Source organism: Neoarius graeffei, chromosome 18, assembly GCF_027579695.1.
Source record: "Neoarius graeffei isolate fNeoGra1 chromosome 18, fNeoGra1.pri, whole genome shotgun sequence".
Taxonomy (NCBI): domain Eukaryota; kingdom Metazoa; phylum Chordata; class Actinopteri; order Siluriformes; family Ariidae; genus Neoarius; species Neoarius graeffei.
In genome coordinates this window covers 56,491,850-56,563,578 of record NC_083586.1, presented here as the reverse complement: position 1 = coordinate 56,563,578, position 71,729 = coordinate 56,491,850, and the positions used below count along the sequence as shown (strand labels likewise).

Sequence of the window (71,729 nt, the reverse complement as noted above, 5' to 3'; positions counted from 1 at the left end):
ATGGACCTTTTTTATATTGTTGCAAATCCGTTGAGAAAATTGTAGGGGGGTAGGGTCTGCGTTGTGCTGTTTTGTCATTGCCACGAGGCAAGGGAGACCTCTAGTGGTCATATTTTTCCATAGCAACGCAGTTTTCTATTCCTTTTTGTAAAGCGTCCTTGGGTTTCTTGAAAGGCGCTATATAAATTTTTTATTATTATTACAAAAGGCCTATGTCAATGTTTCCTTTACATAGGTGTAGTTGATCTTTTATCAAATGAAAGTTTAAGTAATGTATGTACTTGAGAGTTCTACTTTTGTTTAAGTGTCAAATTAGTAAGCAAACAGGGTATGGTATTTCAACAACATTTGTAAAATTTTGATGATAAATGGTTTTTAGGGTAAAAAATCTCTAAAATCCATGAGCTCCCGGGGGCTTCGCCCCCTGGGCCCCCACCGGGGCTTCGCCCCCTGGGCCCCACTGGGGGCCTGCGGCCCCCAGACCCCCGGCTAATTTTTCAGATTTTTTCATCACAAGCCACTCTCATCCCTGTTGCCGAGTGAGGAAGAAGTTAGCTCTAGGAAGAAGAGGAAGAAGTGATCACCACTAATTACACTAAAATGCAAAGTAGCACATTCACTGGATATGAGCAATCACGTGCTCTGATTGGCTACTCGACGACTAGGATATCAGCTCAGATCACATGAGTGGAGAAAAACAAAATGGCGGAGCACATCAAGTCAGATATATTACTTGATCAAGTATTTAAAAGAAACCGAAATGGCTAAAAGAATATAGTTGTCCCCCCCCCCCCCCCCCCCCCCCACACACACACACACACCCACACACACCAATATCTCCTGTTCCACACTCCAGCCCAGTTGGTGGCGGTAATGCACCTTTTGGTTTGCCAACCACCAAAAAAAACCCTAAAGAAGAAGAAAATGCTGGACCGTGTTGCTGAACCAACAGAGGACGAAATAAAAACTCTACACGAAAACAATCTTATCTCATTATCTCAAGCCGCTTTATCCTTCTACAGGGTCGCAGGCAAGCTGGAGCCTATCCCAGCTGACTATGGGCGAAAGGCGGGGTACACCCTGGACAAGTCGCCAGGTCATCACAGGGCTGACACATAGACACAGACAACCATTCACATTCACACCTACGGTCAATTTAGAGTCACCAGTTAACCTAACCTGCATGTCTTTGGACTGTGGGGGAAACCGGAGCACCCGGAGGAAACCCACGCGGACACGGGGAGAACATGCAAACTCCACACAGAAAGGCCCTCGCCGGCCCCGGGGCTCGAACCCAGGACCTTCTTGCTGTGAGGCGAGAGCGCTAACCACTACACCACCGTGCCGCCCATGAAAACAATCTCCAAAAATAAAAAAAAAGCAACAAAATATGGAATAAAAGTACTTGATTGGTAAAAACATTATTTTTCAAGAATTATCATGGCGGCGCAGTGATGTAGTGGTTAGTACTGTCACCTCACAGCAAGAAGATCCGGGTTCGAGGGCCTTTCTGTGCGGAGTTTGCATGTTCTCCCCGTGGGTTTCCTCCGGGTGCTCCGGTTTCCCCCACAGTCCAAAGACATGCAAGTTAGGTTAACTGGTGACTCTAAATTGACCGTAGGTGTGAATGTGAGTGTGAATGGTTGTCTGTGTCTATGTGTCAGCCCTGTGATGACCTGGTGACTTGTCCAGGGTGTACCCCGCCTTTCGCCCGTAGTCAGCTGGGATAGGCTCCAGCTTGCCTGCGACCCTGTAGAACAGGATAAAGCGGCTACAGATAATGAGATGAGAAGAATTATCATTATCGCATTTTTCACAAATTGCTCCTGTCATTTCGCCGGTTTGTTTACATTCTAAGCGGAAATGATTCTGTTGGATGTTTTGGATAAAGCTTTTATTTATCAGATTTGCAAAAAATAAAAATGCGGTTTCTCTAAATCCAGCGAATGTGGATAGAATAAAACAGTTAGTCCACTCAATCTCGCCGTACACGGCTTATAGTTAACTCTGTGCTATGCGCCTCGTCGGCTATCAGCTCATGTAGGACTCTATTTCATGGAATAACTTAAGGAGAACTGAAGTCATTTTTAAACTTGCTTTATTTCTTAATTAACGTGTTATTCAATTACGTTTTCGGTTTTAGTAACCTTATATCGTGACTCGTACTGGCAACTAATTGCAATTAAATATTATACTTATTGGCCTATCCGGTTTTTAGCCATGTTGAATTTAGTTCATTTGGTCCATGGCAGGCGTCGCTTATCCGCACGATCTTCACGAGGCTTGTGCGAGACTTCGAAACGTGAAGTGTCAGCCAGGTGTCAGTGCCGCCATTTTGAAAACTGTTTTCCAAACGAAGTATTGCACAAAAATGAGTTTAAATGACGATTACTGCCTAGTTTTTTCAAACTTTCCTAATTGCTATCAAAACAAAACTTCCAGCATGATTACATCAGCATTCGAAAGAGGACGCGCGCATCTTTTTTTGGAGTCACGCTGAAAGAAATCAAATTAAAAGTCTCAAATTTGATTTAATAAGAGGCAGCGGCAAAGAAGAAAGCATTCAGGCTTGATTTAAAAGAACTGAAAGCTGCAGGTACTTTGTATTGATTAATGTGGGAAATGCGCTCAGTATAATATGGATTTATCACAAAAACACATGCACGTGTTTATTATGAAACCCACCAGCTGACTGATCTGACACGTTTTAACTGTGCGACAGCAATGACGTAAATACAAGCGTGACGGACTAGTGTCTGAAAGTGTTTTTTCATTTTACCATTGAGCTCACTGTATAGTCCTCTATATAGTAATTCCCTATATAGGGAGTAGTGAACGGGTGAGCGATTTCGGACACAGGGAACGTTGGCAGGTGTTGGTCACTTTGATTTCCGCTGTACGTTTTACTTCCGTCCTACGATGTCTCGCACAGGTCTCAACGAATCTCGTTTACGGCCGTTGCTTTGATATATGGACTGATATATTACAGAGCATATTTCAAACACTCATAACTTGCTGTAGCAGTGACAGAATAGCGATCAAAAATGCATTCCGATATTTAATAAAATGAGAAATAGAATTTTGATGATAAAAAATTTGCCTTCAATTCCTCTTTAAATATTTTCAATTGCAGTGTGAAGCAAGTGGTGATGAAGAATGAGTGTGACAAGGCTCTGTGTTTTTTCCTATGTGCTGCTGTTTGACATTCTCCTGACCTATGAAGTAATATTTGGATGACAATGACGAGACTTGGAATAGAACTCCAATGCGACTTTTTTTTTTTGTTACCTCTGGTTCCGTACAGGCACATAACTGTGTCCTATGTATCACTCCGCCTATCATGCATTACTCTAGTGCTGTTAAACGTATCACAGCAGCCTACGCTGCATGATATAACAGTCAAGCATGTGCAGCCAAAAGGACAATGGATAGCAAGGATAAACCCCCATCTTGCCCACTAACTACAACACTTGCATAACTGCACTGGAATTGGACTCAATGACAGACAACGTCATCTGGTCAGGCTGGTAGAATGGCAAAAACGGTATGACACATTTCCTAAAAATAGACCGAGCCAGTGCTTGTTCTCTTTGCACTACTATGCATGCAGAAAAAACCCACTGGCTCATGAGAGAGTGAAGCTGGGCCCAGATCTTGTGCCTGAACCCAAGCAAAATGAACATGAACAACCAGTTAGTGTGCAAAAATCTGCTCCTGACCAAATGAATATACTCAGGTTGTCAGTGCCATACCTGTTTACCAACATGTTTATACAGGTACTGGCATTATTCTACAAAAGAAGACCAGAACAGAACAATCTGAAAACTTGTTTAGAGAGCTGGGTTGGATCCCTTTACCTGATCGTTGGACTTTCCATTGATATTCAAATGCTTGAAAGGACTTTTCCCATCATACCTCAGGAACATTTACCCGCAGTTCTGAAGTGCATAACTGCAACATGAGAAACAAATCTCACATTCGCATGGTTGAAATATCATCCAAGTCTGGTTATAGAAGAAAAAAAAACTTTGTCACATGCACACTTCAAGCACAGTGAGATTCAGCCTCTGCATTTAACCCATCTGAAGCAGTGGGCAGCCATACTGCAGCACCCGGGGAGCAGTTAGAGGTTAGGTACCTTGCTCAAGGGCACTTCAGTTCAAGGCCGCCCCATGTTAACCTAACTGCATGTCTTTGAACTGTGGGGGAAACCCACACATGCCCCTTTTCCACCAAAGCAGTTCCAGGGCTGGTTCGGGGCCAGTGCTTAGTTTGGAACTGGGTTTTCTGTTTTCACTGACAAAGAACTGACTCTGGGGCCAGAAAAACCGGTTCCAGGCTAGCACCAACTCTCTGCTGGGCCAGAGGAAAGAACTGCTTATGTCAGCGGGGGGGAGGGGAGTTGTTAAGACCAACAACAATAACAAGATCGCCATTTTTAAGCGACGAGAAGCAGCAGCTGTACAAATGCAAAGCCATCCATTATTATTATTGTTGTTGTTGCTGCTGCTTCTTCCATGTTGTTTTTGGTTCGATGTTCGCGCCAAGGTTTATGCAAATGTAGCGACGTAACTGGCGTATACAGCGACATAATGACGTGGCTTCCCTTAGCACCGCGAGCTATGGAAAAGCAAACTGGTTCTCAGCTGGCTCGCAAGTTGAACGAGTTGTGAACCAGCACTGGCCCCGAACCAGCCCTGGAACTGATTTGGTGAAAAAGGGGTAACAGACAACATGCAAACTCAACACAGAAAGGCCTCCACCAGCTGCTGGGCTCAAACCCAGAACCTTCTTGCTGTGAGGTGACAGTGCTAACCACTACACCACCGTGCCACCCTAGATCCTGCAAATATTCTGCTACTAAATTATTCAACAGTCTGGACTCAAACTCTAATCGTTTTGTTAATCATTTTGCTTAAACTTTTGGTTATATATATATATATATATATATATATATATATATATATATATATATATATATATATATATATATATATATGGGGTAAGTCAAAAAGCTCTAAGACAAATTGAATAAAATCTTTATTTATGAAAATAACAAAGCTACTGTATTTCTCTACACACACCCCATTTAGGTCTAAACACTTATACAAGCGATGTTTCTATCAGAGAATTCCTTCTTTGTAGAATTCTGGGGGACGTCTTTCACACCTTTTGAAATTATAACATCTGTCTTAGAACTTTTTAACTTACTCTCGTATAACTAAAAATGTTCTAGATTAACTCTAAATTGTCCAATGTACTCAAACCTCTGTTATTATAATTTTCACACCATTTCTTAAAGTGGGCGGCATGGTGGTGTAGTGGTTAGTGCTGTCGCCTCACAGCAAGAAGGTTCTGGGTTTGAGCCCAGTGGCCGACGAGGGCCTTTCTTTGTGGAGTTTGCATGTTCTCCCCGTGTCCGTGTGGGTTTCCTCTGGGTGCTCCGGTTTCCCCCACAGTCTAAAGACATGCAGGTTAGGTTAACCAGTGACTCTAAATTGACCGTAGGTGTGAATGTCAGTGTGAATGGCTGTCTGTGTCTGTGTCAGCCCTGTGATGACCTGGCGACTTGTCCAGGGTGTACCCCGCCTCTTGCCCATAGTCAGCTGGGATAAGCTCCAGCTTGTCTGTAACCCTACACAGGATAAGCGGCTACAGATAATGGATGCATGGAGATATTTCATATATAAGTCCAAGAAAGTACTATACTGAAAGATACCTGAAAGATCTTTATAATGAAGACAATAAGTTTTTTTTTTTTTCTTTTCTACAACAGAATTAGACACAACTTCAATTATAAATGATAAAAACAAGTCAAGTCAAGTTTATTTGTATAGCGCTTTTAACAATAAACACTGTCGCAAAGCGGCTTTACAGAATTTTAACGACTTAAAACATGAGCTAATTTTATCCCTAATCTATCCCCAATGAGCAAGCCTGTGGCGACGGTGGCAAGGAAAAACTCCCTCAGACGACATGAGGAAGAAACCTCGAGAGGAACGAGACTGAAAAGGGAACCCATCCTCATTTGGGCAACAACAGACAGCCTGACTATAATATTAACAGTTTTAACATGAGGACAGTTTCGTTGATGTTATAGCTCTTCATTGATGGAAACTTGAGTGCAAAACTGTTCATGATAACTGCAGTCCTAAAGTTAGCAAGACAACTGTAGTCCTCAGCCATAAAAGCATTACTGTAAGAGTCCAGAGCATCCTCCAGGTATAACCCTCAACTATCCTCATGGGGCCGTCCTTCACAGGAGCAATGCGATAAAACTCCGAGCAGACACAGGGCACCAGGTTGAACCAAGCAGGCCCGAGGGGCAGAAGAGGCCAGCACCTCAATCCCAGGACCAACATGTAACTCATAGGGACAGATTGGGGGGGGGGGAAGAGAGAGAGAAAGAAAACATGTTAGGTATGCCCTAAAAATGACAAGTATTAAGTCTGTGTGGTAGGCTCACAGAGACGAGAGTCTTGACATCAGGCATAACACAAAACAATGGCATGTTAATATGGTAAAAAATATATCATGACCTGCTCTGGCTGGATGCTTGATTGGGTGATGGGAGCACACTCCTCAGCAATGATGAGATGCAGATGGGACCCTTAGGGCTGGCCAAGACAATTCAGTTACATTTCACTGGGTCTGGGACATGCGACAGAAGTCTGACGGCTGATTCCCTGCAGGCTACGATAGCCAGTCGAGGTCTCCACCCTCTCCACCAAAAGATTTCCTGTTGACTCCATAGAGTCAAGTAGACAAACCTTGTCTTTCAGCCTTGGTGAGGAGAAACGATAAGAAAAAGACCACAAGTCTCTTCATTTCTGTCGTGATGTCTCAGTCTGTTTATGAAATCAGCTTGAGAGTGGTGTCTGCACCTTGCGCTTAGGTCTGTGTACTTACTGGTGGATGTTTCATCTGGTGCATGAAATCCAGGACAGTAAATGTGATGAAAGAACAGACTCCGACCACAAAGGGTTGTGGTAAAAAGATGTATTGGACTGAGAAGTAAGAGCCAAAAAAGTGGAAGAACCTTACATAACAAAAACAAACAAAGGGAACGTTTTGGGCCCTTGAACGTTTCAGCCCGTCCTTAGTGTTTCCTATTTTCCAAATGTTTCAGGCTTATCCCGTCCTCAGTATTTTCTGTTTTTCAAGTACTTACACCATTTCCAAAAAAAAGCTGGGACATTTTCCAAAATGCAATAAAAAAAATCTATGATTTGTTTATTAACGTGAACCTTTATTTGAATGACAAAATACAAAGAAAATATTTTTAATAGTTTTACTGACCAACTTAATTGTATTTTGTAAATATCAACCAAGTTAGATTTTGATGCCTGCAACACACTCCAAAAAAAGTTGGGACAGAGGCAAAATAAGACTGAAAAGGTCATAGGATATTCAAGGAAAATCGTTTTGGAAGATTCCACAATAAGCAGGTTAATTGGTAACATGATTGGGTATAAAAGGAGCATGCAACAAAGGCTCAGTCTTTACAAGCAAGGATGAGTCATGGCTCCTGCCTTTGTGCCAAAATTTGTGAGAGTATTGTCCGTCAATTCAAAAACAACATTTTTCAATACAAGGTTTTAGGTCTTTCAAAATCTATAGTCCATAATATTGTGAAAAAATTCAGGGAATTCGGAGACATCTCGGCGCGTAAAGGGCAAAGTCAGAAATCGCTGTTGAATGAACATGATCTTGAAGCCCTCAGGTGGCACTACCTGAGAAACTGTCATGCTAATGTGACAAATATAGCCACATGGGCTCAGGAGTACTTCGAAAAACCACTGTCACTTAACAGAGCCTGCCACTGCATTCAGAAATGCAACCTGAAACTGTATTACACATCGAGGAAGCCATTCATCAATTCTATGCAGAAATGGTGTTGATTTCTCTGGGCCTGAACTCATCTCACTGGCAAGTGGCCTAGTGGTTAGCGTGTCCGCCTCTTGATCACACTGTAAAAAAAAATCTGTTGTTTTTACGGAAAAATACTGGCAGCTGTGGTTGGCAAAATAATCCTGTTAAAAATACAGTGAAATGTAAACAACATTACAGAATAACTTGTACATTTCACTGGGATTCCATGGACAATTAATGATAACTAAATGTAAATTTTACAGGTATTCAATGTACAATAATCAATACATAACTGTTAATTTGTGTTAAGACCTAAAGTTTCGCTGAAAGCATCTAGGAATGAATTGCGAGTGTTCTCGATTATTGGTTTTTGTGGCTCCAAAATGATGGTTACAAGCAATGATCTACTAGACAGATATTTTATTTGATTTAGAGTTTTACGAAATGTGCCGGAGAGCCTCTACTGACATTTTTTTTAAATTTTTTTTAACAGGTCAATGATGTAATTTTAACTATCACATGCTGTTTTAGTATTACAGTTTGTCTGTGTTTAAACTACAACAATTTGTAAATTCTACAAAAAAATATGATCAATTCAACATATTCTTACTGTTAAATTAACAGTAGAGTTTTACAGTATATTGATGTAAATTACACACTGCTTCATTGTTTTTGTATTTACAGTTTTTTATGTCATGATTTTACATAAATTCACTGTTAATTCTGCGGACATTTTTTACAGTGCAGGTCATACCAAAGGCCATCATAAAAATGGTGCCATCTGGCAAGGCATGTTGCAATACAGATGCAAGTGGGGTGTCAAACTCTCACGGTTACCAGAGGACTAGCCCCCCACTATAACCCTATCTATGTAATATAGATGAGAGGCTGAGGTCTACGAAACAGATATCGGCGCTGCCAAATGCGCCACTGAATGGTGTGGGAAGGACTTTGATTTTTTTTTAACTCATCTCAGATGTACCGAAAGACAAATGTTCTGTGGTCAGAGGAGTCCACATTCAGCTTGTTTTCAGGAAAACCAGACATCGAGTTCTCAGTGCCAAAAGTGAACACGACCATCCAGTTTGTTATCAGAGAAAGGTGCAAAAGCCAGGCTCTATGAGTGTTTGTCTCTATTGCCGCTTTTCCACTACAAACGCGGCTGAGCCGTGCCGTGCTGAGTCGAGCTGAGTCGGGCTGAGCGGGGCTGTTGGAGTTGCATTTTGACTACAACCGCGCTGAACCGTGCTGGCTGGAAGTGGGTGGACACATTGGGTGGAGTTAGCGAAAGTGGGTGGACGTCACGTGATGTCGTTAAGCAGCGCAAACAGTGACATCAGTGACAGTGGCGGAACAAGTCAGAGCCGGGCCGGGGGCGGGGCAAATGACCGGGCCCTTTATTAAAGCTTATCATAACATCATTTTAGGCTACAAAATGTCCGCAACTGCGGTGTTTACCAATTTCAACACTACCGGGTGCAACTATGTTATTTAGTACATCAAGTCCTTCAAACGAACATGTAACTCAGAAACAAAAAACATTAGGATACTGTACATGGCTCATAATAAAACATCAATAGCCTATACTGCGCACATTATTTGAAGGGCATACGAATGAGCGCTCAGAGGTTGCAACGGTGACAGGAAGAGTCAGAAATAAAAGGAGGGCGGTGCAAACCTCACTGAATGCACTGTGTTTACCAATTTCAACACTACGGGGTGCAACTATGTTATTTTGTACATTAAGTCCTTCAAACGAACATGTAACTCAGAAACAAAAAAACATTAGGTGACATACTGTACATGGCTCATAATAAAACATCAATAGCCTACTGCGCGCATTATTTGAAGGGCATACGACGAGCCTTGCGCTCCGCGAACTCGTCCACGATGCTCTGTACGTCACTGATTCAGTGAGCTTTTAAGCGGTAGTCTCACGACCCGAATAGTAAACAATAAACATGGAGGACATGGAGTCGTTAGTGTTGCTGGTCTTGGTGCTGTGGCTTGTTGTCACCGACAACGCGGACAGATACTGGCAAGAGCGTATAGATAAGGCGAGGCGCATAAGGCTTCAGAAATTCTCGTAATTCGTAATTATTATTCTTCCAGGTTTGCGGTGTTTACAGATCCCAGCGCGCTCGTGGGGCGTGTGTGGGCATGTGAGGACACTCCTCCTCACCAATCAGTGCACAGGGGAGTGTCTGCTCACGCCCCCAGCCTCACTCGGCACGGCTTGGCTCGCTTCAGCCCCACTCCAAAACGGTGCGAGTTTTAGGGGCTAAGCAAGGCTGAAGCGAGCTGAGTCGTGCTGGTTTTTGGTAGTCGAAACGCGAGCCGTGTCGGGCTGAAGTGAGCTGAAGCGAGCTGAAGTGAGCTGAAAAAGGGTAGTGGAAAAGGGCCATATGTGTCAGCACTGCGATGACCTGGCGACTTGTCCAGGGTGTACCCCGCCTCTTGCCCATAGTCCGCTGAGATAAGCTCCAGCTTGTCTGTGACCCTACACAGGATAAGCAGCTACAGATAATGGATGGATGGAGATATTTCATATATAAGTCCAAGAAAGTACGATACTAATGCACAGGATCATCCATCCATGTTTGCTTTGATTAAAATACCAAGTGCAATGAATATGAATAAATGAATGAATGAACCCTTTATTGTCACTTAGTCACAAGTACCAGTGAAATTAGCCATCAACCCGTCCGTACATATACACACACATACAATTGACACAGGGGGAATAGACAGGACAGGAAGACAGGGATGAAAAATAAAGAGTAACATGAGGGGAGGGGAGGAGAAAAAAGCAACCCCCACACTATGCTCCTGTGGGGAGTACAGTGTAGGAACATCAAAAAAACACCTCAGCACATAAGCACAAATATAACACAGTACACTTTACACATGACTCGGGACTCGAGGGGGAAGGGGGTGAGGGAGGGGGCGATCCTGGGAGGGGGGTCGGGGGAGGGGCAGAGGTATAGGTAACCCAGCGCAAACAAGCAGTCCGGTCCTGCAGCCGAAGATGGCGCTTACCCACTTGTCACACTGGGGTTAAAATCAGCAACCGTGGGAAGTGGGGGAAGGAATACGAGAGAGTCTAACAGCAGTGATCTTCAGGGGGGGAGTTGTTGTCCCAGCAACAGCCTTGGCCAAGGCCAGTGCTGTCTGAGGGAGCCGAAAGCAGATAAGATTGGGATTGTTTGGTCTTGGGGCGAGTAGACGCATTCCTTTACATGACTACTCTGTTTGTCCATTCTGGTCTCCGAATTGATCCATTTTCCTTTGCAAAGCTCAAAAGCTTCTCCATGATGTTATCCATGTTGTGGTTATGTAGAAATGTGTGAATTAATATTCTAATAAGCTTATATAGTGCTGTGCAAATTGTCTTAGGCACCTTATTTTTTTGATAAAAACTTTGTTATAGATTTCTATTTTATGACTTCTACATTATCGAGTCAGTACAAAAACATTTTAGAGTTCCAAACGTTCATTCATTTTCCAGCACAAAATTAAATGTTACAGAAAAAAAAGAAAAAAAAAGAGTTTGTAATATATCTGAGCAGCATATTCCATAAGAGCCCAGTTTTCAGATTAAAAAAGAAAACATAATGAAGGCTACTGGGCTTTGGTGCAAAATGAAGAAGCGAGTGTGACAGTCAAAGTGTCCAGAAGAACCGTGGCTGGTTCTGTAAGATGCTCAGTAAAACCTACAGCTCATTTCCACATAAAACTGCACTCATTGGACCTCAGACTACTTTTTTTTTTAAGCAAAGGGTCGTCTCACACCAAATATCTACCTTGTTTCATTTATTATAGCTTAGTGCTTACTGTTTATCGTATTTATTAACGTTGAAACACTTAATTTCATTGTTTTTTAAGCCATTTTTGGTCGACAGCATTTCTTTACATGTACCTAAGACTTTTGCACAGAATTGTACAGTATATAAACTCACAGAAATCATGGAAAAGAGCAGGAGGCCTTGACAATACAGTATAGTGTGCAGTGGAGCATCTGTGATACTACCTTCCTAGGACACCCTTCGACATTATTACCACATTATTCATAAACCACATGCTTGAAAAACTTGATGGACCTATAGGGAATAAAATTGTCCAAAATGTAATGAGAAATCATCATGAAGCAAAGAAGAACCTCTGCCAAAGAGGTTAAAGTTGTGATGCAATGAAATCTTTATTGAATGTACGGGATATACAGTACTGCTGTAACATAATACTGATTCAAAAGAAAAAAACAAAATTGCGATGTGCTCCAAAGTACATTTTTTTTTTGTCCTTAGAAATTGTGTGACAGTTTAGCATAGGCAAAAAAAAAATTACAGAGTGAAAAAAGACGTGATATAGTATCATGTGGGGAAAAAATGCAACCTTACATTAAAGAGTATTCAGAGACAACAGATCTGTCTCTACTTCTATCCTGCATTGACTCTTGACTCTAAAAACTACCAGCTTCATGTGAAGTGTCCTTACTTTCTATGATCACATAGCCATTTTTATTGAATTCTAGGGAATTCCAGTTAAGAACGTTGCCTGGCTGAACCTGGCTACCATATGAATAATACGCAATCTGATCAGGAGACAGAACAAAGTCCCACATGTGCACATCAGTCAGCATCCCTACAAATGACTGTTCAGTGTCAAACCCTCCACCGTAATTATCTTGCTCTTGACCCAAAATGATTTTTGGAGGTCCAGTCAAAGCGCTTCCTGCCTTCAGTCCTTTTCGTGAACTCGGGTTTCTATTGACCCACATCTGCGCGAGTCCTGTTTCACTGTCCCAGGTAACACACACTGAATTCCAGACATTGAATTCATCCTGCAAACCATGAAAGACAACAACTTTTCCTAATATGTTTAATTGATACGCTCTTCGTTTTGCCTTGAAAATTAGAAAGCCATTAGCTATTGATGGCAGAGAAAGTGAGAAAAGGCTCTGAGTTCTGGAAATGTCCGAGAAGGCACGCAGACACACAGTCACAGCGGTGAAGTTCTTCTCCTCCTCAGGACTGAGAGCCACATAATCAGTATTGGACGCTTCAGGAAATGTGAATATTTTACCTGAAAGATCTTTATAATGAAGACAATAAGTTTTTTTTCTTTTCTACAACAGAATTAGACAGAACTTCAATTATAAATGATAAAAACAAGTAGACAAACCTTGTCTTTCAGCCTTGGTGAGGAGAAATAATAAGAAAAAGACCACAAGTCTCTTCATTTCTGTCGTGATGTCTCAGTGTGTTTATGAAATCAGCTTGAGAGTGGTGTCTGCACCTTGCGCTTAGGTCTGTGTACTTACTGGTGGATGTTTCATCTGGTGCATGAAATCCAGGACAGTAAATGTAATGAAAGAACAGACTCCGACCTTAAAGGGTTGTGCTAAAAAGATGTATTGGACTGAGAAGTAAGAGCCAAAAAAGTGGAAGAACCTTACATAACAAAAACAAACAAAGGGAAAGTTTTGGGCTCAGCCCGTCCTTAGTGTTTACTATTTTCCAAATGTTTCAGGCTTATCCCATCCTCAGTATTTTCTGTTTTTCAAGTACTTACACCATTTCCACAAAAAAGTTGGGACATTTTCCAAAATGCAATAAAAAAAATCTATGATTTGTTTATTCACGTTAACCTTTATTTGAATGACAAAATACAAAGAAAAGATTTTTAATAGTTTTACTGACCAACTTAATTGTATTTTGTAAATATCAACCAAGTTAGATTTTGATGCCTGCAACACACTCCAAAAAAAGTTGGGACAGAGGCAAAATAAGACTGAAAAGTTCATAGGATATTCAAGGAAAATCGTTTTGGAAGATTCCACAATAAGCAGGTTAATTGGTAACATGATTGGGTATAAAAGGAGCATGCAACAAAGGCTCAGTCTTTACAAGCAAGGATGAGTCATGGCTCCTGCCTTTGTGCCAAAATTTGTGAGAGTATTGTCCGTCAATTCAAAAACAACATTTTTCAATACAAGGTTTTAGGTCTTTCAAAATCTATAGTCCATAATATTGTGAAAAAATTCAGGGAATTCGGAGACATCTCGGCGCGTAAAGGGCAAAGTCAGAAATCGCTGTTGAATGAACATGACCTTCAAGCCCTCAGGTGGCACTACCTGAGAAACTGTCATGCTAATGTGACAAATATAGCCACATGGGCTCAGGAGTACTTCGAAAAACCACTGTCACTTAGAGCCTGCCACTGCATTCAGAAATGCAACCTGAAACTGTATTACACATCGAGGAAGCCATTCATCAATTCTATGCAGAAATGGTGTTGATTTCTCTGGGCCTGAACTCATCTCACTGGCAAGCGGCCTAGTGGTTAGCGTGTCCGCCTCTTGATCACACTGTAAAAAAAAAATCTGTTGTTTTTACGGAAAAATACTGGCAGCTGTGGTTGGCAAAATAATCCTGTTAAAAATACAGTGAAATGTAAACAACATTACAGAATAACTTGTACATTTCACTGGGATTCCATGTACAATTAATGATAACTAAATGTAAATTTTACAGGTATTCAATGTACAATAATCAATACATAACTGTTAATTTGTGTTAAGACCTAAAGTTTCGCTGAAAGCATCTAGGAATGAATTGCGAGTGTTCTCAATTATTGGTTTTTGTGGCTCCAAAATGCTGGTTACAAGCGATGATCTACTAGACAGATATTCTTGAGTATTCTGGAAAAACCTAGTAAGTCCGAAAAAACTAGTTTTGAGAACATGAAGAAAAACTAATCCCAACTGGGATTAAGCAACCTCATTTTAGAACAACTTGCTGTGTGATTATTTTTTCTTGTTTTAGTAAGGGTAATTTGTATAAAATATGTAATTTCAATATTTTGGCTTTATCCATATGGTAACATGACATACCAGGTTTTTCCAGAATAGAAGTGGAAAGGTTTGACGACAATTTATGAACAAAAACCTAGCAAGTCAAAGAACATTGATTTCTTTATTCAAAAGTAAACTCTCTAAATAACTTTAAAGCCATTTCAGCAGGAATACAGAATCAAAACATGAATTTATTAACAGCAGCTCCTTATTACAATACCATTCTATGTTTAGATACCTGAAAGGTGTAAATCAAAGTGTTCCTCATGGGTCATGGCAGTAAGTAAATCCCAGGTGTGAATACCCACACAATACCCACAGTCTATAAACAGAAGTCAAACATGAAGTCACAATGACGAAGGGCCCCATCACTGCCAGTTCTGATCAGTTAAAAAACCTCAGATGAGTGAAGACCTAAAGATTGTTTGATAAACATTTAACAGGGCTTTGTAGAGATTGATCTTATTCAGTAATCTGATTTATTGGAATTCTGCAACAAGATCATGACTGGCATCATTTACCGGCATTTCGGCCCAAAATTTCCTCTTTGGTGGGTCGAAGCATCCAGCCAATTTTACGAGCTTCTCCTTTTTTGCAGAAGAGATACCTCTGGGCTCCGTCATCACTTCTGGGAATGTGTGGATGTTGAAAAGTTGGTTTTAAGAATTCGACCTCAGTATAACTGTCATCAAATGACTGCTTGTAGAAAAGCAGTCGACTTCCTTTTCGAAATTGTACTTCTACAATTGAACCGAGAATGGGTAATACCACTTTTTTGGTTTGACGAGTTCTGTGACCATCCTGAAAAAGGTAGAAGTCATTCTGGTGCATGACAACAGGTTTTGTGTGCTTGCTGGTTTTATCACACAAATCGACGAAATCTTGAAATGTAGGTATTTCTGGAGCCTTCCTCATTTTTTTCCCAATTGTTCCATGGACATTATCAGCACGCATAAAGGTGTGACCTCGCTCCAAAAATTTAAGTGTGACTGTTCTAGGACCCCATTCCTGATTCACGCACATCACCAACGAGGTAAACAAGGCCCAATTTTTGTTTTGCCCTGTGCAGTTATCTGCCCAAAACACGATATGTTCTTTTGTTCTTTTGTGGTCATCTTAGGTAAGAGAATTACCCGCTGCATATCAGCATATGGCTTGTTTGACTTGCTAGGTTTTACCAACAAAATGTGAGAGTTTTATTCAAGGAAAACCTAGTGAGTTAACTTACTAGCTTTTGCTTGAATATAAGTCTTGCACTGATGGACTTGCTAGGTTTTACCAGAATAAAAATCATAGAAAGATCTCATCTCATCTCATTATCTCTAGCCGCTTTATCCTGTTCTACAGGGTTGCAGGCAAGCTGGAGCCTATCCCAGCTGACTATGGGCGAAAGGCGGGGTACACCCTGGACAAGTCGCCAGGTCATCACAGGGCTGACACATAGACACAGACAACCATTCACACTCACATCTACGGTCAATTTAGAGTCACCAGTTAACCTAACCTGCATGTCTTTGGACTGTGGGGGAAACCGGAGCACCCGGAGGAAACCCACGCGGACACGGGGAGAACATGCAAACTCCACACAGAAAGGCCCTCGCCGGCCACGGGGCTCGAACCCGGACCTTCTTGCTGTGAGGCAACAGCGCTAACCACTACACCACCGTGCCGCCCCTCATAGAAAGATAACCTGAAATTTAATGTTACATGTGTCATATAATGTGGAAAATCCTAGTAACTCCAAAAATGGTCTTAACTAAAATTTGACAAAAAATCGACTGACTAGGTTTTTCCAGAATACTCAAGTATTTTATTTGATTTAGAGTTTTACGAAATGTGCCGGAGAGCCTCTACTGACATTTTTTTTTAAAGAGGGCAATGATGTAATTTTAACTATCACATTCTGTTTTAGTATTACAGTTTGTCTGTATTTAAACTACAACAATTTGTAAATTCTGCAAAAAAAATATGATCAAGTCAACATATTCTTACTGTTAAATTAACAGTGGTATTTGGTTAGGAGTTTTACAGTATATTGATGTAAATTCCACACTGCTTCATTGTTTTTGTATTTACAGTTTTTTATGTCATGATTTTACATAAATTCACTGTTACTTCTACGGACATTTTTTACAGTGCAGGTCATAACAAAGGCCATCATAAAAATGGTGCCACCTGGCAAGGCATGTTGCAATACAGATGCAAGTGGGGTGTCAAACTCTCACGGTTACCAGAGGACTAGCCCCCCACTATAACCCTAGCTATGTAATATAGACAAGAGGCTGAGGGCTACGAAACAGAGATCGGCGCTGCCAAATGTGCCATTGAATGGTATGGGAAGGACTTTGATTTTTTTTAACTCATCTCAGATGTACCGAAAGACAGTAATAATGTTCTGTGGTCAGAGGAGTCCACATTCAGCTTGTTTTCAGGAAAACCAGACATCAGGTTCTCAGTGCCAAAGGTGAACATGACCATCCAGTTTGTTATCAGAGAAAAGTGCAAAAGCCAGCATCTGTGAGTGTTTGTCTCTATGTGTCAGCACTGCGATGACCTGGCGACTTGTCCAGGGTGTACCCCGCCTCTTGCCCATAGTCAGCTGGGATAGGCTCCAGCTTGTCTGTGACCCTACACAGGATAAGCAGCTACAGATAATGGATGGATGGAGATATTTCATATATAAGTTCAAGAAAGTACTATACTAATGCACAGGATCATCCATCCATGTTTGCTTTGATTAAAATACCAAGTGCAATGAATATGAATGAATGAATGAATGAATTAACCCTTTATTGTCACTTATAGTATCATGTGGGGAAAAAATGCAACCTTACATTAAAGAGTATTCAGAGACAACAGATCTGTTTCTACTTCTATCCTGCATTGACTCTTGACTCTAAAAACTACCAGCTTTATGTGAAGTGTCCTTACTTTCTATGATCACATAGCCATTTTTATTGAATTCTAGGGAATTCCAGTTAAGAACGTTGCCTGGCTGAACCTGGCTACCATATGAATAATACGCAATCTGATCAGGAGACAGAACAAAGTCCCACATGTGCACATCAGTCAGCATCCCTACAAATGACTGTTCAGTGTCAAACCCTCCACCGTAATTATCTTGCTCTTGACCCAAAATGATTTTTGGAGGTCCAGTCAAAGCACTTCCTGCCTTCAGTCCTTTTCGTGAACTTGGGTTTCTATTGACCCACATCTGCATGAGTCCTGTTTCACTGTCCCAGGTAACACACACTGAATTCCTGACATTGAATTCATCCTGCAAACCGTGAAAGTCAACAACTTTTCCTAATATGTTTAATTGATACGCTCCTCGTTTTGCCTTGAAAATTAGAAAGCCATTAGCTATTGATGGCAGAGAAAGTGAGAAAAGGCTCTGAGCTCTGGAAATGTCCGAGAAGGCACGCAGACACACAGTCACAGCGGTGAAGTTCTTCTCCTCCTCAGGACTGAGAGCCACATAATCAGTATTGGACGCTTCAGGAAATGTGAATATTTTACCTGAAAGATCTTTATAATTAAGACAATAAGTTTTTTTTTTCTTTTCTAGAACAGAATTAGACACAACTTCAATTATAAATGATAAAAACAAGTCAAGTCAAGTCAAGTTTATTTGTCTAGCGCTTTTAACAATAAACATTGTCGCAAAGCAGCTTTACAGAATTTTAACGACTTAAAACATGAGCTAATTTTATCCCTAATCTATCCCCAATGAGCAAGCCTGTGGCGACGGTGGCAAGGAAAAACTCCCTCAGACGACATGAGGAAGAAACCTCGAGAGGAACCAGATTCAAAAGGGAACCCATCCTCATTTGGGCAACAACAGACAGCCTGACTATAATATTAACAGTTTTAACATGAGGACAGTTTCGTTGATGTTATAGCTCTTCATTGATGGAAACTTGAGTGCAAAACTGTTCATGATAACTGCAGTCCTAAAGTTAGCAGGACAACTGTAGTCCTCAGCCATAAAAGCATTACTGTAAGAGTCCAGAGCATCCTCCAGGTATAACCCTCAACTATCCTCATGGGGCCGTCCTTCACAGGAGCAATGCGATAAAACTCCGACCAGACACAGGGCACCAGGATGAACCAAGCAGGCCCGAGGGGCAGAAGAGGCCAGCATCTCAATCCCAGGACCAACATGTAACTCAGAGGGACAGATTGGGGGGGGAAGAGAGAGAGAAAGAAAACACATGTTAGGTATGCCCTAAAAATGACAAGTATTAAGTCTGTGTGGTAGGCTCACAGAGACGAGAGTCTTGACATCAGGCATAACACACAACAATGGCATGTTAATATGGTAAAAAATATATCATGACCTGCTCTGGCTGGATGCTTGATTGGGTGATGGGAGAACACTCCTCAGCAATGATGAGATGCAGATGGGACCCTTAGGGCTGGCCAAGACAATTCAGTTACATTTCACCGGGTCTGGGACATGCGACAGAAGTCTGACGGCCGATTCCCTGCAGGCAACGATAGCCAGTCGAGGTCTCCACCCTCTCCACCAAAAGATTTCCTGTTGACTCCATAGAGTCAAGTAGACAAACCTTGTCTTTCAGCCTTGGTGAGGAGAAACGATAAGAAAAAGACCACAAGTCTCTTCATTTCTGTCGTGATGTCTCAGTCTGTTTATGAAATCAGCTTGAGAGTAGTGTCTGCACCTTGCGCTTAGGTCTGTGTACTTACTGGTGGATGTTTCATCTGGTACATGAAATCCAGGACAGTAAATGTGATGAAAGAACAGACTCCGACCACAAAGGGTCGTGGTAAAAAGATGTATTGGACTGAGAAGTAAGAGCCAAAAAAGTGGAAGAACCTTACATAACAAAAACAAACAAAGGGAACGTTTTGGCCTCAGCCCGTCCTTAGTGTTTCCTATTTTCCAAATGTTTCAGGCTTATCCCGTCCTCAGTATTTTCTGTTTTTCAAGTACTTTCACCATTTCCAAAAAAAAGTTGGGACATTTTCCAAAATCTCATCTCATCATCTCTCGCCGCTTTATCCTTCTACAGGGTCGCAGGCAAGCTGGAGCCTATCCCAGCTGACTACGGGCGAAAGGCAGGGTACACCCTGGACAAGTCGCCAGGTCATCACAGGGCTGACACATAGACACAGACAACCATTCACACTCACACCTACGGTCAATTTAGAGTCACCAGTTAACCTAACCTGCATGTCTTTGGACTGTGGGGGAAACCGGAGCACCCGGAGGAAACCCACGCGGACACGGGGAGAACATGCAAACTCCACACAGAAAGGCCCTCGCCGGACCCGGGGCTCGAACCCAGGACCTTCTTGCTGTGAGGCGACAGCGCTAACCACTACACCACCGTGCCGCCCCATTTTCCAAAATGCAATAAAAAAAAATCTATGATTTGTTTATTCACGTGAACCTTTATTTGAATGACAAAATACAAAGAAAAGATTTTTAATAGTTTTACTGACCAACTTAATTGTATTTTGTAAATATCAACCAAGTTAGATTTTGATGCCTGCAACACACTCCAAAAAAAGTTGGGACAGAGGCAAAATAAGGCTGAAAAGTTCATAGGATATTCAAGGAAAATCGTTTTGGAAGATTCCACAATAAGCAGGTTAATTGGTAACATGATTGGGTATAAAAGGAGCATGCAACAAAGGGTCAGTCTTTACAAGCAAGGATGAGTCATGGCTCCTGCATGATCACACTGTAAAAAAAAATCTGTTGTTTTTACGGAAAAATACTGGCAGCTGTGGTTGGCAGAATAATCCTGTTAAAAATACAGTGAAATGTAAACAACATTACAGAATAACTTGTACATTTCACTGGGATTCCATGATTCCAAGTTTCGCTGAAAGCATCTAGGAATGAATTGCAAGTGTTCTCGATTATTGGTTTTTGTGGCTCCAAAATGATGGTTACAAGCAATGATCTACTAGACAGATATTTTATTTGATTTAGAGTTTTACGAAATGTGCCGGAGAGCATCTACTGACATTTAAAAAAAATTTTTTTTAACAGGTCAATGATGTAATTTTTACTATCACATTCTGTTTTAGTATTACAGTTTGTCTGTGTTTAAACTACAACAATTTGTAAATTCTACAAAAAAAATGATCAATTCAACATATTCTTACTGTTAAATTAACAGTGGTATTTGGTTAGGAGTTTTACAGTATATTGATGTAAATTCCACACTGCTTCATTGTTTTTGTATTCACAGTTTTGTATGTCATGATTTTACATAAATTCACTGTTAATTCTGCGGACATTTTTTACAGTGCAGGTCATAACAAAGACCATCATAAAAATGGTGCCATCTGGCAAGGCATGTTGCAATACAGATGCAAGTGGGGTGTCAAACTCTCACGGTTACCAGAGGACTAGCCCCCCACTATAACCCTATCTATGTAATATAGACGAGAGGCTGAGGGCTACGAAACAGATATCGGCGCTGCCAAATGCGCCACTGAATGGTGTGGGAAGGACTTTGATTTTTTTTAACTCATCTCAGATGTACCGAAAGACAGTAGAAATGTTCTGTGGTCAGAGGAGTCCACATTCAGCTTGTTTTCAGGAAAACCAGACATCGAGTTCTCAGTGCCAAAGGTGAACACGACCCTCCAGTTTGTTATCAGAAAAAGGTGCAAAAGCCAGGCTCTATGAGTGTTTGTCTCTATGTGTCAGCACTGCGATGACCTGGCGACTTGTCCAGGGTGTACCCCGCCTCTTGCCCATAGTCCACTGGGATAAGCTCCAGCTTGTCTGTGACCCTACACAGGATAAGCAGCTACAGATAATGGATGGATGGAGATATTTCATATATAAGTCCAAGAAAGTACGATACTAATGCACAGGATCATCCATCCATGTTTGCTTTGATTAAAATACCAAGTGCAATGAATATGAATAAATGAGTGAATGAACCCTTTATTGTGACTTAGTCACAAGTACCAGTGAAATTAGCCATCAACCCGTCCGTACATATACACACACATACAATTGACACAGGGGGAGTAGACAGGACAGGACGACAGGGATGAAAAATACAGAGTAACATGATAGGAGGGGAGGAGAAAAAAAGCAACCCCCACACTATGGTCCTGTGGGGAGTACAGTGTGGGAACATTAAAAAAAACCCCTCAGCACATAAGCACAAAAATAACACAGTACACTTTACACATGACTCGGGACTCGAGGGGGAAGGGGGTGAGGGAGGGGGCGATCATGGGAGCGGGGTAAGGGGGAGGGGCAGAGGTATAGGTAACCCAGCGCAAACAAGCAGTCCGGTCCTGCAGCCGAAGACGGCGCTTACCCACTTGTCACAGTGGGGGTAAAATCAGCGACTGTGGGAAGTGGGGGAAGGAATACGAGAGAGTCTAACAGCAGTGATCTTCAGGGGGGGAGTTGTTGTCCCAGCAACAGCCTTGGCCAAGGCCAGTGCTGTCTGAGGGAGCCGAAAGCAGATAAGATTGTGATTGTTTGGTTTTGGGGCGAGTAGACACATTCCTTTACACGACTACTCTGTTTGTCCATTCTGGTCTCCGAATCGATCCATTTTCCTTTGCAAAGCCCAAAAGCTTCTCCATGATGTTATCCATGTTGCGGTTATGTAGAAATATGTGAATTAATATTCTAATAAGCTTACATAATACTGTGCAAATTGTCTTAGGCACCTTATTTTTTTCATACAAACTTTGTTATAGATTTCTATTTTATGACTTCTACATTATCGAGTCAGTACAAAAACATTTTAGAGTTCCAAACGTTCGTTCGTTTTCCAGCACAAAATTAAATGTTACAGAAAAAAAAGAGTTTGGAATATATCTTGCAGCATATTCCATAAGAGCCCAGTTTTCAGATTAAAAAAGAAAACATAACTAGACAGGGACACTCTAACGAGTGCAAACCCCGCCTTTTCCCTATTAAAATACATTGGGCGAAAATTTCGAAGTTCTGCCATGACCTTGACCTTTGACCTCTGACCTCCAAAATTTAAGGGTTTCCTTCCTGGGTGATTGGCAACACGTACAAAATTTGGTCCAAATCGATCCATTGGTTCTTGAGATATCTTGCAGACACACAGACAGACAGACAGACAGACAGACAGATACACACACACACAGACTGATGCAGGTGAAAATAATAACCCCTCCGACTACTGTCGGCGGGGTTAATGAAGGCTACTGGGTTTTGGTGCAAAATGAAGAAGTGAGTGTGACAGTCAAAGTGTCCAGAAGAACCGTGGCTGGTTCTGTAAGATGCGCAGTAAAACCTACAGCTCATTTCCGCATAAAACTGCACTCATTGTACCTCAGACTACTATTTTTTTTAAAGCAAAGGGTCGTCTCACACCAAATATCTACAACCCCGATTCCAAAAAAGTTGGGACAAAGTACAAATTGTAAATAAAAACGGAATGCAATTATGTGGACGTTTCAAAATTCCCTATTTTATTCAGAATAGAACATAGATAACATATCAAATGTTTAAACTGAGAAAATGTATCATTTAAAGAGAAAAATTAAGTGATTTTCAATTTCATGACAACAACACATCTCAAAAAAGTTGGGGCAAGACCATGTTTACCACTGTGAGACATCCCCTTTTCTCTTTACAACAGTCTGTAAACGTCTGGGGACTGAGGAGACAAGTTGCTCAAGTTTAGGGATAGGAATGTTAACCCATTCTTGTCTAATGTAGGATTCTAGTTGCTCAACTGTCTTAGGTCTTTTTTGTCGTATCTTCCGTTTTATGATGCACCAAATGTTTTCTATGGGTGAAAGATCTGGACTACAGGCTGGCCAGTTCAGTATCCGGACCCTTCTTCTACTGTACTCCTGTGGGGAGTACAGTGTAGGAACATTAAAAAAACACCTCAGCAGATAAGCACAAAAATAATACAGTACACTTTACACATGACTCGGGACTCGAGGGGGAAGGGGGTGAGGGAGGGGGCGATCCTGGGAGGGGGGTAAGGGGGAGGGGCAGAGGTATAGGTAATACAGCACAAACAAGCAGTCCGGTCCTGCAGCCGAAGACGGCGCTTACCCACTTGCCACACTGGGGGTAAAATCAGCGACCGTGGGAAGTGGGGGAAGGAATACGAGAGAGTCTAACAGCAGTGATCTTCGGGGGGGAGTTGTTGTCCCAGCAACAGCCTTGGCCAAGGCCAGTGCTGTCTGAGGGAGCCGAAAGCAGATAAGATTGGGATTGTTTGGTCTGGGGCGAGTAGATGCATTCCTTTACACGACTACTCTGTTCGTCCATTCTGGTCTCCGAATCGATCCATTTTCCTTTGCAAAGCCCAAAAGCTTCTCCATGATGTTATCCATGTTGCGGTTATGTAGAAATATGTGAATTAATATTCTAATAAGCTTATATAGTGCTGTGCAAATTGTCTTAGGCACCTTATTTTTTTTGATACAAACTTTGTTATAGATTTCTATTTTATGACTTCTACATTATCGAGTCAGTACAAAAACATTTTAGAGTTCCAAACGTTAATTCGTTTTCCAGCACAAAATTAAATGTTACAGAAAAAAAAGAGTTTGTAATATATCTGAGCAGCATATTCCATAAGAGCCCAGTTTTCAGATTAAAAAAGAAAACATAATGAAGGCTACTGGGTTTTGGAGCAAAATGAAGAAGCGAGTGTGACAGTCAAAGTGTCCAGAAGAACCGTGGCTGTTTCTGTAAGATGCTCAGTAAAACCTACAGCTCATTTCCACATAAAACTGCACTCATTGGACCTCAGACTACTATTTTTTTTAAAGCAAAGGGTTGTCTCACACCAAATATCTACCTTGTTTCATTTATTATGGCTTAGTGCTTACTGTTTATCATTTTTATTATCATTGAAACACTTAATTTCATTGTTTTTTAAGCCATTTTTGGTCGACAGCATTTCTTTACATGTACCTAAGACTTTTGCACAGAATTGTACAGTATATAAACTCACAGAAATCATGGAAAAGAGCAGGAGGCCTTGACAATACAGTATAGTGTGCAGTGGAGCATCTGTGATACTACCTTCCTAGCAGGGGCGCAGATAGGATTTTTGAACTGGGGGGGACTGAGCTGTCAGCAAATGATTCCATTTTGTGTATATATATATATATATATATATATATATATATATATATATATATATATATATATATATATATATATATGTGTGTGTGTGTGTGTGTGTGTGTGTATATATATATACACAAAACCGTTCAAAAAGTTTGGGGTCACTTTGAAATGTCCTTATTTTTGAAAGAAAAGCACTGTTCTTTTAAATGAAGATCACTTTAAACTAATCAGAAATACACTGTATACATTGCTAATGTGGTAAATGACTATTCTAGCTGCAAATGTCTGGTTTTTGGTGCAATATCTCCATAGGTGTATAGAGGCCCATTTCCAGCAACTATCACTCCAGTGTTCTAATGGTACAATGTGTTTGCTCATTGCCTCAGAAGGCTAATGGATGATTAGAAAACCCTTGTACAATCATGTTAGCACAGCTGAAAACAGTTGAGCTCTTTAGAGAAGCTATAAAACTGACCTTCCTTTGAGCAGATTGAGTTTCTGGAGCATCACATTTGTGGGGTCGATTAAATGCTCAAAATGGCCAGAAAAATGTCTTGACTATATTTTCTATTCATTTTACAACTTATGGTGGTAAATAAAAGTGTGACTTTTCATGGAAAACACAAAATTGTCTGGGTGACCCCAAACTTTTGAACGGTAGTGTGTATACATGTTATTTCACCTCCCTCACTGCCATCACCAGGAACTACCTGCAGGCCAGGACAATGATAACATTTTAACATAGCCTATGGAAATCCAAAGTTTACACATTATCATCACGCGCAGAAATTGCAAAACTGCAAAACTAGTTTTAAAACCGCTAAGTTCCAACTGTTAAACATAGCGAGAGGCTGGGCTACGTGTGTGTGTGTAAAGTGTAAACCAGTGCATCCTGACTTTCTAACTATGCCTGTGTGTTGCGTGAGCGGCAGTCAGTCAACAACTCTTCGCAAAGTTTCCTTATGAAACAATATGCTCACTGAAATTATGGCAGGGAATGCCAGATTAAACATTAAAACTGCCTTCTGAGCACTGTATCTACAGGCTGCCACCGAAAGAAGGAGGCTACCAGAAAGGCATCTCTACTCCGTACGATTTTACTTTCACTACGACATTACTTTGAACAGACTATCAAAAAATTGCAAGGTGATATGATAAAGTAAGGCACAGTTTACTTACAGTCGTTGTTTTTTTTTTTTGAAAAAACGATGCAATCACTGCTGTGCACCTCAATAAACCGAATGGTAATTAGTCTTTTGATTTTTCCGTGAGGTTTGCCTTATGCAAAGAAAGACAGCATAGACATTTTTTCCTCCCTATAAGTGGGGGGGACCGAATGAAGTGAATTTAAATCTGGGTGGGACGAATCCCCCCCGTCCCCCCTCTATCTGCGCCCATGCTTCCTAGGACACCCTTCGACATTATTATCACATTATTCATAAACCACATGCTTGAAAAACTTGATGGACCTATAGGGAATAAAATTGTCCAAAATTTAATGAGAAATCATCATGAAGCAAAGAAGAACCTCTGCCAAAGAGGTTAAAGTTGTGATGCAATGAAATCTTTATTGAATGTACGGGATATACAGTACTGCTGTAACATAATACTGATTCAAAAGAAAAAAACAAAATTGCGATGTGCTCCAAAGTACATTTTTTTTTGTCCATAGAAATTGTGTGACAGTTTAGCATAGGCAAAAAAAAAATTACAGAGTGAAAAAAGACGTGATATAGTATCATGTGGGGAAAAAATGCAACCTTACATTAAAGAGTATTCAGAGACAACAGATCTGTCTCTACTTCTATCCTGCATTGACTCTTGACTCTAAAAACTACCAGCTTTATGTGAAGTGTCCTTACTTTCTATGATCACATAGCCATTTTTATTGAATTCTAGGGAATTCCAGTTAAGAACATTGCCTGGCTGAATCTGGCTACCATATGAATAATACGCAATCTGATCAGGAGACAGAACAAAGTCCCACATGTGCACATCAGTCAGCATCCCTACAAATGACTGTTCAATGTCAAACCCTCCACCGTAATTATCTTGCTCTTGACCCAAAATGATTTTTGGAGGTCCAGTCAAAGCACTTCCTGCCTTCAGTCCTTTTCGTGAACTCGGGTTTCTATTGACCCACATCTGTGCGAGTCCTGTTTCACTGTCCCAGGTAACACACACTGAATTCCAGACATTGAATTCATCCTGCAAACCATGAAAGTCAACAACTTTTCCTAATATGTTTAATTGATACGCTCCTTGTTTTGACTTGAAAATTAGAAAGCCATTAGCTATTGATGGCAGAGAAAGTGAGAAAAGGCTCTGAGCTCTGGAAATGTCCGAGAAGGCACGCAGACACACAGTCACAGCGGTGAAGGTCTTCTCCTCCTCAGGACTGAGAGCCACATAATCAGTATTGGACGCTTCAGGAAATGTGAATATTTTACCTGAAAGATCTTTATAATGAAGACAATAAGTTTTTTTTTCTTTTCTACAACAGAATTAGACACAACTTCAATTATAAATGATAAAAACAAGTAGACAAACCTTGTCTTTCAGCCTTGGTGAGGAGAAACGATAAGAAAAAGACCACAAGTCTCTTCATTTCTGTTGTGATGTCTCAGTCTGTTTATGAAATCAGCTTGAGAGTGGTGTCTGCACCTTGCGCTTAGGTCTGTGTACTTACTGGTGGATGTTTCATCTGGTGCATGAAATCCAGGACAGTAAATGTAATGAAAGAACAGACTCCGACCACAAAGGGTTGTGCTAAAAAGATGTATTGGACTGAGAAGTAAGAGCCAAAAAAGTGGAAGAACCTTACATAACAAAAACAAACAAAGGGAAAGTTTTGGGCTCAGCCCGTCCTTAGTGTTTCCTATTTTCCAAATGTTTCAGGCTTATCCCGTCCTCAGTATTTTCTGTTTTTCAAGTACTTACACCATTTCCAAAAAAAAGTTGGGACATTGTCCAAAATGCAATAAAAAAATCTGTGATTTGTTTATTCACGTGAACCTTTATTTGAATGACAAAATACGAAGAAAAGATTTTTAATAGTTTTACTGACCAACTTAATTGTATTTTGTAAATATCAACCAAGTTAGATTTTGATGCCTGCAACACACTCCAAAAAAAGTTGGGACAGAGGCAAAATAAGGCTGAAAAGTTCATAGGATATTCAAGGAAAATCGTTTTGGAAGATTCCACAATAAGCAGGTTAATTGGTAACATGATTGGGTATAAAAGGAACATGCAACAAAGGCTCAGTCTTTACAAGCAAGGATGAGTCATGGCTCCTGCCTTTGTGCCAAAATTTGTGAGAGTATTGTCCGTCAATTCAAAAACAACATTTTTCAATACAAGGTTTTAGGTCTTTCAAAATCTATAGTCCATAATATTGTGAAAAATTTCAGGGAATTCGGAGACATCTCGGCGAGTAAAAGGCAAAGTCAGAAATCGCTGTTGAATGAACATGACCTTCAAGCCCTCAGGTGGCACTACCTGAGAAACTGTCATGCTAATGTGACAAATATAGCCACATGGGCTCAGGAGTACTTCGAAAAACCACTGTCACTTAACAGAGCCTGCCACTGCATTCAGAAATGCAACCTGAAACTGTATTACACATCGAGGAAGCCATTCATCAATTCTATGCAGAAATGGTGTTGATTTCTCTGGGCCTGAACTCATCTCACTGGCAAGCGGCCTAGTGGTTAGCGTGTCCGCCTCTTGATCACACTGTAAAAAAAAAATCCATTGTTTTTACGGAAAAATACTGGCAGCTGTGGTTGGCAGAATAATCCTGTTAAAAATACAGTGAAATGTAAACAACATTACAGAATAACTTGTACATTTCACTGGGATTCCATGTACAATTAATGATAACTAAATGTAAATTTTACAGGTATTCAATGTACAATAATCAATACATAACTGTTAATTTGTGTTAAGCGCGGGCGATTGCTCTAAGACAACGAGGGAAGCTCAGCCTCCTCTAAAAATGACGAACATCGTGTAGGATGAATTGCGCTAGGCTTATCTTATAGCCGACCTTATAACATTGCTATTTCAGATCCAGAATCATAGAAATATATGTGCTCAACCCAACTACAGTGTGAAATCATTCCCTTATAACTTTAATATGTGCGTGAGTTTTTCCCCCTCGTGACAGCGCGATGCAGCCCAGCCTCAGTGGACTTCAATGGCATTTGGGAGCTATGCGCTTTTCAATCTCAAAATACAAGACGATTATTGGACAAATACTGCGAAAACGCCCGCCCACGGACTCTCACGGACTCCCAGCCTCAGTGGACTTCAATGGCATTTGGGAGCTATGCGCTTTTCAATCTCAAAATGCAAGACGGTTATTGGACAAATACTGTGAAAACACCCACCTACGGACTCCCAGCCTCACATGGGAGGGCAGGGGCGTCAGAAGCATTTTTAATGTGGGGGGGACACACTGGTAGGGGGTGTGGGGGGTCCTCCCCCAGAACATTAATTAATTAATTAATTAATTAATTAGAGGCCATTTCCTGCATTCTGGTGTATTTTTAACAGGTTGTTAAACACCTAATTTTACCTACAAAAGTCACTTAATTCAATGACTATTTTCGAGACTCAACAATAAGTCCTCATTCAACTAGTCCATATCTTCATCAGCCTGTTTTTAACCCACTGCTCTGCCTAAGATAATGAGATGAATGTGACACAGTTTATCACCAACAATGACTTTATGGGTGCATTTTACTTTTTATTTTGTGTTTTCTTTTTTATTTAGTTTTAGATGTAACACACTGTGCCAAGCAATAGTGAAACTGTATGATTAAAAATAAGAATATTCATAATTTCACACAATGAACAGGCATGACATGGCATCATGCAAACTTCATAACACAAAATCACAGTGTCAAGCAACGGTGACACACAAAAAACAACTTCACACAATGAACAGGTGCAATTTTGTTCACCGCCAACAGTGACTTTAGTGGGTGCATTTTACTTTTTTCCGATTTAGTGATACTCATAACAAAAATGGCATGGCATCATGCAGTCTTCATAACACAATCACACTGTGTCAAGCAACGACACGTAAAAGAGAATTTCACACAATGAACAAGTGCAGTTTTGTCAACCTACATGCAATGGTGGTGCTACAGTAACATTTACAGATCAGTATAACAAATAGATTTATAGATAGAACTCCTTCTTACATTGGTGCCACCACAATTTCTACCACTTCATAACTTTTATCGCCCTTTCCTTCACAATCCACCTGGAATAACATCCATCTCTCACCATCACTTTCCTTTCTACTATTCCTTCCCCATACACTGATTTCCCATGTTACTTTCCAGAAAACTGGCAAAGACCAGACAAAACAAGTTCTTCAAATCCCAACAGGGAATTAGTAAATATTATCAGAGCAGACTTGACCTCATTCTTGGCATTACAGTAAGGCAGGCCTACTGGGTTTGAATTAAACGATAGCTAACATTAAGCTAGCTGATACATCTCCTAACATTGACTAGCCAGCTAACTGCACTAACATTTCCATTGGGACAAAAAACCCTGTCCTGTGGGGAAATTCTGACTGACTTTCTGCTGCTTTGTAAAGAATGTCCTTATGTCCATTGTGTCTGGGGAGGAGCAAATACTGCAAACAATTCACCATCAACCAAGAATACCCCATTAGGCTAAGCTTATTTCTTTGTTTAGTTGAACATTAATTTAACGTGGCCAAGGGTTACTTTTGAGGGCAGATAACAAAAGAATAAGGTTTCAGCAAAAGCTAGACATTGTGAGGTGGCAATGTGGCTGACGTCAACTCCTCCACTCTCGAACAGCTGCACCAACATGTCTCTGCTCGTGCTGATTCGCTTGCACGCGGTGAGCTGTTGTAGGGAACGCCCGGAAAACCCGGAGTGGATTTTCAGTGGTCTGTGTATTCTCTTATCGATCAAGTGGAATGGATTCTTTCACAAAGCAATAGAAACGGCGCTGGGTGAACTCATATTTTATGTTAAATTTGGGGGGGGGGGGGGTCCAAACGAAGAGTTATGAAATGTGAGGGGGACACGTCCCCTTCACATTCAATTGTGGCGACGCCCATGTGGGAGGGACATGGCAGTTTCCGCGAGGAGACTGGTGATTGGTGAAAGCGGCCGGATATTTTCTTTGATTGACAGCTCGTTTCAACTATAGACAGGCAGCGGTGAATTTCAGTTCAGTCCCATGCGGATTCGCAAGTGCTGTGGTGTATTGTAAGAGCTCAGCTTACATTTCGATTTCATTCATTACATACGGTTTCTACCAGCTTTTTTAGTTTGCATATATTTTCATTGTAAATAAAGTGTAAATATAGTGTTGTCAAGTTTGCTATCTTAGTTCCAGAAATTTCGTTTATTTGAGTGACTGAACTTGAACTTGAGGGGGCTAGTCAGCTAGCAAGAAAGCTGCGCACGGATGCCAAGCATTGCTGATTTAATTTTGGCGAAGCCATTTGCCAGTCTTCCTTTCGAGGAAAAAATTAAAATTAAAGAGCAGGGTAGACCAACGCCTCAAATTGACTTGGTGAAAAAGGTAGGGAATAATACTCCTTTATTTCAGCTCTCCTGGTACGAGAAAGTGGCTAACAGCAAGTGACCCACATCAACAACAGTAAATAGGCTACTTTAGTAATATGTCATGGATGGACCAAAAATATAGAATCTATTTAAAATGTTTATGCTGAGTAGATTATATTGGAATATATATTTTTCTGGATATGAATTAAACACAGCTACAATTTGGAAAACATTTTTAAACAAAAACAGCCGAGAACATTTCACACTTCCGGGTTCACTTCCGGGGCGCTCCTTAGCGTGCGACCCTGCAGCCTGCGTCTCTATCTTTTAATGTTGTAGCTGTTTAAATTGTCTTCTTAAAATTTTGTTTTCGAGTATGAATGTATTCTGTCAGTGATTTTTAGCCATGTATATTATTGGAACTTTCTTGGAACTCCTCGTGATCTTCCTCTTGGTATCGTTGCTACTGGGGGCTCCTAGGCCTACCTGTTGGGAAGCAGGTGGACTTGGAATTACCGGGAGAGCAACATACAGCAGGGAGTTTGTCCTCTCGCTGCGGACTTCAACAGCCGGGGTTATCCCTGCTACTATCCCGAGGGCGCTGCGGTGTGTACCGGCCTTGAAACCTCGGAAGAGGGGGAAGAGAGGTGGCTTACGCCGGAGATTGAAAACTTTTCGGCTGGATAATCGCCGCAAGCTACCACCGCTCCCCTCTGTATTGTTATCAAATGTGCAATCTATCTGTAACAAGATTGACGAATTGGAATTATGGACTAAGACTAGAGCGGAGATCAGGGAGTCGTGTTTACTTGCTTTTACGGAATCATGGCTCACCGACCTAGATCGGGACGAGGATCAGTCAATAACTGGGTTTGGAAGCCCAATTCGGCTCGACAGGTCACCGGAGGCAACAGGAAAAAACAGAGGAGGAGGGGTGTGTTTTTACATCAATGAGCGGTATTGCAATACTATTACGATCAGGGAAAAAATATGCACCGCCGACATAGAATTACTGTCCATCTCACTACGCCCCTTCTACCTTCCGCGTGAGTTTCAACAACTTTTTTATACACTGGTATACATTCACCCGCGCGCAAATGCGGCCGCTGCTGCTCAGCTGATTGCAGACACTACACATAAACTGGACGAAATTTGCCCCGATGCACCTAAATTTATTTTGGGAGATTTTAACCACTGTGATTTGAGTAAGACTATGAGGACTTATGATCAATATGTTACTTGTACTACAACGCAGAAAATGACCTTGATTGATCTGTGCTATGGGTCAGTGGATGGTGCTTACAGCTCCATACCTATGCCTTCCTTGGGAGCTTCCTATCATAACAGTATTTACCTCATGCCAGTGTACAAACCTTCTTTCAGACGCCTAGAACACAATGAGAGAACTGTGAAACTCTGGTCAGAGGATAGTATCTCTTCACTTCAAGCATGTTTTGAGTGTACGGTCTGGGAGTGCTTTCAGGAAGGGTCTGAGAACATTGATGAACTTGCAGACACGGTATCTTCATATATCACATTTTGTGTGGATATGGTCATCCCAACTAAGACTACCGTCACTTTTCCGAACAACAAACCATGGATGACGAAAGAACTAAAATCTGTCATTAACAAGAAAAAGAGGATTTTCTATACTGGTGATATTTGGGAGATTAAAGCGGTGTGCAAAGAAGTAAAAAATGAGATTAGGAAAGCTAAAATGAAATATAGAAGAAAAGTAGAAGAGCAATACAGGGGAGGGGATCTTAGAGCCGCCTGGCGAGGAATAAAGTCAATGGCATCATTAAACCAACAAGCCGAATACGGCAGAAGGACTATTACTATCCAAGGTGTTGAGTCATGTGATCTTCCAAATGCTTTTAATTTATTTTACTCACGTTTCGAATCCGATGACTTTGGTAACAATATTTCTATGTGGAGAAACACTTTGGTTCCTAATCATGACCTAATAATATCTCAGGAGCAAGTAACAACCCTGTTTAAGAAGGTCAATATTAGGAAAGCTGCTGGTCCTGATGCTGTTTGCGGACGCACACTACGTCATTGTGCAGAACAACTAAGTGGAGTTTTCACCTCCCTCTTCAATATGTGTGCAACAAAAGGGCTGATTCCCCAAATATGGAAGAGCTCCACTATAATACCATTAGCTAAATTAAATAAACCTAAGGAGCTGAAAGACTTTAGACCTGTAGCTCTTACATCCTTGGTGATGAAGAATTTTGAAAAAATCCTCAAAAATGAAATTTTGTCCTTGGTCACTGGGAAGCTGGATCCACTACAGTTTGCATATCAAACAGGCAGAAGTGTGGATGATGCAAAACTTTTTATTTTAGATAAAATATATAAACACTTGGAGAAACCTGGCTCCCATGCCAGGCTTTTATTTGCAGATTTTTCTTCTGCTTTCAATAAAATGCAGCCGCATATTTTGATTGAGAGACTGAAAAATGACTTTCAATTACCAAATCAATTACTGCTTTTGATTTTAAATTTCTTAACAGATAGAAGTCAGAGAGTCTTAGTAAATGGTCATTTGTCTCAACCAATCACTTCAAATACTGGCTCGCCACAAGGATGTGTACTCTCTCCCCTGCTATTTATTCTATATACAGACAGCTGTAGGTCTTCCCAGCAAGGAAGCTACCTGGTTAAGTTTTCAGATGACACTGCACTGCTATCCCTGTTCCAAGGTCCACATTCCACTCATGGGCCAACACTGTCATCATTTGTGAAGTGGTGCGACGATAACTTTCTAGACTTGAACGTAGATAAAACAAAGGAGCTCATAATAGATTTTAGGAGAGCGAAGGCCGAATCAAAGGCAAGTGTCAAACATGGGGGGGAAGTTGAAATAGTTGATTCTTACAAATACTTAGGCACAATATTTGATAGTGACCTGAATTTTCATTTAAACGCAGATACAATTATTAAAAAGGGACAGCAGAGAATTCATCTACTGAGGAAGCTTAACTCCTTCAGTGTCTCTAAAACCATTTTGTGTAATTTTTATCAGTCTTTTATTGAAAGTCTTTTAACGTTTTCTTTTTTATGTTGGTTTAACACTTTATCAGTCAAAGACAAAAACAGTCTTAGTAGTATTGTTAACACCTCATCAAGGATTATTGGAACACACCTTAACGGTTTGAGCGCTCTGTTTAACAAACAGGCAGTCCAAAAGGCTAGAAGTATCATTAGCCAACCTGACCATGTGTTAAGTGGTCAGTTTTCTTTAATGCCCTCTGGGAGGCGCTATTACTCGGTCAGAGCGAAAACAAATAGGTACTCAAATTCTTTCATCCCTGTAAGTATTAGATTATTAAATAAGATGGTAGGGATAGAGTACACCAATGAGAACTTGATTTATTAAATGCTGGCTATCACTGTCAGGGTAGGGTGTGATGTTTGACTGGATGTGAGTATATTGGATGTATGTGTATATGTCTTGTGTTCTCTTAATTATTTTTAAATTATTGTTGTCTGATGGAGACTGAGCTGTAAACTAAATTGCCCATTGATGGGACAAATAAAGTAATCTTGAACTTGAACTACAGACCTGGATTAAAAGTGAAGGGTTATTAAAATTGTCAATAAAACATTTCTCAGTCAAAATAAGTAAATATAGGGAAAGTGTCATTGAATGAAATGTGTGGCACCCAGCTCTACTGCTGAGGTTCCTGACAAAGAGCTGCTTTCAATAATGATCAATTTTTAAACAACATGCCACAATTTTAAAATATAAAATGTTAAAATATCCCCCCCCAACACCACCATCATGTATATTGGACAGTAGGCTAATGGGCCAAAAGAACCTATTATTTCACAGTTTGTGATGCTGCCAACAATCAGCCAGATCAGAGGCAAGAGTATGGGCAAAATTGATGTTTTTTTTCTTTTAAAATCTGGAAATATCGTAACCGACCAGCCTCCCCTGTTTGAAAGACTACCAGCCGCCACTGGTGTTAAGACCTAAAGTTTCGCTGAAAGCATCTAGGAATGAATTGCGAGTGTTCTCAATTATTGGTTTTTGTGGCTCCAAAATGATGGTTACAAGCAGTGATCTACTAGACAGATATTTTATTTGATTTAGAGTTTTACGAAATGTGCCGGAGAGCCTCTACTGAATTTTTTTTTTAACAGGGCAATGATGTAATTTTAACTATCACATTCTGTTTTAGTATTACAGTTTGTCTGTGTTTAAACTACAACAATTTGTAAATTCTGCAAAAAAAATATGATCAATTCAACATATTCTTACTGTTAAATTAACAGTGGTATTTGGTTAGGAGTTTTAAAGTATATTGATGTAAATTCCACACTGCTTCATTGTTTTTGTATTTACAGTTTTTTATGTCATGATTTTACATAAATTCACTGTTAATTCTACGGGCATTTTTTACAGTGCAGGACATACCAAAGGCCATCATAAAAATGGTGCCATCTGGCAAGGCATGTTGCAATACAAATGCAAGTGGGGTGTCAAACTCTCACGGTTACCAAAGGACTAGCCCCCCACTATAACCCTAGCTATGTAATATAGACAAGGGGCTGAGGGCTACGAAACAGAGATCGGCGCGGCCAAATGTGCCATTGAATGGTGTGGGAAGGACTTTGATTTTTTTTAACTCATCTCAGATGTAGCAAAAGACAGTAATAATGTTCTGTGGTCAGAGGAGTCCACATTCAGCTTGTTTTCAGGAAAACCAGACATCGAGTTCTCAGTGCCAAAGGTGAACATGACCATCCAGTTTGTTATCAGAGAAAGGTGCAAAAGCCAGCATCTGTGAGTGTTTGTCTCTATGTGTCAGCACTACGATGACCTGGCGACTTGTCCAGGGTGTACCCCGCCTCTTGCCCATAGTCAGCTGGGATAGGCTCCAGCTTGTCTGTGACCCTACACAGGATAAGCAGCTACAGATACTGGATGGATGGAGATATTTCATATATAAGTTAAAGAAAGTACTATACTAATGCACAGGATCATCCATCCATGTTTGCTTTGATTAAAATACCAAGTGCAATGAATATGAATGAATGAATGAATGAACCCTTTATTGTCACTTAGTCACAAGTACCAGTGAAATTAGCCATCAACCCGTCCGTACATATACACACACATACAATTGACACAGGGGGAGTAGACAGGACAGGAAGACAGGGATGAAAAATAAAGAGTAACATGAGGGGAGGAGAGGAGAAAAAAAGCAACCCCCACACTATGCTCCTGTGGGGAGTACAGTGTAGGAACATTAAAAAACACCTCAGCAGATAAGCACAAAAATAACACAGTACACTTTACACATGACTCGGGACTCAAGGGGGAAGGGGGTGAGGGAGGGGGCGATCCTGGGAGGGGGGGTAAGGGGGAGGGGCAGAGGTATAGGTAACACAGCGCAAACAAGCAGTCCGGTCCTGCAGCCGAAGACGCCGCTTACCCACTTGTCACAGTGGGGGTAAAATCAGCGACCGTGGGAAGTGGGGGAAGGAATACGAGAGAGTCTAACAGCAGTGATCTTCAGGGGGGGAGTTGTTGACCCAGCAACAGCCTTGGACAAGGCCAGTGCTGTCTGAGGGAGCCGAAAGCAGATAAGATTGGGATTGTTTGGTCTTGGGGCGAGTAGACGCATTCCTTTACACGACTACTCTGTTTGTCCATTCTGGTCTCTGAATCGATCCATTTTCCTTTGCAAAGCCCAAAAGCTTCTCCATGATGTTATCCATGTTGCGGTTATGTAGAAATATGTGAATTAATATTCTAATAAGCTTATATAGTGCTGTGCAAATTGTCTTAGGCACCTTATTTTTTTGATACAAACTTTGTTATAGATTTCTATTTTATGACTTCTACATTATCGAGTCAGTACAAAAACATTTTAGAGTTCCAAACGTTCATTCGTTTTCCAGCACAAAATTAAATGTTACAGAAAAAAAAGAGTTTGTAATATATCTGAGCAGCATATTCCATAAGAGCCCAGTTTTCAGATTAAAAAAGAAAACATAATGAAGGCTACTGGGTTTTGATGCAAAATGAAGAAGCGAGTGTGACAGTCAAAGTGTCCAGAAGAACCGTGGCTGATTCTGTATGATGCTCAGTAAAACCTACAGCTCATTTCCACATAAAACTGCACTCATTGGACCTCAGACTACTATTTTTTTTAAAGTAAAGGGTCGTCTCACACCAAATATCTACCTTGTTTCATTTATTATGGTTTAGTGCTTACTGTTTATCGTATTTATTAACGTTGAAACACTTAATTTCATTGTTTTTTAAGCCATTTTTGGTCAACAGCATTTCTTTACATGTACCTAAGACTTTTGCACAGAATTGTACAGTATATAAACTCACAGAAATCATGGAAAAGAGCAGGAGGCCTTGACAATACAGTATAGTGTGCAGTGGAGCATCTGTGATACTACCTTCCTAGGACACCCTTCAACATTATTACCACATTATTCATAAACCACATGCTTGAAAAACTTGATGGACCTATAGGGAATAAAATTGTCTAAAATTTAATGAGAAATCATCATGAAGCAAAGAAGAACCTCTGCCAAAGAGGTTAAAGTTGTGATGCAATGAAATCTTTATTGAATGTACGGGATATACAGTACTGCTGTAACATAATACTGATTCAAAAGAAAAAAACAAAATTGCAATGTGCTCCAAAGTAATTTTTTTTTGTCCTTAGAAACTGTGAGACAGTTTAGCATAGGGAAAAAAAAATTACAGAGTGAAAAAAGACGTGATATAGTATCATGTGGGGAAAAAATGCAACCTTACATTAAAGAGTATTCAGAGACAACAGATCTGTCTCTACTTCTATCCTGCATTGACTCTTGACTCTAAAAACTACCAGCTTTATGTGAAGTGTCCTTACTTTCTATGATCACATAGCCATTTTTATTGAATTCTAGGGAATTCCAGTTAAGAACGTTGCCTGGCTGAACCTGGCTACCATATGAATAATACGCAATCTGATCAGGAGACAGAACAAAGTCCCACATGTGCACATCAGTCAGCGTCCCTACAAATGACTGTTCAGTGTCAAAACCTCCACCGTAATTATCTTGCTCTTGACCCAAAATGATTTTTGGAGGTCCAGTCAAAGCACTTCCTGCCTTCAGTCCTTTTCGTGAACTCGGGTTTCTATTGACCCACATCTGCGCGAGTCCTGTTTCAGTGTCCCAGGTAACACACACTGAATTCCAGACATTGAATTCATCCTGCAAACCATGAAAGTCAACAACTTTTCCTAATATGTTTAATTGATACGCTCCTCGTTTGCCTTGAAAATTAGAAAGCCATTAGCTATTGATGGCAGAGAAAGTGAGAAAAGGCTCTGAGCTCTGGAAATGTCCGAGAAGGCACGCAGACACACAGTCACAGCAGTGAAGTTCTTCTCCTCCTCAGGACTGAGAGCCACATAATCAGTATTGGACGCTTCAGGAAATGTGAATATTTTACCTGAAAGATCTTTATAATTAAGACAATAAGTTTTTTTTTCTTTTCTACAACAGAATTAGACACAACTTCAATTATAAATGATAAAAACAAGTCAAGTCAAGTCAAGTTTATTTGTCTAGCGCTTTTAACAATAAACATTGTCGCAAAGCGGCTTTACAGAATTTTAACGACTTAAAACATGAGCTAATTTTATCCCTAATCTATCCCCAATGAGCAAGCCTGTGGCGACGGTGGCAAGGAAAAACTCCCTCAGATGACATGAGGAAGAAACCTCGAGAGGAACCAGACTGAAAAGGGAACCCATCCTCATTTGGGCAACAACAGACAGCCTGACTATAATATTAACAGTTTTAACATGAAGTCAGTTTCGTTGATGTTATAGCTCTTCATTGATGGAAACTTGAGTGCAAAACTGTTCATGATAACTGCAGTCCTAAAGTTAGCAAGACAACTGTAGTCCTCAGCCATAAAAGCATTACTGTAAGAGTCCAGAGCATTCTCCAGGTATAACCCTCAACTATCCTCATGGGTCTGTCCTTCACAGGAGCAATGCGATAAAACTCCGACCAGACACAGGGCACCAGGATGAACCAAGCAGGCCCGAGGGGCAGAAGAGGCCAGCATCTCAATCCCAGGACCAACATGTAACTCAGAGGGACAGATTGGGGGAGGGAAGAGAGAGAGAAAGAAAACACATGTTAGGTATGCCCTAAAAATGACAAGTATTAAGTCTGTGTGGTAGGCTCACAGAGACGAGAGTCTTGACATTAGGCATAACACACAACAATGGCATGTTAATATGGTAAAAAATATATCATGACCTGCTCTGGCTGGATGCTTGATTGGGTGATGGGAGCACACTCCTCAGCAATGATGAGATGCAGATGGGACCCTTAGGGCTGGCCAAGACAATTCAGTTACATTTCACCGGGTCTGGGACATGCGACAGAAGTCTGACGGCCGATTCCCTGCAGGCTACGATAGCCAGTCGAGGTCTCCGCCCTCTCCACCAAAAGATTTCCTGTTGACTCCATAGAGTCAAGTAGACAAACCTTGTCTTTCAGCCTTGGTGAGGAGAAACGATAAGAAAAAGACCACAAGTCTCTTCATTTCTGTCGTGATGTCTCAGTCTGTTTATGAAATCAGCTTGAGAGTGGTGTCTGCACCTTGCGCTTAGGTCTGTGTACTTACTGGTGGATGTTTCATCTGGTGCATAAAATCCAGGACAGTAAATGTGATGAAAGAACAGACTCCGACCACAAAGGGTCGTGCTAAAAAGATGTATTGGACTGAGAAGTAAGAGCCAAAAAAGTGGAAGAACTTTACATAACAAAAACAAACAAAGGGAAAGTTTTGGGCTCAGCCCGTCCTTAGTGTTTCCTATTTTCCAAATGTTTCAGGCTTATCCCGTCCTCAGTATTTTCTGTTTTTCAAGTACTTTCACCATTTCCAAAAAAAAGTTGGGACATTTTCCAAAATGCAATAAAAAAATCTATGATTTGTTTATTCACATGAACCTTTATTTGAATGACAAAATACAAAGAAAAGATTTTTAATAGTTTTACTGACCAACTTAATTGTATTTTGTAAATATCAACCAAGTTAGATTTTGATGCCTGCAACACACTCCAAAAAAAGTTGGGACAGAGGCAAAATAAGGCTGAAAAGTTCATAGGATATTCAAGGAAAATTGTTTTGGAAGATTCCACAATAAGCAGGTTAATTGGTAACATGATTGGGTATAAAAGGAGCATGCAACAAAGGCTCAGTCTTTACAAGCAAGGATGAGTCATGGCTCCTGCCTTTGTGCCAAAATTTGTGAGAGTATTGTCCGTCAATTCAAAAACAACATTTTTCAATACAAGGTTTTAGGTCTTTCAAAATCTATAGTCCATAATATTGTGAAAAAATTCAGGGAATTCGGAGACATCTCGGCGCGTAAAGGGCAAAGTCAGAAATCGCTGTTGAATGAACATGACCTTCAAGCCCTCAGGTGGCACTACCTGAGAAACTGTCATGCTAATGTGACAAATATAGCCACATGGGCTCAGGAGTACTTCGAAAAACCACTGTCACTTAACAGAGCCTGCCACTGCATTCAGAAATGCAACCTGAAACTGTATTACACATCGAGGAAGCCATTCATCAATTCTATGCAGAAATGGTGTTGATTTCTCTGGGCCTGAACTCATCTCACTGTCAAGTGGCCTAGTGGTTAGCGTGTCCGCCTCTTGATCACACTGTAAAAAAAAATCCGTTGTTTTTACGGAAAAATACTGGCAGCTGTGGTTGGCAAAATAATCCTGTTAAAATTACAGTGAAATGTAAACAACATTACAGAATAACTTGTACATTTCACTGGGACTCCATGTACAATTAATGATAACTAAATGTAAATTTTACATGTATTCAATGTACAATAATCAATACATAACTGTTAATTTGTGTTAAGACCTAAAGTTTCGCTGAAAGCATCTAGGAATGAATTGCGAGTGTTCTCAATTATTGGTTTTTGTGGCTCCAAAATGCTGGTTACAAGCAATGATCTACTAGACAGATATTCTTGAGTATTCTGGAAAAACCTAGTAAGTCCGAAAAAACTAGTTTTGAGAAAATGAAGAAAAACTAATCCCAGCTGGGATTAAGCAACCTCATTTTAGAACAACTTGCTGTGTGCTTATTTTTTCTTGTTTTAGTAAGGGTAATTTGTATAAAATATGTAATTTCAATATTTTGGCTTTTTCCATATGAAAACATGACATACCAGGTTTTTCCAGAATAGAAGTGGAAAGGTTTGACGACAATTTATGAACAAAAACCTAGCAAGTCAAAGAACATTGATTTCTTTATTGAAAAGTAAACTCTCTAAATAACTTTAAAGCCATTTCGGCAGGAACACAGAATCAAAACATGAATTTATTAACAGCAGCTCCTTATTACAATACCATTCTATGTTTAGATACCTGAAAGGTGTAAATCAAAGTGTTCCTCATGGGTCATGGCAGTAAGTAAATCCCAGGTGTGAATACCCACACAATACCCACAGTCTATAACAGGGGCGTCACTAGACCCAAGACCATACTGGGGCACAAAAGGGGCACAGGAAATGTATGCGAGCGCGCGAAGCGCGCGAGCTAAAAATTTTGCACTATATTTATATTTATATTTATATTTTTTATATAATATATATTACATTTTATGTAATATATATTATATTTTATGTAATATATATTTATATATTGATATTTATATTTAGAAACGGCCTGCTTAAAACTAGTCACTAGAGCTGTAAAACTCAAAATGATTACGAGGACACTGAATCCAGGTCAATCATTTAATAATAACAGTATGAATATTTGCAACATTTGTGATAATAGCAATGTAATACTTATACTGTTGGTAATATTGTAAAAGAACATATTAACATACAATACAACACCGCCGAGTTTTTAAACTCAACCAAGAGTACTTAATGGCCAACAGTATTCACACTTGATACCTTTTAAATCACCAAACATATCTTTGTAAGCACACGCATTTTCAGCATTGAACATCTCTAAACACAATCCAAAAGCCTCTAAAAGCACCACTGTGTGTGTGTGTGTGTGTGTGTGTGTGTGTGTTACAAAAATGACAGTGGAATTACTGTCTACTAACCTGTAAACAGTTGAAAAACACGGAGAGATGGTTTCCCCTGCTCTGAATTTCATTGCATCTGAGGGCTGCTGGAGTCTGCGGTCCCCATAGCAACCAAGATGTTACTCATGTCACGCGCACACTTTTTTCACATTGCTTAGTGTGCGCGAGGCCAGCCAAAACTACCAATGTAAAAGCATTGTAGATGGTCTTCTTCGCGCATCGGTTAGCCTACCCCACGTTATGAATTAATTAAATTGCAGCTATTCCCAAGTTTAAAATTCAGAGCGTTTCGTCACTGGATTTTTTTTACTGGGGCACTACAGATCTATACTGGGGCACGTGCCCCAGTAAAATACCCCTGGCGACGCCGATGGTCTATAAACAGAAGTCAAACATGAAGTCACAATGACGAAGGGCCCCATCACTGCCAGTTCTGATCAGTTAAAAAACCTCAGATGAGTGAAGACCTAAAGATTGTTTGACAAACATTTAACAGGGCTTTGTAGAGATTGATCTTATTCAGTAATCTGATTTATTGGAATTCTGCAACAAGATCATGACTGGCATCATTTACCGGCATTTCGGCCCAAAATTTCCTCTTTGGTGGGTCGAAGCATCCAGCCAATTTTACGAGCTTCTCCTTTTTTGCAGAAGAGATACCTCTGGGCTCCGTCATCACTTCTGGGAATGTGTGGATGTTGAACGTTGGCTTTAAGAATTCGACCTCAGTATAACTGTCATCAAATGACTGCTTGTAGAAAAGCAGTCGACTTCCTTTTCGAAATTGTACTTCTACAATTGAACCGAGAATGGGTAATACCACTTTTTTGGTTTGACGAGTTCTGTGACCATCCTGAAAAAGGTAGAAGTCATTCTGGTGCATGACAACAGGTTTTGTGTGCTTGCTGGTTTTATCACACAAATCGACGAAATCTTGAAATGTAGGTATTTCTGGAGCCTTCCTCATTTTTTTCCCAATTGTTCCATGGACATTATCAGCACGCATAAAGGTGTGACCTCGCTCCAAAAATTTAAGTGTGACTGTTCTAGGACCCCATTCCTGATTCACGCACATTACCAACGAGGTAAACAAGGCCCAATTTTTGTTTTGCCCTGTGCAGTTATCTGCCCAAAACACGATATGTTCTTTTGTTCTTTTGTGGTCATCTTAGGTAAGAGAATTACCCGCTGCATATCAGCATATGGCTTGTTTGACTTGCTAGGTTTTACCAACAAAATGTGAGAGTTTTATTCAAGGAAAACCTAGTGAGTTAACTTACTAGCTTTTGCTTGAATATAAGTCTTGCATTGATGGACTTGCTAGGTTTTACCAGAATAAAAATCATAGAAAGATAACCTGAAATTTAATGTTACATGTGTGGAATTTAATGTTAATGTGGAAAATCCTAGTAACTCCAAAAATGGTCTTAACTAAAATTTGACAAAAAATCGACTTACTAGGTTTTTCCAGAATACTAAAGTATTTTATTTGATTTAGAGTTTTACGAAATGTGCCGGAGAGCCTCTACTGACATTTTTTTTTAACAGGGCAATGATGTAATTTTAACTATCACATTCTGTTTTAGGGGGCGGCACGGTGGTGTAGTGGTTAGCGCTGTTGCCTCATAGCAAGAAGGTCCTGGGTTCGAGCCCCGGGGCTGGCGAGGGCCTTTCTGTGTGGAGTTTGCATGTTCTCCCCGTGTCCGCGTGGGTTTCCTCCAGGTGCTCCGGTTTCCCCCACAGTCCAAAGACATGCAGGTTAGGTTAACTGGTGACTCTAAATTGACCGTAGGTGTGAATGTGAGTGTGAATGGTTGTCTATGTGTCGGCCCTGTGATGACCTGGCGACTTGTCCAAGGTGTACCCCGCCTTTCGCCCGTAGTCAGCTGGGATAGGCTCCAGCTCGCCTGCGACCCTGTATAAGGATAAAGCGGATAGAGATAATGAGATGAGACATTCTGTTTTAGTATTACAGTTTGTCTGTGTTTAAACTACAACAATTTGTAAATTCTGCAAAAAAAATATGATCAATTCAACATATTCTTACTGTTAAATTAACAGTGGTATTTGGTTAGGAGTTTTACAGTATATTGATGTAAATTACACACTGCTTCATTGTTTTTGTATTTACAGTTTTTTATGTCATGATTTTACATAAATTCACTGTTAATTCTACGGATATTTTTTACAGTGCAGGTCATACCATAGGCCATCATAAAAATGGTGCCATCTGGCAAGGCATGTTGCAATACAGATGCAAGTGGGGTGTCAAACTCTCATGGTTACCAGAGGACTAGCCCCCCACTATAACCCTAGCTATGTAATATAGACAAGAGGCTGAGGGCTACAAAACAGAGATCGGCGCGGCCAAATGTGCCATTGAATGGTGTCGGAAGGACTTTGATTTTTTTTAACTCATCTCAGATGGACCGAAAGACAGTAATAATGTTCTGTGGTCAGAGGAGTCCACATTCAGCTTGTTTTCAGGAAAACCAGACATCGAGTTCTCAGTGCCAAAGGTGAACATGACCATCCAGTTTGTTATCAGAGAAAAGTGCAAAAGCCAGCATCTGTGAGTGTTTGTCTCTATGTGTCAGCACTGCGATGACCTGGCGACTTGTCCAGGGTGTACCCCGCCTCTTGCCCATAGTCAGCTGGGATAGGCTCCAGCTTGTCTGTGACCCTACACAGGATAAGCAGCTACAGATAATGGATAGATGGAGATATTTCATATATAAGTTAAAGAAAGTACTATACTAATGCACAGGATCATCCATCCATGTTTGCTTTGATTAAAATACCAAGTGCAATGAATATGAATGAATGAATGAATGAATGAATGAACCCTTTATTGTCACTTAGTCACAAGTACCAGTGAAATTAGCCATCAATCCGTCCGTACATATACACACACATACAATTGACACAGGGGGAGTAGACAGGACAGGAAGACAGGGATGAAAAATAAAGAGTAAAATGAGGGGAGGAGAGGAGAAAAAAAGCAACACCCACACTATGCTCCTGTGGGGAGTACAGTGTAGGAACATTAAAAAACACCTCAGCAGATAATCACAAAAATAACACAGTACACTTTACATATGACTCGGGACTCAAGGGGGAAGGGGGTGAGGGAGGGGGCGATCCTGGGGGGGGTAAGGGGGAGGGGCAGAGGTATAGGTAACACAGCGCAAACAAGCAGTCCGGTCCTGCAGCCGAAGACGGTGCTTACCCACTTGTCACACTGGGGGTAAAATCAGCGACTGTGGGAAGTGGGGGAAGGAATATGAGAGAGTCTTACAGCAGTGATCTTCAGGGGGGGAGTTGTTGACCCAGCAACAGCCTTGGCCAAGGCCAGTGCTGTCTGAGGGAGCCGAAAGCAGATAAGATTGGGATTGTTTGGTCTTGGGGCGAGTAGATGCATTCTTTTACACGACTACTCTGTTTGTCCATTCTGGTCTCCGAATCAATCCATTTTCCTTTGCAAAGCCCAAAAGCTTCTCCATGATGTTATCCATGTTGCAGTTATGTAGAAATATGTGAATTAATATTCTAATAAGCTTATATAGTGCTGTGCAAATTGTCTTAGGCACCTTATTTTTTTTTTGATACAAACTTTGTTATAGATTTCTATTTTATGACTTCTACATTATCGAGTCAGTACAAAAACATTTTAGAGTTCCAAACGTTCATTCGTTTTCCAGCACAAAATTAAATGTTACAGAAAAAAAAAGAGTTTGTAATATATCTGAGCAGCATATTCCATAAGAGCCCAGTTTTCAGATTAAAAAAGAAAACATAATGAAGGCTACTGGGTTTTGGTGCAAAATGAAGAAGCGAGTGTGACAGTCAAAGTGTCCAGAAGAACCGTGGCTGGTTCTGTAAGATGCTCAGTAAAACCTACAGCTCATTTCTACATAAAACTGCACTCATTGGACCTCAGACTACTATTTTTTTTTTAAAGCAAAGGGTCGTCTCACACCAAATATCTACCTTGTTTCATTTATTATGGCTTAGTGCTTACTGTTTATCGTATTTATTAACGTTGAAACACTTAATTTCATTGTTTTTTAAGCCATTTTTGGTCGACAGCATTTCTTTACATGTACCTAAGACTTTTGCACAGAATTGTACAGTATATAAACTCACAGAAATCATGGAAAAGAGCAGGAGGCCTTGACAATACAGTATAGTGTGCAGTGGAGCATCTGTGATACTACCTTCCTAGGACACCCTTTGACATTATTACCACATTATTCATAAACCACATGCTTGAAAAACTTGATGGACCTATAGGGAATAAAATTGTCCAAAATTTAATGAGAAATCATCATGAAGCAAAGAAGAACCTCTGCCAAAGAGGTTAAAGTTGTGATGCAATGAAATCTTTATTGAATGTACGGGATATACAGTACTGCTGTAACATAATACTGATTCAAAAGAAAAAAACAAAATTGCAATGTGCTCCAAAGTACATTTTTTTTTGTCCTTAGAAATTGAGTGACAGTTTAGCATAGGGAAAAAAAAATTACAGAGTGAAAAAAGACGTGATATAGTATCATGTGGGGAAAAAATGCAACCTTACATTAAAGAGTATTCAGAGACAACAGATCTGTCTCTACTTCTATCCTGCATTGACTCTTGACTCTAAAAACTACCAGCTTTATGTGAAGTGTCCTTACTTTCTATGATCACATAGCCATTTTTATTGAATTCTAGGGAATTCCAGTTAAGAACGTTGCCTGGCTGAATCTGGCTACCATATGAATAATACGCAATCTGATCAGGAGACAGAACAAAGTCCCACATGTGCACATCAGTCAGCATCCCTACAAATGACTGTTCAGTGTCAAACCCTCCACCGTAATTATCTTGCTCTTGACCCAAAATGATTTTTGGAGGTCCAGTCAAAGCGCTTCCTGCCTTCAGTCCTTTTCGTGAACTCGGGTTTCTATTGACCCACATCTGCGCGAGTCCTGTTTCACTGTCCCAGGTAACACACACTGAATTCCAGACATTGAATTCATCCTGCAAACCATGAAATTCAACAACTTTTCCTAATATGTTTAATTGATACGCTCCTTGTTTTGCCTTGAAAATTAGAAAGCCATTAGCTATTGATGGCAGAGAAAGTGAGAAAAAGCTCTGAGCTCTGGAAATGTCCGAGAAAGCACGCAGACACACAGTCACAGCGGTGAAGGTCTTCTCCTCCTCAGGACTGAGAGCCACATAATCAGTATTGGACGCTTCAGGAAATGTGAATATTTTACCTGAAAGATCTTTATAATGAAGACAATAAGTTTTTTTTCTTTTCTACAACAGAATTAGACAGAACTTCAATTATAAATGATAAAAACAAGTAGACAAACCTTGTCTTTCAGCCTTGGTGAGGAGAAACGATAAGAAAAAGACCACAAGTCTCTTCATTTCTGTCGTGATGTCTCAGTCTGTTTATGAAATCAGCTTGAGAGTGGTGTCTGCACCTTGCGCTTAGGTCTGTGTACTTACTGGTGGATGTTTCATCTGGTGCATGAAATCCAGGACAGTAAATGTAACGAAAGAACAGACTCCGACCACAAAGGGTCGTGCTAAAAAGATGTATTGGACTGAGAAGTAAGAGCCAAAAAAGTGGAAGAACCTTACATAACAAAAACAAACAAAGGGAACGTTTTGGCCTCAGCCCGTCCTTAGTGTTTCCTATTTTCCAAATGTTTCAGGCTTATCCCGTCCTCAGTATTTTCTGTTTTTCAAGTACTTGCACCATTTCCAAAAAAAAGTTGGGACATTTTCCAAAATGCAATAAAAAAATCTATGGTTTGTTTATTCACGTGAACCTTTATTTGAATGACAAAATACAAAGAAAAGATTTTTAATAGTTTTACTGACCAACTTAATTGTATTTTGTAAATATCAACCAAGTTAGATTTTGATGCCTGCAACACACTCCAAAAAAAGTTGGGACAGAGGCAAAATAAGACGGAAAAGTTCATAGGATATTCAAGGAAAATCGTTTTGGAAGATGCCACAATAAGCAGGTTAATTGGTAACATGATTGGGTATAAAAGGAGCATGCAACAAAGGCTCAGTCTTTACAAGCAAGGATAAGTCATGGCTCCTGCCTTTGTGCCAAAATTTGTGAGAGTATTGTCCGTCAATTCAAAAACAACATTTTTCAATACAAGGTTTTAGGTCTTTCAAAATCTATAGTCCATAATATTGTGAAAAAATTCAGGGAATTTGGAGACATCTCGGTGCGTCAAGGGCAAAGTCAGAAATCGCTGTTGAATGAACATGACCTTCAAGCCCTCAGGTGGCACTACCTGAGAAACTGTCATGCTAATGTGACAAATATAGCCACATGGGCTCAGGAGTACTTCGAAAAACCACTGTCACTTAACAGAGCCTGCCACTGCATTCAGAAATGCAACCTGAAACTGTATTACACATCGAGGAAGCCATTCATCAATTCTATGCAGAAATGGTGTTGATTTCTCTGGGCCTGAACTCATCTCACTGGCAAGTGGCCTAGTGGTTAGCGTGTCCGCCTCTTGATCACACTGTAAAAAAAAATCCGTTGTTTTTACGGAAAAATACTGGCAGCTGTGGTTGGCAGAATAATCCTGTTAAAAATACAGTGAAATGTAAACAACATTACAGAATAACTTGTACATTTCACTGGGATTCCATGTACAATTAATGATAACTAAATGTAAATTTTACATGTATTCAATGTACAATAATCAATACATAACTGTTAATTTGTGTTAAGACCTAAAGTTTCGCTGAAAGCATCTAGGAATGAATTGCGAGTGTTCTCAATTATTGGTTTTTGTGGCTCCAAAATGATGGTTACAAGCAATGATCTACTAGACAGATATTTTATTTGATTTAGAGTTTTACGAAATGTGCCGGAGAGCCTCTACTGAAATTTTTTTTTTTAACAGGGCAATGATGTAATTTTAACTATCACATTCTGTTTTAGTATTACAGTTTGTCTGTGTTTAAACTACAACAATTTGTAAATTCTGCAAAAAAAATATGATCAATTCAACATATTCTTACTGTTAAATTAACAGTGGTATTTGGTTAAGAGTTTTACAGTATATTGATGTAAATTACACACTGCTTCATTGTTTTTGTATTTACAGTTTTTTTATGTCATGATTTTACATAAATTCACTGTTAATTCTACGGACATTTTTTACAGTGCAGGTCATACCAAAGGCCATCATAAAAATGGTGCCATCTGGCAAGGCATGTTGCAATACAGATGCAAGTGGGGTGTCAAACTCTCACGGTTACCAGAGGACTAGCCCCCCACTATAACCCTAGCTATGTAATATAGACAAGAGGCTGAGGGCTACGAAACAGAGATCGGCGCTGCCAAATGTGCCATTGAATGGTGTGGGAAGGACTTTGATTTTTTTAACTCATCTCAGATGTACCGAAAGACAGTAATAATGTTCTGTGGTCAGAGGAGTCCACATTCAGCTTGTTTTGAGGAAAACCAGACATCGAGTTCTCAGTGCCAAAGGTGAACATGACCATCCAGTTTGTTATCAGAGAAAGGTGCAAAAACCAGCATCTGTGAGTGTTTGTCTCTATGTGTCAGCACTGCGATGACCTGGCGACTTGTCCAGGGTGTACCCCGCCTCTTGCCCATAGTCAGCTGGGATAGGCTCCAGCTTGTCTGTGACCCTACACAGGATAAGCAGCTACAGATAATGGATGGATGGAGATATTTCATATATAAGTTCAAGAAAGTACTATACTAATGCACAGGATCATCCATCCATGTTTGCTTTGATTACAATACCAAGTGCAATGAATATGAATGAATGAATGAATGAATGAACCCTTTATTGTCACTTAGTCACAAGTACCATTGAAATTAGCCATCAACCCATCCGTACATATACACACATATACAATTGACACAGGGGGAGTAGACAGGACAGGAAGACAGGGATGAAAAATAAAGAGTAACATGAGGGGAGGAGAGGAGAAAAAAAGCAACCCCCACACTATGCTGCTGTGGGGAGTACAGTGTCTCATCTCATTATCTCTAGCCGCTTTATCCTTCTACAGGGTCGCAGGCAAGCTGGAGCCTATCCCAGCTGACTATGGGCGAAAGGCGGGGTACACCCTGGACGCCAGGTCATCACAGGGCTGACACATAGACACAGACAACCATTCACACTCACATTCACACCTACGATCAATTTAGAGTCACCAGTTAACCTAACCTGCATGTCTTTGGACTGTGGGGGAAACCGGAGCACCCAGAGGAAACCCACGCGGACACGGGGAGAACATGCAAACTCCACACAGAAAGGCCCTCGCCGGCCCCGGGGCTCGAACCCAGGACCTTCTTGCTGTGAGGCAACAGCGCTAACCACTACACCACCGTGCCGCCCCGGAGTACAGTGTAGGAACATTAAAAAAACACCTCAGCACATAAGCACAAAAATAAAACAGTACACTTTACACATGACTTGGGACTCGAGGGGGAAGGGGGTGAGGGAGGGGGCGATCCTGGGAGGGCGGTAAGGGGGAGGGGCAGAGGTATAGGTAACCCAGCTTCCACAATAAGCAGGTTAATTGATGTAAAAGGATTAATTGGTGTAAAAGGAGCACGCAACAAAGGCTCAGTCTTTACAAGCAAGGATAAATCATGGCTTCTGCTTTTGTGCCAAAATTTGTGACAGTATTGTCCGTCATTTCAAAAACAACATTTTTCAATACATGGTTTTAGGTCTTTCAAAATCTATAGTCCATAAATTCAGGGAGTTCAGAGACATCTTGGCGCGTAAAGGGCAAAGTCAGAAATCGCTGTTGAATGAACATGACCTTCAAGCCCTCAGGTGGCAATTTTACAATTACAATTTTATGGACTAGAGATTTTGAAAGACCTAAAACCTTGTATTGAAAAATGTTGTTTTTGAACTGACGGACAATACTCTCACAAATTTTGGCACAAAGGCAGGAGCCATGATTTATCCTTGCTTGTAAAGACTGAGCCTTTGTTGCATGCTCCTTTTATACCCAGTCATGTTACCAATTAACCTGCCTATTGTGGAATCTTCCAAAACGATTTTCCTTGAATATCCTATAAACTTTTCAGTCTTCTTTTGCCTCTGTCCCAACTTTTTTTGGAGTGTGTTGCAGGCATCAAAATCTAACCTGGTTGATATTTACAAAATACAATTAAGTTGGTCAGTAAAACTATTAAAAATCTTTTCTTTGTATTTTGTCTTCAAATAAAGGTTCACGTGAATAAACAAATCATAGATTTTTTTATTGCATTTTGGAAAATGTCCCAACTTTTTTTTGGAAATGGTGTAAGTACTTGAAAAACAGAAAATACTGAGGACGGGATAAGCCTGAAACATTTGGAAAATAGGAAACACTAAGGACGGGCTGAGCCCAAAACGTTCCCTTTGTTTTTGTTATGTAAGGTTCTTCCACTTTTTTGGCTCTTACTTCTCAGTCCAATACATCTTTTTAGCACGACCCTTTGTGGTCGGAGTCTGTTCTTTCATTACATTTACTGTCCTGGATTTCATGCACCAGATGACACATCCACCAGTAAGTACACAGACCTAAGTGCAAGGTGCAGACACCACTCTCAAGCTGATTTCATAAACACACTGAGACATCACGACAGAAATGAAGAGACTTGTGGTCTTTTTCTTATCGTTTCTCCTCACCAAGGCTGAAAGACAAGGTTTGTCTACTTGTTTTTATCATTTATAATTGAAGTTCTGTCTAATTCTGTTGTAGAAAAGAAAAAAAAAACTTATTGTCTTCATTATAAAGATCTTTCAGGTAAAATATTCACATTTCCTGAAGCGTCGAATACTGATTATGTGGCTCTCAGTCCTGAGGAGGAGAAGAACTTCACCGCTGTGACTGTGTGTCTGCGTGCCTTCTCGGACATTTCCAGAGCTCAGAGCCTTTTCTCACTTTCTCTGCCATCAATAGATAATGGCTTTCTAATTTTCAAGCCAAAACAAGGAGCATATAATTTAAACATATTAGGAAAAATTGTTGACTTTCATGGCTTGCAGGACGAATTCAATGTCTGGAATTCAGTGTGTGTTACCTGGGACAGTGAAACAGGACTTGCGCAGATGTGGGTCAATAGAAACCCGAGTTCACGAAAAGGACTGAAGGCAGGAAGCGCTTTGACTGGACCTCCAAAAATCATTTTGGGTCAAGAGCAAGATAATTATGGTGGAGGTTTTGACACTGAACAGTCATTTGTAGGGATGCTGACTGATGTGCACATGTGGGACTTTGTTCTGTCTCCTGATCAGATTGCGTATTATTCATATGGTAGCCAGGTTCAGCCAGGCAACGTTCTTAATTGGAATTCCCTAGAATTCAATAAAAATGGCTATGTGATCATAGAAAGTAAGGACACTTCATATAAAGCTGGAAGTTTTTAGACTCAAGAAAGAATGCAGACTAGACGTAGTACAGAATCAGTTATCTCTTAATTCTCTTTATTGTAGAATTGTAAAAAAAAAATTTCCAGATAGTATTTTGCATGAAATTTTGTCCTCTGTAAAATGTATTTGTACTTGCTAAATTTGTGCTTGTGGTGTGGATAGATGTCCACAAATTATCTGTAAATATTTCAATATTCATATTATACGAAATATATAATAACACTCATGTTTATTGTAATACTTGGCATAATTTCTAAAAACAAAAATCTATTTCATTATTTTGTTTTGTCATATGAATCATTACTGTATGAACATTCAATAAAGCTTTAACGATATCAGTTTAAATCTCTTGAAAGAGGAAGTTATATGTTCTTTTTTTTCTTCATGACCATCTCTCTTTACAGCCACCAACTTTGTTGGAGGAGGTTAGGTTTTTGCCTTTGTTTGTTTGTTTGTTTGTTTGTTTGTTTGTTTGTTTGTTTGTTTGTTTTTTGGGCCTGAGCTCATTTATGATGGACTGAGGTAAAGTGGAAAACTGTCCTGTGGTCTGATGAATTGAAATCTGAAATTCTTTTTGTAAATCATGGACACCATGTTAAAGAGGAGAGGCACCATCCTGCTTGTTATCAGTGCACAGTTCACAAGGCAGTATCTGTGATGGTATGAAGGTGCATTAGTGCACGTGACATGGGTAGCTTGTAGATCTGGGAAGGCATCATTAATGCCGAATGATAGATATAGGTTTTAGATACAGGTTTTAGAGAAATATGCTGCCATCCAGACAACATCTGTTTCAGGGAAGGCTGAAGCAAGGGAAGGGAAGCAAGACAATACTGTGGCAGTGGGGGCGTGGTCAAGCGCCGGTCTGTGATAGGAGGGCGGAGTCAGGGAAGGTAAGTGGCAGAATCACTACAGTTAACCTGCTTGTGTGTGTCTTCCCAGTGACCGCACCCTATTTAGAGAGGGAGAGCAGAGAGCAGAGGATCTCTCCCGAACCAGACACCTGATGTGTGTGCGCGTGTGTCTGGCTGTGTGTGTATGTTCCACTGAAAAGTGTAGCAATAAAACTATTTGTTGAACCTGATCTCTGTCCTGCCGTCCTCTGTGCTCCACCCTTCATAAGAACTGCTACAGTGGTGCCGAAACCCGGGACCTGGAGCACAGCAGCCTAACAGCCCCATGGAGTCCTCCCCGTTCGCTGAACTGGTCCACGCCCTCGCCATGGCCCAGCAAAGCCAGCACCAGGCGCTACTCACCCTCTGAAAGGAGCAAGAAGAGTGGTTCGAGGCCCTGGTGTTGGCCCAACAAGAAGATCGAGAGGCGTTCCGGCACCTCCTTGCGTCGACGGGGTCCACCAGCGCTCCTACTGCGGGCCCGTCTCCCCTCACCATCACCAAGATGGGCCCGCAGGACGACCCTGAGGCGTTCATCACGCTCTTCGAGCAAGTCGCCAAAGCCTCGGGGTGGCTGATGGAGCAGCGCGTGGCGCGCCTCCTCCCCCTGCTATCGGGAGAGGCACAGCTGGCCGCGCTACAGCTCCCTGCCGACCACCGGCTGGCCTACGCGGACCTCCGCCGGGTCGTCCTCCAGTGCGTGGGGTGCACCCCAGAACAGCAGCGCCAGCGCTTCCGCGCATTGCGCTTGGAGGAAGTCGGCCGGCCGTTCGCGTTTGGCCAGCAGCTCCGGGATGCCTGCTGGCAGTGGCTGAGGGCTGACAACCGCGACGCCGAGGGAATCATCGACCAGGTGGTGCTGGAACAGTTCATCGCTCGCTTGCCAGCAGGAACTGCGGAGTGGGTCCAGTGCCACCGCCCGGCGTCGCTGGATCAGGCAGTCGAGCTGGCGGAGGGCCATTTGGCGGCTGTCCCAGCAGCAGGACAGCAGATGGCATCTTCTCTTCTCTCTTCTTCTCTCTCTCTCTCTCTCTCCCTCCTCCTGTGTCCTGTCCTCGCCCCATTTTCCCACCGCGGAGGCGGAGGCCGGCACCACCCCAGCCGGCCCGCCGCACCTGCGGTGCCCTCCCGTTTCTCCCTTCTGTGTCTGTCTCTCCCCCACCTCAGGTGAGTGAGCCCCGGATCACCGATGCAGAGGGAAAGCCCGGGCCGGTTTGCTGGCGCTGTGGGGAGCCGGGCCACTTTCAACAGCAGTGCACGGCGATGGAAGTGGGCGCGGTGGTTCGGCTCCCCGACGCGCCAGAGGCCGCCCTCGATCGGGCCGGAGCATATTGCATACCGGTGAGTATCCAAGGGGATACATATCAACCGTTGGTGGATTCTGGCTGTAATCAGACCTCAATTCACCAAAGCCTGGTGCAAAATGAGGCATTGGGGGGAGCAAAGGGGGTGAAGGTGTTGTGTGTGCACGGGGATGTTCACAGCTACCCTTTGGTGTCAGTCCACATTTTTTTCCGAGGGGAAAAATTTATAGTGAAGGCGGCGGTTAATCCTCGCCTTACCCACTCTTTGATTTTGGGGACTGATTGGCCGGGATTTCGGGGTTTGATGATGCTCTTAGTAGAGAGTGGGTCCTGCCATTTAGCAGAGGGAGGTCCCGGTGTGGCTTTGGTGGGAGCAGCTGTCGCAGAGCCATCTACATCATCTCTGCGTCAGAGTGAGGAGCCCCAGGCTCCTCCTCTCTCTCTCGGGGAATCCCTCGCGGATTTCCCATTAGAACAATCGTGAGATGAGACTCTGCGACATGCGTTTGACCAAGTGAGAGTAATCGATGGTCAAACGCTCCCGCCGAACGCCACCCCGTCCTTCCCCTATTTCTCTATTATGAAGGATAGATTATACCGAGTGACGCAGGACACTCAGACGAAAGAGCAAATCATACAGCTTTTAATTCCAAGGAGCTGCCGGGAATTGGTATTCCAGGCGGCTCACTTTAATCCCATGGCTGGACACCTAGGGAAGGACAAGACACTAGCCCGAATAATGGCCCGATTCTATTGGCCAGGGATTTGCGGCAATGTTCGTAGGTGGTGTACGGCATGCCGCAAATGCCAGTTAGTAAATCCAGTGGCCATTCCAAAAGCGCCTTTGAGCCCTCTTCCATTGATCGAGACCCCGTTTGAGAGAATTGGGATGGATCTCGTTGTGCCATTAGATCGGTCAGCACGAGGGTACCACTTTATATTAGTTCTGGTGGACTATGCAATGTGATACCTGGAAGCAGTGTCTCTGCGCAATATCTCAGCACGCAGTATTGCAGAGGCACTCTTCCGCGTCATCTCCCGAGTCGGAATCCCGAAAGAGATTCTGACTGATCAAGGCACTACATTTATGTCACGGACACTGCGCGAACTGTATGGGTTATTGGGGATTAAGCCGATCCGCACCAGTGTGTATCACCCACAAATGGACAGTTTAGTGGAACGGTTCAATCGCACCCTCAAATCAAGTTTATTTGTACAGCGCTTTTAACAAACATTGTCGCAAAGCAGCTTTACAGAATTTGAACGACTTAAAACATGAGCTAATTTTATCCCTAATCTATCCCCCATGAGCAAGCCTGTGGCGACGGTGGCAAGGAAAAACTCCCTCAGACGACATGAGGAAGAAACCTCGAGAGGAACCAGACTCAAAAGGGAACCCATCCTCATTTGGGCAACAACAGACAGCCTGACTATAATATTAACAGTTTTAACAGGTATAACCCTCAACTGTCCTCATGGGGCCGTCCTTCACAGGAGTGGGGCGATAAAACTCCGACCAGACACAGGGCACCAGGATGGATCAAGCAGGTCCGAGGGGCAGAAGAGGCCAGCATCTCAATCCCAGGATCAACATGTAACAGGATCAACATGTAACACCCTCAAAAATATCATTAAAAAATTCGTAAGTGAGGACGCACGTAATTGGGATAAGTGGCTGAAGCCCTTGTTGTTCTCAGTGCGAGAGGTTCCCAAGCCTCCACGGGGTTCTCCCCATTCGAATTATTATATGGGTGTAAGCCGCGCAGCATCCTAGATGTGCTGCAGGAAAATTGGGAGGAGGGACCTTCACAAAGCAAGAACGAAATTCAGTACGTTATGGACCTGCGCGCAAAACTCCATCGACTACGAGGTGAGGCAAATGGACAGGGGTGGGGTGCTACAAATTTACCACCTCAATCTCCTTAAACTCTGGAAAGAGGAGGTCCCCGTGGCGTTGGTGTCGGTGGTTCCGGAGAAGGCGGAGCTGGGGCCGGAGGTTCAAAAAGGGGCATTGACATCATGTACCCCTCTGGTCCCCTGTGGAGACCACCTCTCCCTGACCCAGCTCGCGGAGGTTGCCCAGTTGCAGACCGAGTTTTCAGATGTGTTCTCGCCCCTGCCCGGTCGCACTAACCTCATAGAGCACCACATAGAGACGGCCCCGGGGGTAGTAGTGCGTAGCCGCCCTTACAGACTACCCGAACACAAAAAAAAGGTGGTTCGGGAAGAACTTGAGACCATGCTCGAAATGGGCATTGCCGAGGAGTCCCACAGTGACTGGAGCAGCCCGGTGGTCTTGGTACCCAAGGCCGACGGGTCGGTCCGGTTCTGTGTGGACTATAGAAAAGTCAACGTGGTGTCTAAATTCGACGCATACCCAATGCCTCGTATTGATGAGTTGCTCGATCGACTCGGCACTGCTCGCTTTTATTCGATGCTGGATTTGACGAAGGGATATTGGCAGATCCCCTTGACTCCACTATCCCGAGAAAAAACGGCCTTTTCCACACTGTTTGGTTTACACCAATTCATCACACTTCCGTTTGGGCTGTTTGGGGCGCCCGCTATGTTTCAGCGGCTGATGGACAGAGTCCTCCACCCTCACGCCACCTATGCGGCCGCTTATCTAGATGATATCATCATCTACAGTAATGACTGGCAGCGGCACCTCGAACATCTGAGGGCCGTCCTTAGGTCGCTGAGGCGAGCGGGGCTCACAGCCAACCCAAAGAAGTGTGCGATTGGGCGGGTGGAAGTACGATTTCTGGGCTTCCACTTGGGCAATGGGCAGGTGCGTCCCCAAATTAATAAGATGGCAGCAATTGCGGCCTGCCCGAGGCCCAAGACCAAAAAGGGGGTGAGACAGTTCCTGGGGCTGGCTGGCTATTACCGTAGGTTTATACCTAATTATTCGGACGTCACCAGCCCGCTGACTGATCTCACTAAAAAGGGGGCACCAGATCCGGTCCAGTGGACGGAGCAATGCCAGAAGGCTTTCTCAGAGGTAAAGGCTGCACTGTGTGGGGGGCCACTTTTACACTCCCCTGACTTTTCTCTCCCCTTTGTGTTGCAGACCAATGCGTCGGACAGAGGGCTGGGGGGCGGTTTTGTCCCAGGAGGTGGAGGGGGAGGACTGCCCCCTCCTGTACATCAGCAGGAAGCTGTCAGTGCATGAGGGGCGCTACAGCACGATAGAGAAGGAGTGTCTGGCGATCAAGTGGGCGGTCCTCGCCCTCCGTTACTACTTGCTGGGGCGCCCTTTCACCCTCTGTTCAGACCACATGCCCCTCCAGTGGCTCCACCACATGAAAGATGCCAACACGCGGATCACCCGTTGGTATCTGGCACTCCAACCCTTCAATTTTAAGGTGGTCCACAGGCCGGGGGCACAGATGGTCGTGGCGGACTTCCTCTCCGGTCAAGGGGGGGGGAGTCGGCTGCAGGCTGGACAGCCGCCCGGCCTGAGTCGGGCGGTGGGGGTATGTGGCAGCAGGGGCGTGGTCAAGCGCTGGTCTGTGACAGGAGGGCAGATTCAGGGAAGGTAAGTGGCAGAATCACTACACCTGACTGCAATTAACCTGTTTGTGTGTGTCTTCCCAGTGACCGCGCCCTATTTAGGGAGGGAGAGCAGAGGATCTCTCCCGAACAAGACACCTGATGTGTGTGTGCGTGTGTCTGGCTGTGTGTGTATGTTCCACTGAAAAGTGTAGCAATGAAACTATTTGTTGAATATGATCTCTGTCCTGCCGTCCTCTGTGCTCCACCCCTTCGTAAGAACTGCTACAAATACCAAACCACATTCTGCAGGTAATACAATCGCTGTTGAATGAACATGACCTTCAAGCCCTCAGGTGGCACTACCTGAGAAACTGTCATGCTAATGTGACAAATATAGCCACATGGGCGCAGGAGTACTTCGAAAAACCGCTGTCACTTAACACAGCCTGCCACTGCATTCAGAAATGCAACCTGAAACTGTATGACACATCGAGGAAGCCATTCATCAATTCCATCTAGAAATGCCATTGATTTCTCTGGGCTTGAACTCATCTCAGATGGACTGAAAGACAGTAGAAATGTGTGCTGTGGTCAAAGGAGTCCACATTCAGCTTGTTTTCAGGAAAAGCAGACATCGAGTTCTCAGCGCCAAAGGTGAACACGGCCATCCAGTTTATTGTCAGAGAAAAGTGCAAAAGCCAACATCTGTGATGGTATGGGGGGCATCAGTGCCCATAGCATGGGTGAGTTGCATATGTGTGAAGGTACCATTGATATATTGGGGCATATATTGGGATTTTAGAGAGACACATTCATCATTGTACAGACTCTTCCTGGGAAGTTCATGCTTATTTGAGCAGGACAATGCCAGGCCTCATTCTGCATGGCTTCGTAGACACAGCTTGACTGGCCTGCTGCCAGACCAGATCTGTCTCCTATTGAAAATGTATTGCGCATCATGAAGAGGAGAATCAGACAACAGCGACCACAGACTGTTGAGCAGCTGAAGTCTTGTCTCTCATCTCATCTCATTATCTCTAGCCGCTTTATCCTTCTACAGGGTCGCAGGCAAGCTGGAGCCTATCCCAGCTGACTACGGGCGAAAGGCGGGGTACACCCTGGACAAGTCGCCAGGTCATCACAGGGCTGACACATAGACACAGACAACCATTCACACTCACATTCACACCTACGGTCAATTTAGAGTCACCAGTTAACCTAACCTGCATGTCTTTGGACTGTGGGGGAAACCGGAGCACCCGGAGGAAACCCACGCGGACACGGGGAGAACATGCAAACTCCACACAGAAAGGCCCTCGCCGGCCCCGGGGCTCGAACCCAGGACCTTCTTGCTGTGAGGCGACAGCGCTAACCACTACACCACCGTGCCGCCCTGCTGAAGTCTTGTATCAAGCAAAAATGGAAAATAAATGTCAATTGCAAAACTTCAACAATTAGTGTCCTTAGCTCCCATATGATTAAAACGTATTATTAAAAGGAAAGGCGATATAATATAATGGTAATAATGCCTCTGTCCCAACTTTTTTTGAATGTGTGGTAGGCATCAAATTCTAACTTCATTTATATTTAAAAAATACAATTATGTTGGTCTGTAAAACTACTGAAGAGGTTTTCTTTGTACTTTTGTCAATTAAATAAAGGTTCACATGAATTACGAAATCACAGATTTTTGGTTTTTTTGCATTTTGGATTCCAACTTTTCTGGAAATGAGGTTTGTAAGAAAGGAAACTGTCACTGAACATAGGATTAATTTTCATAGTTATGCTGATGATACATAACTGTACATTTCTTTCGGTCCAGAGAGAGTTACTGTACAGTAACATAAAATCTCTGGCACTAATTACCAAGCCCTGAGCAAACAATCCTGGTGTTCTTCTAGACCTTGATTTGAATTTTAAATCTCACATCAGTAATGTCACAAGAAATGCTTTTAACCACTTTAGGAATATTACTAAAGTGGAATGGGTTCTCTCTTTGGCAGATACTGAGACACTTATACGGGCTTTTATCATTTGCAGGCTTGATTACTGTAATGCTCTGGTTTTGGTCAACCAAAGAAAACTCTAAATAAGCTACAGATCATTCAGTATGCTAAAGAATAGGTACACATCAGAAGGAGAGCACGCATCTCACCTGTCCTAAAGTCTAATCATCAGTTGCCTGTCAATTTTAAAATTGATTTTAAGATCATTTTATTGGTATTTAAATCACTCAGTGGACTAGTGCCTGAATTCTTATCAGAGATGGTTTTAATGTATGCTCCCTCCAGATCACTGAGGTCCTCTGACACTGGCCTCTTATTTGTTCCCAGGGTGAGGAAAATGAAATACATGGAGGTAGGATTTAGTGTCTATGGTCCTCACCATTGGAACAACCTGACAGTGGAGCTAAGGGCAGCATAATCTGTAAACTCCTTTAAAAGAAATCTTAAGACACACCTTTTCATCTTAGCATTCTTTTAAACCAGGGGTGTCCAAACTGATCCATAAAGGGCCGTGTGGCTGCAGGTTTTCATTCCAGCCATGCAGCAGCACACCTGACTTGGCTCATTCAATCAACTGAACTGTCTTCACACAGTCAAATACTTGCAGCCACACCCACCCTTGATTAAAGGGTGGGTGTGTCAGTTGATTGAATGAGCCAAATCAGGTCTGCTGCTGCATGGCTGGAATGAAAACCTGCAGCCACACGGCCCTTTATGGATCAGTTTGGACACCCCTGTTTTAAACCCATCCATTATCTGTAGCCGCTTATCCTGTACAGGGTCACAAGCAAGCTGGAGCTTATCCCAGCTGACTATGGGTGATAGGCGGGGTACACCGTGGACAAGTCACCAGATCATCGCAGGGCTGACACATAGAGACAACCAACCATTCACACCTACGGTCAATTTAGAGTCACCACTAATTCACCTAATCTGCATGTGTTTGGACTGTGGAGGAAACCGGAGCACCCAGAGGAAACCCATGCAGACACGGGGAGAACATGCAAACTCCACACAGAAAGGCCCTCGTTGGTCACTAGGCTCAAACCCAGGACCTTCTTGCTGTGAGGCGACAGTGCTAACCACTACACCACCGTGCCACCATTCTCTTAAACCTTTTTATCTTAATTCTTTTTATTTTTCTGTAATACGTCCCTGAGGTGAGTGGAATACTGAAGCATGGACAGGCAGAGAAAGATGTCAAACACAGACTTTGTTCTCAACTATTTGCTTTTCAGCTTCACAGACTTAGGCTTGTTTGCTCACACACACACACACACACACACACACACACACACACACACACACACACACCTATGCTCTGGTTGGGAGACACCTCTCCTCTTCCTTCTCCCCCTCCTTTTCTTTGCTCCGTCATCACTGAAACAAACACACACACACACACCATTAATTGACAACAGGTGTGATCATTTTGCCACTCACCTTCCCTGGCCTCACCCTCGATTCACAAACTGACCCTTGACCATGCCCCCGCTGCCACATACCCCCACCCCCCGACTCAGGCCAGGGAGTTGTCCGGCCGGCAGCGGACTCCCCTCTCCCGGTGGGACAGAAAGTCTGCCACCACCATCTGCACCCCCGGCCTGTGGACCACCTTGAATTTGAAAGGCTGGAGGGCTAGATACCAATGGGTGATCCATGCATTGGCATCTTTCATACAGTGGAGCCACTGTAGCGGGGCATGATCCAAACAGAGGGTAAAAGGGCACTCCAGCAGGTAGTAGCAGAGGGTGAGGACCACCCACTTGATGGCCAGGCACTCTTTCTTGATGATGCTGTACTTACTTTCTCACACTAAAAGCTTGTGGCTGATGTACAGCATCGGATGTTCCTCGCCCTCCACCTCTTCGGACAAAATGGCCCCCAGCCCTCCATCCGACGCATTGGTTTGTAAAATAAAAGGAAGAGAGAAATCAGGGGAGTGTAAAAATGCCCCCCCCAACACACACACACAGTGCAGCTTTTACCTTGTTGAAGGCCTGTTGGCACTGCTCCGTCCACTGGACCAGATCTGGTGCTCCCTTTTTAGTGAGATCAGTCAGTGGGCTGGTGACGTCCAAACAGTTAGGTATGAATCACAGTGGTAGCCAGCCAGCCCCAGGAACTGTCTCACCCCTTTTGGGTCTTGGGCCTCAGGCAAGCCACAATTGCTGCAGCCTTGCCAATTTGGGGACGCACCTGCCCATGACCCAAGTGGAAGCCCAGATACCATACTTCCACCTGCCCAATTGTACACTTTTTTGGGTTAGCTGTGAGGCCCACATGCCTCAGAAACTCCAGTACAGCCCTAAGGTGTTCTTGGTGCTTCAGCCATTCATTCATTGTGCATAGGCGGCATGGGGGCACAGGATTTTGTTCATGAGCCACTGGAATGTAGCAGGAGCGCCAAATAACCCAAAAGGAGAAGTGACAAATTGGTGTAAGCCAAACAGAGTGGAAATGGCTGTTTTCTCTCAGGATAGAGGAGCTGCCAATATCCCTTTGTCAAATCCAGTGTCATGTAAAAGCGAGCAGTTCCTAACCGATCGAGCAACTCATCAATGCGAAGCATTTGGAACACGTCAAATTTAGACGCCACATTGACTTTTCTATAGTCTACACAGAACCGGACTGACCCATCAGTCTTGGCAGGACCACTGGGCTGCTCCAGTCACCGTGGGACTCCTCGATTATTCCCATTTTGCGCATTGCCTTGAGTTCATCCTGAACCACCTCTTTCTTGTGTTTGGGCAAGTGGTATGGCCGGCTATGCACCACCATCCCTGGGGCTGTCTCAATGCGGTGTTCTACGACATGAGTGAGGCTGGGAAGGGGTGAGAACATGTCAGAAAACTCTGCTTGTGGGGGGCGCTAATGAGCACCAGATGGAGTAGCCACGTTTTTGCTGAGCTCCTCTCCATATTGTAATATAATTCGATATTTAGTCTAGAATTTAACAGTTTACCCGACCTTTTGTTGATTTAATCGGCTATTAAGAGTAGGAGGATGGGAAAATCGAAGGCAGAATGTGGAAAACAGGATAAAGATGAGACGGCAACCAATTCTTCGCCAGCGACGCTAACACCAACAACAGCAGGCACCGTGGACCTCACGGATTCCAGAGACACCGATACAGAGTCGAGCAACATTCTTTTGGCAATAGAGAGTGTGGCGAGACGCACTGAGTTAAGTGCTTCTTAGCAATTGGGGTAGCCTCAACCAATGGCGTGCATCGTCAGCCTATTTATGGTAGAGTGATTTTGAACTCTGGAGGCGTGACGACCCCCCCCCTCGCTGTTTCCTGTCACACCCCTTCCCATTTACCTGTGGCCAGTAAGCACGCTTGTTTGGAACTCTCTGTTACTCTGGCTAACTTTCGTTTGTTTTAATTGTGACCGGCTCTGGTTGCTTTTCAGTGCATCCACTGTTTGGCTTTCCTCCGGTCTTGTCCAGCTGTGCATTTTGTGTGCAGTGACTTCCGAACATTCTCTTGGCATCTGTATTAAGTGCAGATGACCCATGGAATTCTGTGAGCCTCGCTGGGACTAGGCGAGAAGTTTTGGACCGTGTGGTATGTGCCCCTCCCCTTGAATTCCTACTACTCTGAGTTTATTAAGCGTGGCGTTAATTGAGTATTTTGCGTGTTCTTTAGGTGTTGCCGGTTTTGGTCCGGGTTTGCTGCTGTTCTTGCCAGCGCGTTTTTACCGAGTGCTGCTTTCTTTGATTGGTGCAGCTGCCTGCATGAGGAGGGCTGCGAAACCACCAACCACCATAGCACTTTAACACTAGTTTTAACCTTTGTTGTGTGTGTGTGGGTGACTACTTGTGTGTCTGATCATCATTCATCTATAATCAGTGTGCATGTGTTAGGTTTATATAAGTATTATTCTTGACCAAGAAGGCAGCAATTTATATTTGTGACAAAATTAAGGATTAATTTCTGTGCAGTTAAAATGACCTTATGTCTCGGCTGGACATTGTTTGGGAACATTTTGTTTATTTTGATATGAAATGTGTATTGTTGATCAGAGATGTGTTTAGATGGCGACAGGGTCTGCGATGATATCACACACACCCACAATGGCCTTTGATATCACACCCAACCACAGCTGCATATCCAACGTTAATGTTAGATTTAAAGATGCATTCAATGATTTAAATTAGTTTTATAGTTTTAAGTTAGTTTTATAATTACAGAATATAATTTAGGACTGTTAAAGACATATTATCTGTGTTTAAAAATTCCATCACCATCTTAAGTACATATTGCCCTATGTTATATCTGACCTGAAGGGGTGTACGTAAGCAATGACCTTTAAAATCTGTTTGTACCTTGCTATCATGTCATATCATCAGAAATATGTCATTATGTTATGATTTACACACACACTGATGGAGATTATTTGACTGCCCCAAGATCAAGCTGCTCACTTGCATGCAAGTCAAACACACACACATACATCTGAACATTCCATCAGAACAGTGATGTAATTAAGATGTGACACACACACACACAGACACAGATATCAAAATGATGTCACTCACTCACACCCCCCCATAGACACACACATACACACATTCATGCACACACACACATAGATATCAAACAGTGATGTCATTTACACACAGATAACACTCACATATAATAACCCTCTGTATTCTTGTCCACTTGGGGGAAACTTGCGAATAAAGATGTGAACTACATTGGGGTTCCTGTCTTTCTTTGCGACTAACCCCCCCAGAGCTCTGGGTGGTACGAGGGCGGGGGTCCCGAGAAGTAAGTTGACCGTTTCCGACTGGGTGAACCCCAACAATTTGGTGTCAGAAGTGGGATACTTCCAATCAGGTAAGGGGTCTCTTTTAATTGATTAGTTGGGGGGGACTTCCGCCTGGTTAGAAGTATCAAAAAAAAACCCCAGTGGTTTATTATTTTGGTTATGTTATTGGTAATCCTCGTGTAGAGGCACGGGACGTTTTTATTTTGGTGAACCTCGTAGACTTTTGTTTACGGGATGTTTTTATTTTGGGGATCCTCGTAGACTTTTGTTTACGGGATGTTTTTTGGTGATCCTCGTGGAAGAGCCATGGGAAGATTGGTTAAACCTCGTGTAAAAGCACGGGAAGGCTATCCTCATAATTTGTTTACGGGAAGGTGATCCTCGTGAAGTGAAGGAGCTGTCACAGGAAGAGCGCACTTTTTATGTTAAACCCATAATAATTACCCTAATTAATCTCGGGACTGATTCCTTCGTGCCACCATGGGGGGAAAATTGTATTGTATTAATTGTATTATTGTATTAAGGTACCCGGACCCCGAGAAAAAACCCATGGGATTGGATGAATTGCTGTGGTTTAGCATTCTACACAAATTCTAGACAATTTGGCCGACTCAGTTTTGATTTATCCTCATTCAGGTATTTGCAGTCTCTAGGAGCTGTGTAATGTATCTTTTTATTGTTTCAGCATTTATATAAGGCATTACTGGATATGCACAAAATAATGAAACAACAAATCAGTACTCTGGACATGAACAGTCAGAACTGTGTTCCTGGTGTGCATAAATGTCAAACCTTTGGTCAATCAAACCTGTATAACTAACTTCCAAAATCCTTATTTCCATTATAAAATCCTTATAAGATGCAAATTAAAATGATTTACCTAAAATTTAAATGATAATTAACAATGATATATCCCAGTTACTTTTTGTCAATATTAATAACAATAAACTTTAAGAATGAATACAAAGCTTCAATGTTTGACAAAAAACACAAAGTGTAAATGTTATGTGCTCTTTTATCATCGTGGGAATTGATTATAGCTCTAAATAAATATTGAAGGTTTTTTTTGTTAAAAAGAATCCGTATAAAATACGGACATTCTGTATATTCATTATAATCTCAACGAAAGCTTCACTGAATCGATTCTTTAGAACAAACTCGCATGCGTGTGAATCAATTTACTTGATTCTTGACTCAGAAACTACGGAAACCTTATTTGTATTCCTGTTTTCAAATTGTAAACAATAATCACACTTTTATGCTGCATGAAATTAAAGTATGAACTTTCCTCAAACCATTACGTTTGCATGAACTCAAACAAATGCAGTCCATGTGTCTGTATCGATTCGCTTGATCGAGTCATTTTTATGTTTCGTCCCGAAAAGATCCGAATCGTTTGTGAATCTCATCACTGTTAGAAATCCTCTTCCCTCAACAGAGAAAATCTGCTTCTTAATCAATTAGTTCCAGCGTTTGGTGAGTAGATCATCTGTATTTTATATTCATTGTGTGTCGATAGTCCGAAACTTGTAACTGGAAAGTCGCAAGTGGTCCGCGAGGTGATCTCTGAACAGGTCCCTGAGCAGTCTACAAGACGATTAATGTGTTTTAATAATTAATAGTGCAGCTATTAATGCAGTTTCATGTCTAGATCTTATAAATGATGAATACGAAGTAGTTAAAACTAAGACCAGAAGTATGTGATGGCAAAATTGTGATGATTATGTGTTAATAACATTAGAACTCCAGTTCCCATAATGCTTGTGAGCTAGGCATGTGCACTAGGTGGGAGAGAACAGATATGGAAAAAGTGTAATAAAAGGCATCAAATATATTTACCCTACATGTGAATGGAAATGCCGAAAAGTTTAATGTTTAACCTAATGTTTAATGTTGATCTAAAACATTTTAAAACTGATCGTGTAGTGGTATTTTATTAATCATATGTAATTTTAACCTTTAAATATCCTATATACTCCTGTTTCTAACGCGTTTTAGCAAAATGTGGACTTGTCTTGTCTGGGAAACATGAAATTCGATCAACAGCGAGCTAACCCGCTCTTTACTTCATTTTTGACATTTTTTTGAATAATTGTCGTCCTATTATAAATATAATATTTTGAATAATTGTTCCGTAGCAATATGCTCTGTCTCTTTTCTCAGTCAACATTGAGATAAGACTCCCAGACTGTTACAGATAGCTATAATATAAACAAACAATCCATGCAAGAACAGCAGACAAGGACACACAGATATCTGCAATGGGCAGAGAAAATCATTATTTTTGGCACTTGGCACTTTCTCACAATAATAAATTTAATATAATTAATCTCTTTATATTACTAGGTAAATTCCATATACATAAAGTCAAAATGTCCAAGATAATCAATTCTCATTCCCATTAATACTGTTAATTGAATTAAAAATTGTATTTTGAGTCTCTGTCACATATCGAATCCAACAAAAAGTGCTTATCAGCTATTCAATTTTATTCAAATTACATTCAGTGAAATTGTTGCCCTGTTTTATATTTCCTTTTCTTTCTTTAAACTTATTGCTCCTTATGAGGCTAAGCTTAAACATGTTCCTTCTAATTTCGAACTATTGATATGAAATGTTCTGATTAACTGTTTGCTGAGTTTTAAACCTCCATATTTTTGCCTTTAAAAACCACAGAGGATATGGAATGGATAGGCTTTTTATGTATTTAGTTAACCATAATTTTTTCCAGCAAGAAACAGAGTTAACAAACGTTTAATTGAAGAATGTTGAAAAAAAAAGAGAGAAAATTTTTTTCCTTCCAGTGGTGTTTATAAATCGGAAACCTGGGTTTATCTTTATTTAAACATTAAGAAAAAAACGTCATAAATTATCATGATTATGATACATTGGCTTGTATAAGTATTCATTGTCCTTGAACCTTTCCGCATTTTGTTGCACTGCAACCTGGAACTTAAATTGACATGAAACTACACAAAATATGATTCAATATTCATGTGCATTCTGTTTATGTTAAGCAGTACCTCTCTCTCTGGATCAATGTCATCCTACAGTCTCTTCTTGAGCAAGGCGTGGTGAGATCGTGCACCAGCTCGTACAATACACCTGTCAATCCAGTACCTAAATCTGATGGTACCTGGCATTTTACACAAGATTTATGTAAGATTAATGAATTGATTGTTTCTTCTGTAATGTCACAGGTTCCTGCTCATCATTGCTGTTTTTCCATTAATGATCTCTGTTCTGCCTTTTTCCACGCACATGAGGAGATAGCGTTTGGACTCAAGGTTTCATTGACTCTCCTGCTGTTTTTTTTTTCAGCTGTAATTCAAATTCATAACGCATGCTGTGACCTCTCCCTCCCTCAGGACTCTGTGGTCTGTGTGTTCTGGTATCTGCTGAGTCACCAGAAATCTGCCAAGACACTGACACTTGTGCCTGCTGCAACATCTGGCGCACAAGGGCTTTAAGGTTTTCAGGACCAAGCTGCAATATTGCATGGACACTTAAGTATTTGAACTTTTGAATTTTCTCAAGGCTGTCATTCTAGACACAAAACGCCCTGTAACTAAACATGCACTGATGTCTTTTCTGGGTCAGAAAATGGATCCCTGACTGCTTTTTATATGACAAGCTTCTCCATTCTGCAATCTCTCATAACGATCCACTGCAACATTCTTTGACCTGGACTGACACTATGGTGGTCACTTATGACTCCCTCAAAAGCACCCTTTGTTCCGCCCCTGGGGTTACCTGATCACTTCAAGCCCTTCCACCTCTATGCCTGTGAACACCAAGGCACAGCCTCTGGGGAGCATTGGGGGGGGACTGCAGCATTGTGCATTTTTATCCAAAACATTAGACATTGTTTCTCAAGGCTTACCTGCGTGTCTAAGGGCTGTCTCCACATGTGCTTTGATAGTTTTAGATGCGGAAAAATTGGTTTTGTCTCACCCACTGATCTTGCACTCGTCACATCAAGTTAAACAGGTGTTGCAAAATTTACAGACCCATTAAATTAATTTATCAGTAATTTAATTGATAATTAAATTAACATATGACTGTTTATTCTCTGTTCTACTAACAATCTCGAAATTCATGTCACATCCTCTTTTGATAATGTAGGTCACGCTCTCGCACGTGTCCTTAATTCTCGGGACGAGACTTGGGATGACATTGATATTGTCTGTCTAAAAATCATGCATACTACTAGTATCAGGTCTGATCTCTCTCCTCCAGCCCTCTAGGGATGGGGGAAGTACTCTTTGTTGATGGTTCTTGTTCTAAACGGTTCTTGTTTTATAATTTATAATATTTATCATACCTCTGTGGTTACTCTGTGTGTTCACTGCCTGATATTCTGCATGAGGCATACGCTCTTCCTTTCTCATTTGATTTTTTGTCATCTTGATTGTGGACAAATTCTCTAAATGGGTAGAAGTTTTTCCCTGTTCTCGAGAGAACACGAAGGTAGTTACTTGTACTCTGGCAAAAGAAATAGTACCTAGTTATAATCATAATAATAATACATTTTATTTATAAGTGCCTTTCAAGGTGCCCAAGGACACTGGATGGTAAAAAAGAAAAACAAACAATAAATGCAGAACAATAAAATAATAACAATAAAATAATAAGAAATCAATAATAATAATTATTGTTATAGTTATGGGGTTTCAAATGCCATAGACTCAGACAAAGGTACCCGTTTCACCTCAAAAGTCACACAAAACCTTTGTAAGTATCTCTAGATTAAACTGGTGTTTTCACATTCCTCAATCCTCTGGTATCGTAGAATGTACTAATCGAACATTGAAAGACAAATTAATTAAGGCCATGCAGGACACAGGTTTGGCTCTGTAATCCATAATTCATTCTGGTTGAAATTCGTGTGACACCAAGAAATTATTTTTGGAAGACCTTTCCCTCTCCCCTGGAAGAAGGGAACTCCGGCTCCGGGTACCTCTGATTTGAAAATGCATATGGATGAGTATTCTGCAGCCCTTATAGATAAGTTGTATAAAATTTGTACCAAGGTCAATAATACAATATTATCTCCACCACACACCCCTTTTACGTGGGAGAAAAGTGCTGGTGTGACTTTTTAAAGTAACGATTTGGACAATTGGGAAAACCTAGATATGGTGGGCCTGCAGAAATAGTTGCCATTACTTTTACTGCTGTTTTAACTGATCTTTTTCCACAGTGGATCCATGCCACGCGATTGAAGAAGGCTCTATAACAAAGTTGTGTTACAATGACAAGTTTGCTACTAACGTTTTCTCTGTGTCCCTTTCCAGTCTCTGTTCTCTCTCTCTCTGTCTCTCTATTTCTGAGCTCTACACAGATTTGACTGAGAATCCTCAAGACGTTGTGAACAAAGAGGGGAAGAGAGAGGTGTTGTACGTCGCGGACACGGCCCGTTATAAATTTGCCGTTACCAGAATGGCAATGATCAAGTCGTAATGTATTACTTAAGACTCTGTGTAATGTCATAGTAGTGTAGTACTATGGTAGTAAAGTCTTTTTGATGACTAGTACAACGTTCCACTGGCGGGATTGTGCATATTATGGGGCTACGACAAGTTAGGCACACACACACACACTGCACACACTGATGACATCACCTGCGCAACTTTGGTATTGGGCTTCCCCATCCAAAATGTTCACACACACCATACCTGTCAACTTTGAGGTTTGAAAAAAAGGGATATTTCCCAGATTTTTAACTCAAAATAAGGGAAAATTTCAGAAAGTCATACCCTTCACCAAAAGTGGGTGTGTAGTTGAATGGGGGGCAATTTTCTATCTAGTATTTGTGATTTCCTGTACTCTGGTGCATGTTGGTGATAGCCAAGACCCAAACTCAATATGCTTATGGTTTATAGAGTGCATTTGTGAATAAACTATACATTTATTTTTATTTGCTTTCAGTGGTACCAGTTATTTCCCAAATTAAGGGCTAAAATACGTATCTTATGTTAAAATAAGAAAGGTCATTATATAACCAGTCAATAAATTCAATTCCATTGCAATTTATTATGGTTTTACCATAGTCATGGCCTCGGAACAATAGATAGATAGATAGATAGATAGATAGATAGATAGATAGATAGATAGATAGATAGATAGATATTAAACCAAGAGTGATTTAAAATGGGTAAGTTTCAGATAGAAAATAAAATAGACAATGAGTGGATAAAACAGTTAATACACCAATTAGTTTACACTAGGCTATTTATGAGGTCTTAGCCAGGACATACTTAATGTAAACATGTGTAGCTTATCTTTGATTATTTGGGAGGCTT

At 41.6% G+C, this 71,729-nt stretch overlaps 5 protein-coding genes and 1 pseudogene across 5 annotated transcripts; 1 reads left to right on the top strand and 5 right to left on the bottom strand.

Moving 5' to 3' along the window:
- Nucleotides 1-12,331: 12,331 nt before the first annotated feature.
- On the bottom strand, nt 12,332-13,111 carry LOC132865804 (serum amyloid P-component-like). The gene is made up of 2 exons (XM_060898306.1): nt 13,054-13,111; nt 12,332-12,963 (listed from the first exon to the last, which is right to left on the bottom strand). Exons 1-2 carry the CDS (start codon nt 13,109-13,111, stop codon nt 12,332-12,334), a joined length of 690 nt encoding a protein of 229 aa, XP_060754289.1.
- A 4,510-nt stretch (nt 13,112-17,621) lies between these two features.
- Nucleotides 17,622-19,354, bottom strand: LOC132865802 (serum amyloid P-component-like). The gene is made up of 2 exons (XM_060898305.1): nt 19,297-19,354; nt 17,622-18,253 (listed from the first exon to the last, which is right to left on the bottom strand). Exons 1-2 carry the CDS (start codon nt 19,352-19,354, stop codon nt 17,622-17,624), a joined length of 690 nt encoding a protein of 229 aa, XP_060754288.1.
- A 7,282-nt stretch (nt 19,355-26,636) lies between these two features.
- On the bottom strand, nt 26,637-27,467 carry LOC132865801 (serum amyloid P-component-like). Its single transcript, XM_060898304.1, has 2 exons — nt 27,360-27,467; nt 26,637-27,268 (listed from the first exon to the last, which is right to left on the bottom strand). The coding sequence occupies exons 1-2, from the start codon at nt 27,415-27,417 to the stop codon at nt 26,637-26,639; spliced, it is 690 nt and encodes a 229-aa protein (XP_060754287.1). The 5' UTR covers nt 27,418-27,467.
- Nucleotides 27,468-31,765: 4,298 nt separating this feature from the next.
- Nucleotides 31,766-39,965, bottom strand: LOC132865800 (serum amyloid P-component-like; annotated as a pseudogene).
- A 7,173-nt stretch (nt 39,966-47,138) lies between these two features.
- LOC132865799 (serum amyloid P-component-like) lies at nt 47,139-47,918 on the bottom strand. Its single transcript, XM_060898303.1, has 2 exons — nt 47,861-47,918; nt 47,139-47,770 (listed from the first exon to the last, which is right to left on the bottom strand). Exons 1-2 carry the CDS (start codon nt 47,916-47,918, stop codon nt 47,139-47,141), a joined length of 690 nt encoding a protein of 229 aa, XP_060754286.1.
- Nucleotides 47,919-52,160: 4,242 nt separating this feature from the next.
- LOC132865798 (serum amyloid P-component-like) lies at nt 52,161-52,942 on the top strand. Its single transcript, XM_060898302.1, has 2 exons — nt 52,161-52,218; nt 52,311-52,942. Exons 1-2 carry the CDS (start codon nt 52,161-52,163, stop codon nt 52,940-52,942), a joined length of 690 nt encoding a protein of 229 aa, XP_060754285.1.
- Nucleotides 52,943-71,729: the final 18,787 nt, after the last annotated feature.

What these genes read in the sequence shown, in the direction of transcription:
- LOC132865802 (XM_060898305.1), bottom strand. Translation starts at nt 19,354, where the DNA reads ATGAAGAGACTTGTGGTCTTTTTCTTATCGTTTCTCCTCACCAAGGCT. An exon ending in CACCAAGGCTGAAAGACAAG is followed by an intron (nt 18,254 to 19,296) that starts GTTTGTCTACTT and finishes TTAATTATAAAG; the next exon opens with ATCTTTCAGGTAAAATATTC.
- LOC132865801 (XM_060898304.1), bottom strand. Translation starts at nt 27,417, where the DNA reads ATGAAGAGACTTGTGGTCTTTTTCTTATCGTTTCTCCTCACCAAGGCT. An exon ending in CACCAAGGCTGAAAGACAAG is followed by an intron (nt 27,269 to 27,359) that starts GTTTGTCTACTT and finishes TTCATTATAAAG; the next exon opens with ATCTTTCAGGTAAAATATTC.
- LOC132865798 (XM_060898302.1), top strand. Translation starts at nt 52,161, where the DNA reads ATGAAGAGACTTGTGGTCTTTTTCTTATCGTTTCTCCTCACCAAGGCT. An exon ending in CACCAAGGCTGAAAGACAAG is followed by an intron (nt 52,219 to 52,310) that starts GTTTGTCTACTT and finishes TTCATTATAAAG; the next exon opens with ATCTTTCAGGTAAAATATTC.
- LOC132865799 (XM_060898303.1), bottom strand. Translation starts at nt 47,918, where the DNA reads ATGAAGAGACTTGTGGTCTTTTTCTTATCGTTTCTCCTCACCAAGGCT. An exon ending in CACCAAGGCTGAAAGACAAG is followed by an intron (nt 47,771 to 47,860) that starts GTTTGTCTACTT and finishes TTCATTATAAAG; the next exon opens with ATCTTTCAGGTAAAATATTC.
- LOC132865804 (XM_060898306.1), bottom strand. Translation starts at nt 13,111, where the DNA reads ATGAAGAGACTTGTGGTCTTTTTCTTATTATTTCTCCTCACCAAGGCT. An exon ending in CACCAAGGCTGAAAGACAAG is followed by an intron (nt 12,964 to 13,053) that starts GTTTGTCTACTT and finishes TTCATTATAAAG; the next exon opens with ATCTTTCAGGTAAAATATTC.